Source organism: Carassius auratus, chromosome 1 (assembly GCF_003368295.1).
Source record: "Carassius auratus strain Wakin chromosome 1, ASM336829v1, whole genome shotgun sequence".
NCBI classification, from domain to species: Eukaryota; Metazoa; Chordata; class Actinopteri; order Cypriniformes; family Cyprinidae; genus Carassius; species Carassius auratus.
Window position 1 is genome coordinate 23,820,163 of NC_039243.1, and position 72,089 is coordinate 23,892,251.

Sequence of the window (72,089 nt, forward strand, 5' to 3'; positions counted from 1 at the left end):
AAAGCTCATCTGCAATGTCTCTTTCTCTAGCTCTCTCTAGCACAGAAAGGTCTGAAAAGGTCAATCACAACTTTCTGATAAACAGAGTTAATCTAAAGTAAAAACACCTTATTAAGATTACTTGCAAACTTTCCGTGCGCTGCATTATTTTAAAATTATCTATGAACTCTATGAACTCTCTTTTCCATTACGCAGCAAATCACTTTGATGAGTATATGAGACACTCTAAAACTCAGACAATTCATAAAAAAATTTAAATCACTTTGGACATATCACTTCTTTAAAAATACACAAAGATCCAGTCAGCACAGAGGGTTCACCTCAAGCGCTCTGACACACTCTGACACACCGCTGTAGACCAGGTCACACGGAGACATCAGAGAAAGAAAAAAAGTGAGAGTGAAAAAAAAAAAAAAAAAAAAAAACACATAGGTCTGCTTTTGTTTGTGCCCCGTATCTTCAGCCCAAACAGCAGGGGCCAGATATAGAATTTTGATGTGGCATCAAATGTCCAACTCAAACCAGCTGCAGAGGCATGTGAATCCTGCAACACTTTACACAGAAAACTTTCTCATAAGAGTGGAAAACAAACATTTTACCCTTCAACGCCCAGTGTTTTCAGGTACTTTATCAGTCGTGTTTATATATATATATATATATATATATGAAGGGAAAATGACAGATGCCCTGCATCTATTTTTGGCAACAACAACAACAACAAAAATTAGAAATAAAATAATAATAATTAGTTTCAAACTTGGTACAAATTTAATAGAAATAATCATAGTTGAACACTTCTGACCACTTTATTTTCTCTTTGTATGTGGTTTAAAAGATAGCATAACGCATCAGTAAAGTCAACACAGCAAATGAACAACATGTTTAAAGAAACTGAACAATTTTGGTAAAATCTTGACTGATTTTGCTGGATCAGCCTGAATTTGCATTAGACTGAAGTGCAGGCCTTGGTATTTAAATAATTAATCAAATAAATCCTTTTTTCCTCTCAACATGCATGTATACAATTCCCTTTTCATTAAGCTGGACTGCCGAGCATTCACTACAACGCCCATTCTTTCAGCCGTCCTGTTTTTTGGTTAAAGGGGCCCTGAAACGTTGCATATATTTAAAAGTGCAGGGCTTTCACCCCCTCAAACCTTTGCAAATCCGTTTAGAGAGACAGGCGTGCAGTCCAGAACTGTGTTTTTTTTTTTTTATCAACTTATTGAGTGTTTCTTTCCCCTCTGTGTCTGGGGTAAGCAGAGACAGACTCTGGGGCAATAAATCCCCCTTTCTTTCTTCAGTTTCATTTTATACAAGCTATAGATTTATTTCATTGCACTTTATAGAACATTAATAATGTTAACAAATAGTTAATCAAAATGTCATCACATTTAAATAACTGCAACACAGGCCTAAAAGTAAAAAATAAAAATAAAAACTTCTCCGAAAGTTGAATTGAAACAAATGTCCCGAGTTCTAACAGCGAGTGTAATGAATTTATGAGCTCTCATACGGTGTTCTGTGCACTTCAGTAGTTACAATGAAATCGGCCAATTAAACATGTCCAAAGCAGGCTCAAAAGAAACATCTATGCGTAACTATAAATAGAAATGCAATTTCAAATGCAAGCCGAAAAGTTTAACGTTACATTTTTCGGTTTGGACAGCACAAAAAGAAAAACACAGCTGCACATGAGCTAAACCTACATAAAATACTTTATAAAAAAGTATATTATCATTCACAAGCTACTAATTTAATTGATTCCATTATGTCATATTACTTAGATGTTTGCTTTTTATTTTCCATTAATTTCTCTTGATTCAGATAACAACTTGCTCACCGAAAATGAAGGTCAGTCACACTGTTGAAATTATCTAATCGTTATCCAACTTTTCAAATCGACAGTTAATTTTTGTCATTTATACCCGGTTTAAGGGTTTATATATAATATATATATATATATATATATATATATATATATATATATATATATATATATATATATATATATATATATATATATATATACACACACATTATCAAAAGGGCAATGCTAAATACTTTGAACTGCACTTTCCAATTTTAAAGGTTTGCAGTACTATATTTGTTTTAAATCATATTTAATAAAATATAAAAAAAAAATAAAAAATAAATATAGCTTATAAATAAATATAGTATAAATATAGTTTTTTAAAAGTGACCGCAAAAGCAAAGGTCTGTTAACCTGCAATGATCACTGTGTCCAACAGAGACCACTGCGTCATCTGCGGTCGGAGACGAGTCATCTCTCAAGATATTAAAATCACCAAAAAAAAAAAAGAAAAGAAAAAAAACTGTCAATCTTTACCGAGCTATTGGGTTTATCTGAATACTATCCGTCTGAAATTAATGTGTATTTAAAGGACCATGTTCCATTAAGCTACGAGTCTAACAGTTCCACGGTAGCAGAAACAGCGGAACCAAAGTAAATGTTTAAACTGGAAACTGAAAACATACTTCAACTATGCGTTTATAGATGGCTGACTGCAAACCGAACATCCCATTTACATAATAATAATTATATTTGATTGCCTATGATGGTTTGAGATCGAGTCAAAGGGTAGAATTACATAATGAATGACAGATACACCAAAAGGGCAAATGAATGAGGGAGGACAAGGATCGCTCTTGAAAAAAATTATAGTGTTTCTTTGGTTCATGCTACTTAATAAGCAAAACGCAGAGGCCAAACTATTAAAGCTGAGATATATCATGAATTGAAGGAATTCAAAAGCCGTGCACAGAGCCTCTTTAGTAATTCAACTCAAAGTGGTCGTAAAAGGACAACTAAATTGTTCATGGGTTAGTCAATCAGATTAACTAAATGTAGCAATTAAATTCAAGTAAAATTTTAGTTAGGATTAAATTAACAGCTCAAGTCTTGTTCTGCTCGTACGAGACTTGAGCTGAATATGCCAACACATTGTTTAAAAAAAATAAAAATAAATAAAAAATAAAAAAAAAACATGAGGGATATATAATAAGCTAATAATAATAATAATATTAATAATAATAATAATAATAATAATAATAATAATAATAAATAAAAAACAGTAATAAAATAGCTATTTTGGAAAGGGTAGGTTTATAATCAAAGTGTAGCCTATTTTTTACATCACTGGAGGACAATATAAGTGAATGGAAGTATATGTCGTATAAGTGAGTCTATTCATTATTAACGTTCTTACCTGTACCAGTCCAGTCCGTTGTCATAGTTACGGTCGAAGAAGTGCGGCTCGGCTCCGACCGCGCGGATATCTGGATGCACGCGCAGAAACTCCAGCAGCGCGCGCGTCCCGCCCTTCTTCACTCCGATGATGATTGCCTGAGGCAGCTTCTTACTGCCCGAGCCGTTGGAGAAACTTGACAGTGGGGAAACTCTCCGTCCGTCGTCCCACTCGTCTGTTCGGTCTAGGTCCACTTCATCTTTACTGAAGTCTCTGGGAGCTCTCTGTACCGTAGGCTCATCATAATCTGACTCCACGTCCGTCCACGAGCTCTGCGGTCTGGACAGGAGCTTGGACATCATCAGGTCCGGCCGGCCACTTTCTGCCTCGGCATATTTCCCGAGAAACTCCGTCTCCTTCGCTCGGTTGTTATTATTATTGTCCACAACTAAACTTGGTGGCATACTGGCACAGTAGCCCACGCAGGAGTACAGCATGTAGACCCAGAGGAGCAGCATGATGAAGAGGAGCCCGAGTTTCTTCTTCACGGGACTGACGGAGAGTGCGTAAAAATGGTGACAGAACAGGCTATATTCCATAAGCAATGTGCGTGCAGACTATAACACTCCAGCTGGACATATTGACAGGTAGGTACAGTTCTGTCCAGGTCCAGGACGAGCTTCAGGAATCCCCCCTCAGGAGTCTTTAAAAGCCATTGGAGTCCACAATATAATCCTCAAACGAGAAATAAATTAACCCAAAGTAGACGGGGCATCTAGGAATGCGATTTTAGTCAGCTGTTCTCAGTCATATCTGCGGGAGGAGGCGAGAAAACTGATGATAACGACTAGTGCACTTGATTCCCGGCCGCAGGAGCTGCTCCCGCCGCATCCTCGCGCGTCTGAGCGCTTTCGAGAGAGTTGACCTTATACAGCGCTGGTGTGTGTGATTGGCAACAGGGCCAGCCAACCGCTGAGCACGCATTTGAATGAAGGCGGAGTTGTTTCAAAACGCCTGCCAATCAGAGAGCAATATAGGAGGGGGTTTTAGACAAGACACTTGGTCGCAGTGCGGATTAAACGCTCTTATTGGATAGAGAAACATTAGACCGGAATCCTTTTATTCCAGTTTTGAGGAGTTTACAAAGTGTTACCAATTTTACGCAACTGAACTGTTTAGAAAGGAATCAGAATTTGGAAGTCCAGCAACGTTCTCATTCAAAGTACAGGCTATTTATTAAATCTAGCATTTAGGCCTATATTTCATACAAATATATATATAGGCCTACTTCTTACATTTATTAAAATGTTAAACTAAATTTTAAAAAGTTATTGTTCTTCTATCTAAAGCAAATGTATATTATTATTATTATTATTATTATTATTATTATTATTATTATTATTATTATTATTATACTTTCAAACATAGGCTATACGTTCATTTAGCTATTCAGAAGTCTAAAGAATCGGGGTATAAATATCACGACGTCTTACACAAACGTGTAATGCAATAACAAAATCTGTTCGCATTAATCTGATTCAGAAGTTTATTAGTTACGATAAATCTTCATCTGCTCACAGACATCAACTAATGCAAATAAAAAGTTCGTCACTTTTTCTTTATTATTAAGTATGTTTTTAATAATTTAAAAACAATTCAGAAAAAAAAAATATATAGGCTACATTTTTGTGACTAAATAATTTTAAATCACATATAATAAACGGAACTTCATTAAACTACCAAATTACTAAACTATTGGGTTTTTATAATGTCTTTCTATTTTTGTAAATGTTAATTTACATGTCAATTTAAGAGGTTCAATAAAATAAAGTTTAAATCTGCTGTATTAGATATTTTACAGTCACGCATTTGGTCATTTATGGCCGGTGTTGTGTCGTTTTGAAGAACAAAACAAGCGGCGCTTCAGCTCGATATAAACTTGGTTTATAAAGATGCAGCTTATTATTTCTACTGCCTAAAAAGTGAAGAGGAGTGTAAAATGCAGCACTTTCCGGGGTCACACACCCTCTGACCAATGAATTTCCGTTCCTTTTCCCCCAGTTGCTCATAATTACTGGATGAAGACATTGTATAAAATTTCTAGCTTATTAATTATTTCGAATATCGATAGAAACATTTAAATTTAGCCTATAAAAATACTATAGACTTCCTCGTGCCCCGAAATCAGTTTAAAAATGTCCTGATAATTTCAGATTTTATAGGCTGTACACTTTGGGAAGCTTGTACTTTCCTCTGCACTTTCATGACAAACTAAAAAGAGAGAGGAAAAACCACAGATGCGTAATTATATTTTAATAATTATAAATAGTATAATCATTTTAGCGTTGTTCATTAAAGTTTTTAAAAACTCTTATTAACTTTAACAGATATACACTTCTGCAATTTGAGCCTATATATATATATATATATATATATATATATATATATATATATATATATATATATATATATATATATATATATATATATATATATATATATATATATATATAAATTGAGTTTGAAACATCTTTTTGAATCAAGCAAAATATAATTAATGATTTAGGACCTGCATGGACAATAATTCATTTAAAATTAGAAAAGGAAAAACACACAATCTTCTTAGTGAAAAGAAGAGGGTTCAGAAAAATAAATAATGTCTGGATCTTTTCAGAATAGTGATTTGCCACAAATGTAAATGCCAACAAAATACTAAATGGAAAAACGGACAGAATTCTAGAATTTATGTTTGATTTAATGTCTCCAGAAATTCATGTAGCTTAAACAGTAGTGCATGTTTCCAAGGTCATGGGTAGAACTACCTACAAAATGCTTATCTTGAATGTGCTTTAAGTCGTTTTGGACAAAAGTTTCTGCCTTTAATATGCATGAATGTAGATCAGATGAAACAATCATAAAATGCCTAAGTTCCCTCGAATACATACTGAATGACGAAAAAACAGCGAAATTTTCAAAATCAGTTCAGAGACCACATTTCTGAGATTGATATCACTGTGCGGGTTCAGAAATGAATGGCTCTCTTGAGGCTATATATCTGTGTGAGTTTAAAGAAGTTTAAGGATTACATTGCCCAAGAAACATTCGTCCACCCCATGAATGATTTCAAGCAATAGGCGAGTAGGTATAAATCAGTTTCAAAAGCTTTTGACTACACGGTTTTCCTTTCACAGTTCGTTCCAGGAATACTTGATACACTGCTCCCCGACGTCTGCCAAAAATTGTTTGTCACTTTGCCTAACATGCTTAAACAGCAGCAGCATTTTAGAAAAATACTGTTTACAGCTGTCGCTCAGTGTTAAGAGTTCAGAAAGGTTTATTCTTAATTGTAATCGGTCTCCTTTATAAACTAAACCAAGAAAAAAAATTGCTTTAACAACCAAAAATGAAATCATCTTGCATTTATGTGTAAGATTTCAAAGAATTTTGTTGCTTGTAAATGAAAAGAGAGGAGAAATCCACCTGTTGCTGTTGTAACAAATGAAGGTCTGGGAGGCTGTTAAAACTGTAATGAGAATCCAAGCTGGATGAGAAAAACCACAGAGCGCCAAAGATCATTATGGGAAATGTGCTCACCTCCTCAGGGTTCACAGCTCATAATGAATGAACGCACTGTGAGAAACTCGCTTCATGACACTCGGAGTCAAACTGCATTTTTCCTGAGAAGAGGATTACTTCTTTTATGATGCATTCTTCAAGCCTGACATGATAAAAAAGCTAACAGGAAAATTAAACAGTTTACATGTGCAGTACTTATAAGCAGATGGATATGACTACAGCAATATCCTAAAAAAGTGTGCAAGATGTCCCTTCTGATGTTTGGGTACTGGAAGGTCTGTGCACTTTGTCCCACACAGAGTGTTCAACACAAAAAACCCTATAGAGTGGAAACTGTAAAATCATGGTGGGAGAGTCCGCGAACCCCAGGAGAGCTGGAACTGCTATTTAATCTATTGACATGCTAGGAACAGCTGTTTGGCTCTTTTTCTCCCCCTCCATCCCTTCACTGCCTCTCTGATGTTAAAGGCACTGGCTGCATCCAGAGCAGATCTTTACGAGGGGAGGAATGCCTCGCCCTGCCACTCTTCCTAAATCTCAGCATACAAGTATATGTGGCCATCTAATGGAGGTGCTGAGAGAAGTGGAACCATAGAGGACAACTGGGAAGGAAACAGCGGAGTGGTATCGAGTGTTGTAGCCGGACAGGTGCAGAGGTCGATACTTAGGAGATTATATGAGCTGATATCTTAGCCAATGTGTCTAGAGCAGCCAGACGTTGTTTCCAGTCCTGGCTGGAGATGCAGTGAGATACTTTTCTGACGCAACTCATGACTCAAACTACCTACCACACAAATACAATATGATATATATATATATATATATATATATATATATATATATATATATATAGCTAAAGAAAAAACAAAGGGAACACTTAAACAACACAATGTAACTGCAAAGTATTTAATAAGACTATTTCATTCATTCAGATCTAGGATGTTGTGGTTCCCTTTATTTTTTTTAGCAGTATATATATATATATATATATATATATATATATATATATATATATATATATATATATATATATATATATATACATACATACATACATACACACACACACATACACACACACACACACACACACACACACACGCATACATATGCATATACATACACATACATAAATGTATAGTATTATAAATACATGGGGTTCGGGTCATTTTAAAAATAAATTACCACTTTTATTAAGCAATGATACATGTCGATCAAAGGATAGTGTGTGTGTGTGTGTGTGTGTGTATATACATTTTGAAATACCATTTTACATTTTTATTCATCAAAAAATCCCTAAAAATAATAAATAAATAGCAGTTTAAGGAATCAACTTCCACATTAATAAGAAATGCTTCTTAAGCACCAAATTAGCATATCAGAATTTATGAAGGATCATGTGACACTGAAGATGTATAAATGACATCACAAGAATAAATTACATTTTTAAATAAAATAGATAAAAAATGTTTTAAATTATAGTATTCCACAATATTAGTTTTTCCTGTATAATAAAATAAAGCATGAGACTTTTTCAAAATAACACACACAGCAGCAAAACTTATCACATATCTAAATAATGAAATGAAGAAAATGAAGGCAAATATGATTCTACCTGCAGCACTGGAGATAAATTGTGACAGTGCATTTCAAAGATTTCAAATCAAAACTCAAACACAAGCTTGATCACAACACATTTTAATAAGAATACCTTTCATTCTTTATGTGTCTTACACAAGTCATTGGTACAGAGAGGTCAGACGGGTAAAATGTGAAGGCGCTGAATCAGTAACCGTAACAAACAAAACATGGCTGCAATGAGTGATATTCAGAACTGTTACATTCAATGAATAAACAGTAATTCAGTTCTGATGAGTTCAAATGAGTTTATTTAACTAGTAAGAATTTTTGACAGAGCTAATACCCGAGAGTTCTCCAGCCTTTCAACATCTCAACTCAGAAGAACGGAGTTTTCATGAAGAATGAAGACTTCTGGGCCAGCAGTGAGTTTCAGCAATTTCTTTACTGAATCATGTATTGACGAAATGAAATATTAACAGACTCAGAAAGTGAAAACTTGAAAATTTAGCAAGTAATTAGATGACTCCAAACTGGGCAATTACTTGCAAGGTGCATTAAAACAAACAGTACTCCATTATCTTGACTATATTGCATCTAACCAAAATATCCACAGTAATGGCGATGTTAATTGCAAATTCTAGGCAAAATGTTTTCTTGTCTTAATTTCAGTGATCCAAATAGACACAAATCAGTCTATAGAAGCAGTCTATGAGTTTACAGACAACAGTGGGGATGCGTCAAAAATAAATATATCATGTATTTACATACACCGAGAATTGATTTGTGTACAAGTTACCTGAGTGGATTCAGGGATTTTTAATTTTAATTTTTCTCTCCTGATGGAAACTTTTACAACAATGATAAGAGGTTATGGCTTCCCTCTCCAAGGTACACAACTTTTGGTGTCTTATTAGCTCCAAGACACTTAATTTTAGGGCTGACAGCAATTGTCGAGCCAGTATGAAAATGGCAGGGGATTGAGTTTGCTCTACAGAGCCAGAGAAGTCGTGCTAGGAGCTGCAGCTGCCTCGTCCTGCGGCACGGGTCTCTTCTTGCAGGTGAGGGCCAGCAGCAGCAGCATGGGCAGGTGCCAGAGACTACAGAAAAACAGCTTGCGAGCGTTCTGCCTGTCGCCATTGTGATAAAACCTGAAGGCCAGGTAGCTGATGTAAAGGTTAATCGGCAGGGAGACTAAGGGGAACGTCCAGGTGGTGACATCCAGCACGGGGCCCAAAGCTGAGAGGCCAATCAGGCCTATGCTGTGGCGCAGGGCCACGCGTTTACAAAGGCCAGGATGGGTGACGGACATCATTCGGTACCCGCCGCGTGAATAGTCCTCTCTTAGATTCCAGCTCAGTGCATTAAAGTGAGGAAACTGCCAGGAGAATAGGAAAGCTCCCAGTAGGAGTGCTCCTGGAGAGACAGAGAGAGGAAGAGAAGTAGTGAATACACAAATAAGATCTCCCAGATCATTTAAACACCATGGGAAGTGCAAGTGTGCAAGCAGGAAATGAGAGCGTGGAAAGTAACTACGACAGAACACTCTGTTCAATCTCTGAAGTTCCTTCACATCCTGCTGTGGAGGAAACAAACACCATTCTCCTGCATTCAGAAGCTGGAAGAGTGGAAAGGAAGCCCGTGCAGGGGTTAGAGAGCATGACGTGCATCACTGCCTTTGTGTGTGTGATCTTAGAAAACACACTTGTAGATGATCCTCTGGGAAACACAGCACAGGGGAGCATGACCGGGACCTCAAACACTCAGGTCAACTTTTTATGCTATGAATGTTCTTGAATTTGCTTTGAGAAAACAGTCCAGTTGACAGCAGGGTCTACTAATTTAAGATCAGTGTGTGGTTGAGTGGTAATATGTACTTAATGCAATTATGTCAGTGTTAATATATGTTTTATTCAGTTTGGTGTCACTATAGTGAATCACTATAAATAAGCAAATAATTTAATCCATTAATTGGGGGAAAAACATTAAATGAAAAATCATGCTATTCAAGCAACAACTTTCAGATTAAAAAAAAGGAAATGATTAATATGTTATATACATTAGGGCCCTATGATTAATTAAATACAGAAAATTGTGATAAAAATTGCATTTACTGTGTAACACAGAATGTTACAGAACTTAGTACATTAGTATAAATAAATAAAACATAGGGCTATACAGTTAATATTTTTTGATAATATTCATAAATATTCAATAAATATATATCACAATTTGTATTCGGCAATAATGAAACTGATTTCATAATGCCCCGTTACATTCAGGATTGCTGGAAAGATCTCCAGTTGAATAATGAAGCCAACTACACTGTAAAAAAAACCCCACTGAATTTAACGGTAAAACACTAAAAATGCCACAGTAAGAATCTATTGAACGGTTTACGGTAAACTCCCCTTCAATATACAGTGAAAACTGTATTGGCCATAACATGTAAATTCATGGAGGAATACCGTTTTTGGAAGTGAAAAAGACTAATTTACAGTGTCTAACCATACATGTACATTAATTTGTGTCTAAGTGTTTCGGTTGAAATAAATGTTACTTCGTTTTTTTTCTTATCACTTTTGTATATTAGTTTGTGTTACACCTAATGTTGTTAAATGAATGAGTATTACATTATATCAGTTTCATGTGTGTTAACATGATGTTTATGTGAATGACACTGTGCACCTTCTATATATGTTATTTTTTTAAAGCTGCTTGTGATGGCATTCGGTTCATCATGCGACTTTCTAATCACTACCTGGATTTGGTGTACAGATTTCAGTACTTCAGTAGGTTGGTATTTTAACATTATATCAGTTAATGAAATTACGGTATTTAACTGTAAATTTAAGTTGAAATCATAAAACCTAAAATGTTTCTACTTCATTTCTTTTATGGTAATTTTTTTTTTCTACAGTGTACTAGGCATCAAGATTTTTTCTAAAAATGTTTACTTGGCAATTTACCCCTCTTTAGTATTTCCACAATATATATTAAAGATGCAGTTTTTCAGACAGAAAGCTCTACTAAATAAACGGAAGTTATAAATAAATAAATAAATACTGAATGAAGTCTTGGTTGTTTCGATCCACGTCATGTTCCAACCTCACCCTAGATGGGGTCGTAATAATATTTAGGTTTGCATATCCTAATAACCACATGCTTGAAAAGGGCACTGAAACTACTATTATAAAGACAGATGGAGTTTTCAATGCTCTGGGGAAAAACATGTAAATATGCACACAAACAATTCAGGCTTTTGCTCTTGTGGAAACAGATGTAATGGTTGCCACAACAGCGCACTCTTAATAGTTAGCAAAACAGGCCAAAGACCCCCTGCTGTCTTCCACCAGCACTTGATCTTAGACGAAAGACGTCCTCAAAAAAAAAAACACAGGATGCTGGGTGTTTATGTAACTACAACACTCATAAGTGGACAGGGACATCGGGTCTGGGAGAAGAGTCTGTAAGTGCCATATGGAACTTGCACATCAAGTTTCACTTCTCTGAACTGTGGGATAAACTATGATAGCCCTGGAATAATCAAAAGAGAAGGCTTTTAAGACCAAGGACACATATCAGTGTGAGCCTGATAGGAAATTCCTGTTGAAACACTCAGATTTAGCTCTCTGGCAACAGAGAAGATATCACATGATTGTCTTATAACAACACTGGCATTGTCATCCATGCACACACAGCCATGTATGGTGCTATAAGGAGAAGGCCACAGCCCTAGAGAACTGATGAATTGATGAATGTGAACCTTAAAGGAATCATTCACCCAGAAATGACACATCTGTTATCTTGAAATATCTTTCCAAACGTTTGTCGCAACATGAACATTCTAGAAAACGTCCCGTTTAATGTTCCAAAGGAGAATGAAAACTATATAGGTTTAGAACAACATGAGGGTGAGTAAAAGATTTCATTTTTGTGAATTATTTGAACAGGAGTATATTATGCTTTATCAAAGTAATTCCAGTGGGAACTGTAGTCATTAGTGTGTGCACGTAAGATGACTTCGTACCTGGATCAAGAGAGCCGGTGGCTGCTGTCCAGCCCATTACAGGTGGGATGGCGCCCACCACGGCGCCCACCCAGGTGTTGGTGATGCTGAGGCGTTTCAGGGGAGTATAGCAGCACGTGTACAGGAAGATGTTCAGGGCGCCCAGGAAACCAGTCAGGGGATTTACACCCAGGGTCAACAGGGTCACCCCTGAGATCCCACACGCCAGGGCGAATGACACGGCATGCAGAGGGCTGAGAAAAACACAGAGATGGAGGACAAATTCAGAACAACAAAAACATGATTCCTATTTGGGGTTTAAAGGGCTCTTACCTGTTATTATTACAAGTAAGGTTTTTGTGTTGTCAATTTATTTTTCATGGCCAAATATAAAGGCAAATTATTGATAAAATAATCTATCATTCTTGTTGAATATATGTTGCACTTGAAAATATGGCAGATTACAAAGTAACATGGCTTGAGGACACCAAATTGTGTCGACTAAGTGTGGATGTCAGCAAGTTTTAATATAATTTTGGTTTTCAGAGTTCACTGAACTCTTATTTCAAAAGATCAAGAAATGGTTTGATTCTTCATGCATGACGACCTCTTTAAAACAAACCAGCAAGCACTGGCCCAGAACACATTAATAACCGTTTACAAATCTGAAACCAACAGCAAATGCGAAGTGTTTATACATCAAACCAAGAAATTCTGTGCAACACATTGTGATGCATTAAAAGAGGGCGAGAGAGAAGCAGGAATGAAGCACATACATAACATCAGTTTCTGAGATCAGCTTTAGTGCAGTTCTTAAAGTCACATCAAAATAAAGGCTTGTGGGTCTCTGCTACAGATTAAACCTCTCCTGGCCACAGACGCTATTCTCTGTGCTCCATTGGACAACCACTTCCTCTAACGTTTATTAAAAGCAGTCAGTTACAATCCTGCAGAGGCGTCTGGTTCAAATTCACAGCTAACTGCTCCATAAATTAGAGGGGTATTGAGACAGAGACCAAAGCAGAGGGCAAATTTTCCGCCCAACAGCAGGAGATTCCATCGTAATGTTATTATCATTGTTATGGCTGTTTTATGTGGTGGAGGGGTTCTGAGTTTATGTGAGTTCCATAAGTTAACCGGTGAGATGAGTTGTTTGACTAACGTTAGGAGCAAAGCCACTGGCATTTCCTACACTACATGAATAAATGGGCTATTGTAATGCATCAAAACGATATATTTCAAGTACATTCATTACTACTACTACTACTACGTGTTCCTGCCGCTTAGTGGTAAAGCATTGCATTAGCAGCACAAAAGGTTGTGGGTTCAATACCCAGGGAACATTCACACAGGTAAAAAAAAACAAAAAAACTTTTATAGCCTGGATGCACTTTAAGTCGCTTTGGATAAAAGCGTCTGCTAAATGCATAAATGTAAAATGTAAATTATTGACTATCTACTGTTACAAAGGTTTTGTTCATCTGGCGGGTCGTTTTAAACAAGCACTCCGAGTTGATAATTCAAATATATTTGACTTCACGGTCTCGTGTGGAATGCTATATGAAGCTTAAAGCATGAAGTCAACGATGACTTTCGGTGGGAAATACATTTGGTTGCAAAACGGTTCACTTAAAGTGTCATTGACTAACACTGAAGATATGTATGACAGAATCTAATGATTTCGGTAAAAATAGGCAGTAATTTGCATAAAAAGCAACGTTAAAGTACCACAAATGTATGACTGAATTATTATTTAATGAAGCAGCATATCAGCTGCACCATAAGTTTTTTGTGTGTTGCTTCACAGTAAGAATCACTGTCCATTTTCATTTTGTGGAAAAAAAAAAAATTATGCAAGCATTCTGCATAACTGCAGGTTTGGAATGTAATGAGGGTGAGTAAATGATGACAGAACTGACTTTTGAGTGAATTACTCCATGACTGTGTCCACATTTCAAATAAATGATGTACTTTTGAACTTTCTATACATAACATTTTCTGACTCTCGTGCTCCTCTCTGCCCTCAGCCTCACATCATAAGAATGTGAAAGTCACACAAACAAAGATCAAAGAGGACTGTGTCATCAAGTCAGCGTAATAACATACTGACAGACACAGGAGTGCATTTGCAGGCATAAATGGGTTGCGCTAAGACACATCTAATGTGTGTAATGACATGTTTTGGTAGGTGACTCTACTGTTAGCATCCTGTGCATTTGTGAACGGGTCTGCAATGTTGTCAGGTGAAGATATGTAGTTACAAAGCTGATGAATTACTCCTGTCATCGACAGTCAGTCTAGATTGGTGATGCATGGTAAACATTCAGGAAAGCAATTTAGCTGTTGGAGTGACAGAACAGGAGTGCATATCATAGCTGCTGAAAACATTAGTCTGCTTTCATATAAATGCTACTCTTTAATCCACCTGCACAGACCTCCTACAGCGCAGCTGAATTAGTGTCGTGCTACTGCGAGGTTAAATCGCACAGTAATTAAGCAGCTCTGGGGGATGCTTCCAGAAGTTTGAAACAGAGCACCATTTATCTGCTCACCTCTTTATCTTCTGCTCCAAAGCGGTTTTAGAAAACGAGACGGGATTTAGGCTGTGAGGAATGTTGTGTGTTTGAAAGGGAGTTAATTGCACAGCTACACATTTTTCCAAACGAAGATAATGTGTGACATAACACCGGCCAGCAGATATAGATCACACAAGAACAGCTTTAGAAAATGTGTGCATGCATTTCCATGCGACTTCTTATCTTTCCTTTCACCACTCAGACTGTCACTATCATAAATAATAATTGTGGGCTAAATAATTAATAAATAATATGATAAATAATTCAATCATTTTATACATAGTATATTTTATTACTTATCAAAATCTAATCTGACTCTGAAACCCAAGGCTGTTTATGATCCAATCCAGTCCAATTCTACATTTTTGTAGATAAATCTAAAAAGTAACATTTACTTTCAACATTTACTATGCATATACAAATCTGAAACTGAACCTTTACCCTTGACCATGATCGTTCCATAATATTATTTTTTGCAATTCAAAATAAAAGGACACTAGGGTGTGGAATGAGCCGGAATGGGAAGACATTACAAAACATACGCTCTTATGCACTTTGGATCATCGGCGCTAATGGTTTGTGACTGTGTGTTTGAGATTCACACACAACAGCGGGATAAGCCCAGTGTTTGGTTTGGGCTGTTTGGATTACTGTGACTGCTTGAGTTATTTCTTATACCCTCACATAAACAGATCTGCCCCTTTTGTTGTTGGAAAGTGACCCTTGAGGGAGTGAGAGAGGGCAGAGGTCCTGTTCTGTTAAATTCCAAGAAAACACCCAATTAGCAAGAAGTAGTGTCTGTCAAATGTGTGGTATTGCACTCAAAAAACGTATGCAAAAATGCCAGAGCTGGATGTAAAATGCTTCTTAAATCAACTTTTTTTAGTCAGTACTAGTGTAGGTGTTTCAGATGTTGCACTACGTGTGATTTGGTGCTTATGTGTTATTAGTGTTCCTGTAGCTCAATTGGTAGAGCATTGCGTTATCAAGCGCAAGGTTGGGGGTTCGATTCCCTGGGAACACATGATAGGTAAAAATTGATAGCCTGAATGCACTGTAAGTCGCTTTGGATAAAAGCGTCTGCTAAATGCATACATTTAAATTTAATTTAAAATGTATGTGGGTGATGCAAGTTTGAGTCCAGTCTGCAACATTACCCATAGAGTGCTGATGTATTTTTGTGCTTAATGGTCATAACATCGAAGTCATGTAACCGTGGTGTAGTTTGTTTATAGCCTATATATTTACAGCCTGCTTCTAACAATCATTTTCAGGCTTCAAAATTCATAAAAGTTGCACTCAGTTGTAAAGATTATCATTACAATGAACAAATAAAGTAAGAATCAGAAACGTTTGTTGGTCACAGAGTTTACAGTCTATAATAATCCAAAAGCCGGTGGAAACATCCTTTAGATTTTGTCATAGAACCAAGGTGATGCTAACTTCCGGGTTGGCCTAGTAAACTCATTGTTATATTCCTGCTCTTTTAGCCTAATATGAAGTAATTTAGCATGCTAGTCTAATAGTACTGGCATGCTGACACCATCTTATATATATCTATATTTTTAACTATAAAAGCCTTCACTTTAAAGCTCCCAAAAATAAAACACAAATTAGTCTGCTTGTCTAATCAACTAGTCTGTTGGCAGATGAGCATCCTGACCCATCCATTGTCAGCAGTGGAGTGAGATGGGAACAGAGAGGGGCACACCTACACACACGTGGATCAGGTTACGCAGGACAGGTGCGCGAGCAGCTGGTCAGCACTACAGATATTAGACAATGACATATAGTTTCTGATACCGGCAGACTCGGCTATACACAAACACCAGGCTACTACAGAACAATGTAGAGAGTAAATGACGTACATAATGAGACTGGGGAAACCATTTTTTTTTTTTTTTTTTCAATGGCTCTTTACACATATCTAGGATGTGTTTGAAAACCAAGCAAGCTGCCTACCAAGACAACATTTTTGGACAGGCATACAAGATATACAAGCATGTCTGAATCTCAATAAGACATCCAAAAATGCAGTCTATAAAGCTCACTAGGTTAAAACAGCCTAAGAGAGAGAAACAAGTTTTGAAGGCACTTACCTGATCTGTCCTCGGACCAGAGGTCTGTTTTTGGTCCGATTCATGTTTGAGTCAAAGGGCACCTCAAAGTACTGTAGGGAGAAATAAATGATGGGAATGAATATACAAGGAATATTACCAGCAAAAGAAAAAAAAAAAAATTAAACAATGAAAATGTGCATATGCCTCTTTTCTAATCCAGAGCCTTTCCTGTCTGAAAGCAAATATTATTTAATTCTAACAGACAGAAACAATAACTTTACTCACATTTTTTTTTTTTTTTTTGTGATATAGTGAAAGGTACTGTGGCATTATGGAAACACACACTTGATTATTTCTATTTGAACACAATGACCTCAAAATATAAATTATGCAAAACATCACAGTCTAATATAGAAGACAAAATAAAAAGTAAAATATAATCATACATTTATGTAAAATAACACACTAAAGAATTGCATCACAATATTGCATTCTGACTGACATATTTTATACATTTTGACTCAAGTATTACATAATATTACACTTTTAACCTTTAGCCGAGAAAACACACACACACAGTACACTAAAGTTAAAAAATTTGGGGTTAGAAAGTATGCTAATTTGGAGCTAAAGAAACTTCAGATTGTCAATGAAAACAGTTGTGCTGCTTAATATTTTTGTTGGAATAGTGATACACATTTTTAATGATTCTTTAAAACAGCATTTATTTGAAATATAAATTTTTGACAAAATTTTATTCAATTAATGCATCCATGGTGAATAATAATAAAAAAAAAAATAAAAAAAAAAAAAAAAAAAAAACTTGATACAGAATTGCATAAACTTATTAAAAATTGTGCAACTTTAAGTATCAATGTAGCTAATAATTATTTTCATAGCATGCAAAAAAAAAACAAAGTCTGGTTCCTCAGCGGTTTTCTCAGAAACATCTGCTCAAGATATCCAACAAATGCATGAAATTCAAACCCCTAAATGGATCAATATGAATGCATGCGTTAAAGACAGAATGACAGAGGTTGCTTAGGTGCAACGGGGATGATTAAGGTAAAAGAAACTGTCTTTGTGTTTTATGACCTACTGCTGGGGAGTCTGCACAAAACTCACCTCGGGGAATCTACAGTGTGAGACTAAAACACAAACACATGGGGCGTTTAAAGCCAGGAACCGTTTATTCAGTCTGCGAGAGACAGCACATGCACCTAATGAAGAAAACAGATAGCTCACTTTTCAGCTGAAGAATTTCAGGATCCATTTCTCCTAAAATATGACCTCCATAAAATAACTAATAAACAGATAATCCATTTCTCTTTTCCTCTCTTAATTTACTGTCCATTTGACATCGGAAAAGAGCCCACGCTTAAAAATGCTTGTGATAGGTAATGCATTTCACACAGACTACATTTATATTTTGTTAAATTCCTTGGAGAATGGGACCATACCACTGCAAAGGACAATGGGGGGGTACATATTATCTGTGACGGTGCATGTCTGTTTGGCGTTTCTAAGAGTCCCATCAAGTTTAAAAAAAAGTCCTGCTAGTGCTATTTGCAACAAATGATAACATCCACCAATTACATAATACTTCCCATCATTAATTTTTACATAAGCATAAGGACAGAAATCAAAAGGACCTCATGTACAACAAACGGACAGGTCAATAAAACATCAAGGAGGTAAAAAATGAACACAGTGACAAATGTGTCTATGTGATAGATTGATGCTTTTTCATTTGGTCTCAGCTATCTTGACAAGGTTTTTTTTTTTTTTTACTCTGACCAGTGTCATCCAAAGTGATGAAGTAGCCTGATAAAGTGCAGAGGAAGCTGAAGCCCAAAGTGTGTTGTATAAAGTTTAGTAGAGGGTCTGCTGAGTCTCAAATTTATTCTCTCGGCCGGCAGTGTTATTGCACTCGAGATCCCGGTCGGGGAAGGGCACAGATGTGACTCTAGCTGAGGCCCCTGAAGTTTTAGGGCCAAGGTGTTAATTCTATTTCCTGGGTCAGGAAGCGCGTCAGAGGGTGACTGCAGAGATAACCGGAGCAGATTTCTGGGGCTTGAATAGTCTCTGACGTATTAGCCGGATGCTAACACACCAGTTGCAGAGTGTATCTTGGCTACGACTGCACATTTTAGAGCCGTGAGATTTCAAAAGAACAACGTTTATATTAAAAGACTCCCAATAGTAAATATAAATGTGGTCTGGGGCTGAAAACTAGATTTGTAGCAAGAATATGAGTATGCAGACTGACAAACTGTATTGTGCACCACACTAAAATAAGTAACTGGGTTTTTGAGTGTTCTCAAAATGTTACTGGTGCTTGTCAGAACCATTTAGTTCTTGGGCATCGTCTTATTTCACAGTCTATCTTTGTACTTTTTTTTTTCTGGTACATCATCTGCTTCATATCAACACCCCAAGACCCCTGCCACTTCTTCTTTTGTATTTATTGCTGGTGAAGATCACATTTTGAAAAAAAAAGGAAACAATGTGAAAGTGTAAATGAACAAGTGAGTGCATGAGATTACAGACTGTCAAATCTCCATATCTAAGATGCAGTATGATCAGATTCTTTGTTTCTTCCATTAATCTGTGCTTATCAGAATGTGTTAACAATTAAAAAATGAAAAGGCTCCATATTGTTATCATACTGAAGATGGAAAAAAAGACTGCATGGCTAGATCTACTTTTCAGTTTCAAAAGCACACACTATATACACAAACACACTTCCTTACGTTTGGGGTTGGTAAGAATGTGTGATGCTTTTAAAACAAGTCTCAGTAAAAACAGTAATATAATAATTTTACAAAGTGGCATATATTTTGGTAAATAAAAAAAACTAATATAAATAAAACAAAATAAAATAAAAAAAATAAAAATAAATAATGAAATAAAAAAATTAATAAATGAATTATATATATATATATATCTCTCTCAAAATATCTGTGAGTGAGCATTTGCACTGTCAGCACAGAGCAGATAGTATGCCAGGGAGAGCAACCAATCAATGAATCTTTGGACAAGAGGTCCATCAGAGAGGTCAAAGAAGTGGGCAACATAGGGAGAAAGAAAGAGGGCAGAGAACTCACATCAAATGTCCAGGACATCATTTCTGACTATGTGATCAGAAGCCTAGACATGGCAGAGGCTGCCAAATTCTGCTGCTCAAAACCCTGGACCAGTCATACAGTTTAAAAAAAAAAAAAAGCCAGCCTTTAAGAGATGGGATATTCACTGTTAGAGTATCATTTAGAGTACTGACAGTATCGCAGAAACCCTTTTAGTTGTCTCATATCTTGCACAGATTCAAAATATAAGACTTTTGGCTGACTACATACAGGCATATCCAAACTTTTCACTACAGATACAGTCCAAATAGTGAGGCTTTGCTACAATGCCATGTGATTCAGCAAAGTTCCAGTGTATTAAGGGTGTGTGTCAAGGAACCACTAACTTTAATCTTCATTCCTTCTTATCGACACCACAGAGTCTAAGTATATTTATAAAATAGCTACATCAGCACAAGAGTGATACTGCACAGTTCACTGTACTTGCAGTGACAGGGCTCTGGGTTCACTCACAGGGAAAAGCACTGTGACTGCAGGAGCGTGATGGGACCAAGTGACAGGCACGGCAAACAAACGAGACCATACTAATGCTGATGAGAAACTTACTGTAACATTCACAGTTTACTGAAGACAAAACGCACTTACATAAACATGCAAACAAACAGAAAATGCAGCCCAAATATTCTCGCTGAGAGAAGCGCACGTGTACGAGCCTGTGTAAACAGACATTCACAACACAGCTGCTGTATATGAGAAAGACATCGGTGTTGATCAGTAGAAATGGGTAAAAGCAAACACCACCTGCTCAAACACCTACTCAGCAACAATTTTTCTTCCACCTCTGCAAACAAAAAGTACAATCCAAATTCTCAATCAAGCGCTGTGCACATTGTAAGTACATGCATTCAGTGATAATTCCTCATGCTGTCAAAGTCCAGGTGCAGAACCAGAGTTCAGGAGTTGAAGAGGTATAATACTCCATCGATTTAACAAAATTACCTGCCAAACTTCGAAAGAACAGCAGCAGAAACCATCACCTGCAAATCATCTCAAGCACTTTTGAAAGAGAAATTCCTCTTTAGTGACTGCGCTGAATCTCTCTGGTTCAAGTTCAACCTGAGCTACATGAGTTTGCCAGACCACTGTGCTCACCATGTAGCAATTACACGAAAAAGCCTGCACAGCGATTATGCTTTAAAAATGCACGACTGAATCACGCTCTACTGAATTACAATTATAAAGCGCATTTCCATTTTGTGAAAATCTGCGAAAGAGGACAAAACTTAGTGGGTAAATAAACTTCTTCAAATCTTCATAAGAAAGGACCTCTGAATTATTCTGTACTGTGATTTGTGATTACAATTATTTTACGAGACAGCTGCACAGTCTTAGTTGCATCTTACCTTCCTGACACATCTGTAGAAATGATGTAGACTAATGAATCCTATAGGCAGGGATGTTCATGATGCTTTGGTGTCTTAATCTCTACAGACTTTGGTGTCTATGTTTTTAATTTTCAAGCAGCTATTTGACATTTTGGAATTTATCTGAAGAAAGGAAAAGAATGCCTTTACTGCAAAACTGTGAACAATTGCTTGAGTACACAAGATGTCAGAATTATAATTTAAATTATAAAGACAGATTTTCAGTTTGATATCTGCAAAAAATAAATACATTCACCAGGGTCCGGAAATTGTTAGTGTTATTATATAGAGAGTATTAGGTGACGTTAAAATGTAATATAAATGTGAAAGTAGGGGAAACAAGCATGTAAATTCATCATCTAAAACTTAGTGATACTAACATCGCCAGATATTGTGCTTGGATACTATGCAACCCCCCTTTATTTAATAGAGTGGACGGATTAATCATCAGAATAAGAAATGTATTAACCCGTTAGCCTACACCCAGACGCGGGTGTCCTCAACTCCCCGTAAAGTAAGTATTACCTATTTTCATTGAAAAATTTCTTCCAATTTAGCATTGAACCAAAACTTTTCTGATGCATGTATCCTGATTGAATGGAGTTCCATCTAGATTTAGATACTTCAGAGTCCATTTAAGTCTAGGTCAGTTATTCTCAACTGGTTTGGCCATGGGACATATATTTTCCAATGCTCATCAAGCCAAGACCCACTTTTTAGAATTTATCGGTACTTTACTTTTATTTCATACATTGCATGCTCTAAGATTATTTTGCGCTTTAGAGAAATCATATACAGCCGCATGTGTGCTTGAAATTAAAGAGTGCATGCTACAAGCACAGTAAAACGCCTGACAGAACAGGATAGTTATTTTTCTAAGGTGAGAGACTTTTAATTTTGTAACAAGTTATGAAAATAAATGACAGAATAATGACACTGACATTAAGTCTGACAACAGAATACTGAATTGGGACAGTGCGTTTTTAACAGACAGGCTTTATTTAAACTGCATCTGACAGAAGTGTCAACAGCTTCCACGCACATGTATCAAAATTCAAGTCTCGCAACAGAAAAGCATTTAGAATTATGTTTTTTGTTGTTGATGTTTTTTCTTTGACTGTAAACTCCATTAGATAAGAAACACTGGTCAATATCCCTATTGTCTGCCATCTCCACAAGAGCCAGGATGTCGGTCCTTTTATCCCAGCCTGGTATCCGAGCTGTGATCATTTGGCCCCTCCAGCTTGGAGCAATGCAAGGATCCTGGCAGCAAGTCAGCTGGCACAGCGACAGGCTTGATTAATGGCCCATGTAAAGCAGAGTTGAGTGCTAAACTGTCCACATGCTAATCAGCCAATTACCAATGTTCTGCTCTACACTAACGCTGCCTCAGTGCAAATCAACGTATTTAGTCCTTTGGCACCAGAGAAGACAGGGAGGCTGGGAATGTTAAGGGATGCTGTCCTGAAGAAGAAAACATACGGAATTCTTTGCATCATCAGTTTAACTGAACTCTACACACACAGCCCTTCTTTTTCCAAAGCATCTTGGTTTGGTTCCATTTGCAGATGTTTTCGTAACGTTTGTTCCAGTTATTACGACAACATTAAAAGGTATTTCATGGCAATGACATAAGATGGATGAGCGCTGTCTAGGTCGGTTGGGAGTTGGAGACGGAGGCTAAGCCGGTGGTTCGCAAAGCTAAGAACCTCCTGTGGGAAAGACGAGCTAGTTCCTCATCTTTGGCCCGATGTCAGTTCACATGACCTAGATCATCACTAAGGTGAGCCTGTTGTTTGCTGTCGTGATCCCATACCACAGTGCCTCCTATTGCGACAGGGCTTCAAGTTACAAAGAAAGAGTTCAAACGGCTGACAGTACTGGTTGCGGTAAAATAAAACAACTGTGATGGATTGGAAATTAAACAGTTTCATTATTGGTCATGTATTTTGTGTTACAACAAAAACAACAAGACCCACCTGAAAGAAAATGAGGCAATTATAAGTTAATCAAGTCATTCACAAGCAAGCCAAAACAAGCCTTTCTTCAAAAGATCTGGCACGTATGGAATAATCAAAATAACTGATCTAAACATTTTAGTGATCTGGTGATTGGTGCAAGATTAAAAGGCTACACCATGCACTTCGTTCACAATGTTAAATGAAGAAACTTCCCTAAAGTAACAGCCATGCGTAGGCATGTTTATGAACAGAGATTTCTACAGAGAACCCTCATTAATCACGAACCTGATAATCAAAGCTCGGTTTAAGTCTCTGGCAAACTTAAAGACAGATTTGAGTCATACAATTATTTTTTTTCTGAGGACACAAATGTACTCAAAGCTTCAAATGGCCTTGTTTCACTTTGATAGCCATACGTCTGGTTTAACGGTGATACATTGGTTAAGATTAAACATTGACATTCCCAGACTACCATTAAGCCCATGAACTGTTTGTGCAACAGAGTTGTTTAATATCAGCATCTGCGAGGACGTCAAGTAAGCATGTGTGTATGCAAGAATGCATGAGTGCGTGTTTAGTTCATGACTGGTGCCTCCAGCTGTGACAGCACAAGCCTCATGAGAAATGTGGCCTTTCAAATGCACGACCCTAAAATGCTCACATAAAATTTGTTTACATACAGTTTATGTCTTCATTGAGGTTAAACTCCGATCCCTACCACCCCAATTTCATCATGCTGAATTTGTAACTATCAAAAACTTGAAAATGCACTTTTCCTCCAAACATTTTTCCAATAGATGTCTAAGTTTAGTTCCCTGGGCTGGCTCACCTCAGATGGACACAGTTTGCTTGAACTTTCAACATTCCGCCTCAAAATAAGACATATGGTTATACATTCATCATTAAGCCATCTCACAAATGGACATCTTAAAGAAGTGGTTTTCTTATCAATATGTTCATGTCAGCACCCTCTCCATCTAGATGACCCATGAAGAAAGCATGTCAGATTTCAAGAAAGAAAGGTTTTTGTGTGAGACAAATATTCAGGCATAACATGCAAAGCTTACACACCTAGTGCTATTTCACCTGTAGAAACACTTTTCAATTTCTTGTCTGCCTGTTTTATTATTTTTGTCCTTATCAGCAGTTTGCGGTAAGTGCATAGACATGTCTGGACACGGGTCATGAGATCTGCTTTTTCTACTGCAACTGCATCTATCTTTCTGTGAAACCGCAGGCTGCCATCAACACCAAGACCCCAAACAGTGTTTGCATTCCATAATTAGACTCCTTTTCACATCGCTACACTGCCTGCAAGCATTGGATAGGACACTAGGAAGGGTAGATGAAGCTGACAAGCAAGAACATCTATTGATTGGAGCTGAACTAGAGTTTTATACTTCTAAAAGCATCACTAGTGAAGGTGTCCAATGAGGATGCCCAGATATTAAAATTATGGTGAAAACCAATAAGTGGCTGCTATTGAAATTCCATCCTAATTAGTCAAAAAAATCTACAAAAAAATTTAAAACTAAGCAAAAAAAAAAAAAAAACAATGATTTCAAATGTTAAAGTGAATTAAGGCTCAGTCAATCAATAGGGATACCAACAAGCCAATATTTATATACATTTTTATAAAGTTTTAAAAACTTTCCAAGAACTTTCCAGCACACTGAATTTACTGGTTGCACTAGAATTTGCTGGGATAGTTTGACAACTGATTTAATGCATGTAGACATTGCAAGAAGACAAGAACACATTGAAGACCAAATAATGAGAGAAGAACATATGTATTCTGTCAAAACTGCTCTGCACCAAGTAAATATCCAAGAAACTGGAGGTCTAGACATGGAAGATTGTCTGAAGGGCTCTGGCTCAGCATTCTTGGATTTGATCACCATCCTTTCCAACATTTAAGTTGGTAATTACAAAGCAGACACTAATTGTGGTTTTTCAAACCCATATGACAGGGTGCTGAGCAGCAGCATCCATGGAAACCAACCGTATTATTAGCCCGAAGGCTTCTGACAGATGGGGTATGTATTGAGTTAAAGATCCAAGGCTTGTTTTAATGGGGGCCTCAGATTTACCCTTGTATTAAAAAAAAGAAAGAAAAGGAAAGAAGAGAGAAAAGGCGCTCATCTCTTCTGACCAATCCTGGAACCATCAATGAACCACTGGAGAAGTGTTTGAATTATTCATGTATGAAGAACAGTGCCATCCAAGCTAATAGATGGTTTTGAAGAGCTTGACTACTACATGCAAAGAGTCCCTGTCAACCTCTGTCCGCTCTGCCTTCATGCCTTCGGCCCTCGAGACCCTTTCGGCTCTTCTTTTCGTCCTTAAGTCAGGCTTGTCGAAAGCAATGTCAGGCTGATAGCTCTGCTGTCAGGTCCTCTGAGTAAGTCGTCAACCATCTGTCACCATTAAAAGAAGCAAAATGGCTCTTGTCAGAGCGAAAGCAGATTAGCAGGAATGACAGAAAGACACTTCGCTATGGAACGATGAAAGGAAACAAATCCAGCTATATGACAGTGGACAGTAAGAATAAAAAAGCCAAGAAAAAATATCAGTGGACAATCGATAGAATATATGATAGAAAAACAGCAGCCAGATCCTTTATGACATCATATAAAGTGACAATGGATTCAAATAGGAAATGCTAAACTCTTCCACACGTCCTGTGGTTAACCACCTTTGATGCTTATTTTAGGGCTCAATGAACAGGTCTGGTGGTTAAGGGACAGGAATTCATGCTCCATAAACCTCTAAAGCTCAACCACACACAGGATATGACCACCAAATCATAAGCAGATCAGGCATCATAATCTCAAAGAATCAGTTTGGTGTGTTGCAGAAACAGGCCTCAAAAGAGACTTTATATACAGTTGCTTCCTCTTCCGATGGTTAGCCAGTCAATGCAAACTAGAGACCTGGACTTTGATTCCAGCCTTGTAGCCCTTGCATCTCCTGTAATCTGATGTAATGATCTAATATTCATCAAACAGGCTTTTATTTTCTGAGGGTACCAGTGTCATGAAATCAAAGAGGAACATATTGAAGAAATGCCAGGGGGAAGATTCAGGATATGTGAAGAGAAAGCACAGCACTGCCAATCCCCTAGATGGATGGAAAAACAGAAATCGCTTTCATCACCTGCCTGTAATGAGAGCAGTGTCCTGAAACAAACGACAGCTGGCTGTTTAGTGCTTCTGTGTTTCCTGGATTAAGCGAAACAACAGATAAAAGACAGAAAACCCTTCAAAACAAGAAAATAAAAGAAATGGTTCGACACTCTAAAGCCTCTCCTCTTTGGAAAGAAGAAACCAGTGGAAGGATTTCAAAGAATTAAACTAAAAAAAGTTGCCAAATTAATTTTTATAATATGAAAATGCTAATATTTTAAAAGATTAAGTTCCTAGGTGCCATCTGTGAAAAGAGGCAAAAAAGATGATAAATACAAGAACACTGTCTTAACTTCAAATGAAAAATACAGGAAACTGAAAATGCAACAGCCAATTGATCACACAAAGAGGGCAAATACATCTGCATTTTAAATGTAGCTGGAAAAAAACCCTACCAAACACAGTGAGATGAAGTCGATCCTGCTCACTGTCATGCTTTAATCCTAAAGAAGCTTCATGAAGTCACATCTGCAAAGATCACAGGAAGGAATTAGCACATGCAGAAGTTAACTAAGAGCTGAAAAAAGAAGAAAGCAGGAGATGAAAGAATCTTCTAGAGGGGATTTCCTTTCAAATTTCTAGATAAGAAAACAATCGAGTTACATACACAGTCCACATAGAACAGGGGTGTCAAAATCAATCCTGGAGGGCCGGAGCCCTGCAGACTTTAGTCTACGTCCACACAAAGCCAGAGCTTTCCCTATGTGATCTTTTTACTCATCTCAAGAAATATCTGCGTCCACACGAAACCACAAAACCAACACAAAATGATACAGTATAAATTGCAGACAAATATGTGGCATTGTAATTCTGCCACAGAGATACACTAAAAATGGAGACTTGGACTATGCTCATAAACCTTGCGTGCGGTATGCAAACGAACATTGAAAAATAGGTTTATAAAGCTGTGTTAAATTTAGTTAACATTGGTTGCTGTTATGTGACGTAGTGATGTCTGACAAGGGGCGAGATGTGGGCTGATGACATAATTGTCAAAAAAAATATTAGTTTTACTCTCACAAAACGCCAGGAAAGTATGCTTTTAGTTGACTTTTTATGTAATTCTCAGAAATGGGCTTTGTGTACTTGACATTTAAGTTAAATGACATTTAAGTATACCTGACTTATACTTACAAAAAGTCTATAAATATATTTGAACTATACTTGTGCTCCAAGAATCCGTGTTTTCATTGTTTTACGGTAGAGGATGCTAGTAAACATCTTCTGTAAGGAATTTCCAAAAAAATACAAGTGAAGAAGAAAAAGAAACAACAGATACTAACACATGTAATACGAACATCTGACATGAAAAAGCATCAAAACCGTAACGTTATGGAATAAAAAGTCGACCGATGAAGAGGTAATAAATACAGTCAAGCATTTTGGGTGTTGATCGACTCCATCTACGCTCTGATTATCATTCTGAATCCAATTCATAGTCTATTATCAGCTTTTTGTTCAAAATGTTATTTCTTTATTTTTTATGAAACATATCCACATTAAAGTGTTTTAAAAAAAGAAGGCATGAAGCTAGAATAAAATGTTTTTGTTTACAAGCAGATCCCTTGTTCTTTCTTTGGATGTTTTGGATGTTCAGATATTCATGTAACAAATTATTTCCGAATTAAAACCTAAATAGGGACATAGTATTAAACTTAATGTATGATGTAAAGTTCACTTAAAGAAAAACTTATGATAATACTTGCAGTATAAAACTACTAAACTAGTAGTTTACTGAGGGTATACTTCAAAGTGTACAGATTATTTAATTAGTAAACTTTCACTATACCTATAAGTTCACTTTTAGTGTAATTGCAGTACAAACTACAAACATAGACGTAAACTAGTTGTGTACTCAAAGTTTGCTACCATTATACTTAAAGTATACTTTTATATACTAGAAAGTGGGTCAATTTAGTCCCAAGGATTATTGAAACAGTAAATTTACAAGTATACTACTAGAACACTGATAATTGTATACTTGCCACATAAAATATACTTGAAAATATACTTGAACTTTACTTAAGTATACTTAATAAAATAAACTTGAAGTATACTACTTTTTAGTAAGGGAAGGGGTCAGCTCAAATATAAATATTAATATAAATACAAATATAAATATAGTTTCACTATCACTTTGAGATTCCCGATCACACTTACTCAGTTTATATTATGGAGCAGCAGTACTTACCACACATTTTACAAGATTACCATATTTTTCTGAGTTTTCTCTTGGTTCATTTTTAGTTCATTTCTCTTGGTTCATGTCAAATTAATTTTGATAAATAAGTTGCACCTGACTATAAGTCGCAGGACCAGCCAAACTATTATAAAAAGTTCGACTTATAGTCCGGAAAATACGGTATATGTTTATCAGTGGTAACGAGGATCTGCAAATCATTCCCCATCGTTCTCAGTCATCTCTCATTAAACAGTATCTACTCCGGATGCGAAAGTTGTCGTGTGGCGCTGAGCCGCATCAGCTAAAGTCGGTCTAATTTTGTGTCAGCATGTCATAAACAGAAAGCAGACCTGTTGGTTATTTTAGGATCTTATATTTCTGGTCTGTTAAATGCATTCGACATTTTGCAACGAGCCTTCAGCGCGTGCTGAGTGAGCGAGCGCCTTAGGGGCCGTTCACATATCGTGCCTAAAAACGCATGGAAAACGCTAAGCGCGTCTTTCTCCTCCTTTCCAAAGCGCTTGGGCAGAAGCGCTCATGAGGCGTCTGTCTTTGCTAAGCAACAATGACGTGCTCTCTCCATGAGACGCGGAAATTTCAGCGAAGGATAAATGGATTTGCAGCTCTAAAAATCGCTTGCAGTGACATCAGTGTATCATATCGAACCGAACCGTGAATTTTGTGAACCGTTACACCCCTAATAGCTATCTATGCGTATATTGTATAGGACATATTTCCTCATTTCTATTAAAAAGGTCTTTTCCCTTAGCTAATAATAGCATAGAGTGGTATGTGAAAAACAGACATTGACTCAGAGCTCGTCTGGAGTCAAAAAGTATAACCACAAAGACAGGCCCGCAGGTGAGTCATGCTGTAAAATTAGTCTACCAATGGCCTCTACCGCTGAAAAATCACTACAACACCATTTAAGCCACTTACACAGACAGTAATTAACAATTATACCACCCAAGCCAGTCAAAAGTGACATGGTTTCATGATAAAATGACTTTTGATCAATTCAAACCCTAGGACCCTATGATTTCCACGATGCAGAAAATGTGGACGGAATCGCGGAATTCCATCATAAAAACTGAAATTACTGTTTAATGCGGAATGTCACGGAATTTGTCAAATATTGAAGGAATCAAAAGTAGGTCATTGAGCGATATGGACCAATATCTGTAAATATTAAGCCGGATAAGTCTATTTAAATATGAATCCTGTATTTTATGCATGTCTGTGTTAATGAATGGTGCAGAAGTGTATTTCTATTGTTCATAAGATTGTACATGGACTACTACTACTACTACTATTAAAAAGAAACAAACATTATTTTTTAAAAGGTTTAATCACACAACATTTCTTCCATGTTTTATTTTTAATAGTAAATCCCCTTTGTTTACCAAAAAATTAAGTTTGCTTAATTTACAATAATTAAAAGATAAATTAAATGAATGTTTTATGCCTTCATGTGTTAACCAGAAAAAAATTAAATACACAACAGAATTTCTGATGGGAAAAAATATTTCATAAGGCTATTTTAAGAAAAAAATGAATAAATTAAGTTGTTTTTTATGCATTTAAATAATTCGACATGCTAAAACACAGTTAGGTAACAAAACTTACGGTGAAGAAAAAAATAAAACATTTCATAGGGCCCTAAACATGTAATTTTGTTAAACTTAATAAATGTATGTGAAGATTTATACGTCTTAGGATTTTAATTAGACATGATTTTTGATTAATAAAATTTTATTTAACGATGAAAAAGGAGTGGAGAAAAATTAAAACAGAAACAAAGGGCCCTAAAAGCCTAAGAATGTGCATTTGCAAACTCTTAAAATGGGTTAAATGGACACACAACCTTTAAAATGATTCAAGTGCTGTTTGAAGCAGGATAATTCAGTGGTTTGGCCACTCCTTTATGTTTAAAGCTAATGTTAGTTAAAAAGCTTGCTTTTGTAAAAAGAGTGTGCCAAACAACAATCCAGCAACTGTGACAAAGTGTGCAATTATGACTAACTGTACGTTGTCTGTCATCTTGGAATTCAAGAACAGACTAATCTTAAATAGCTCATCACGAAACAGCTCTTTAAAATGCTGACAGAGAAGACTTGGCTACACATTAAGTGCAATAAAAAGTCATTAACAAAGAACAAATGCAATACTCTTAAAGGTATTTTTTTTTCCAATAAGGTTTCTAGACCAAATAAATCCAATTCTGCAATGCAAACTAATGCCACGGTGACATGTGGACAAGTTATTATAAATCAAGACAAATATTGCACAAGTTCAGTTTAATTATGGCAGGTCAATTGTAGCATATAGCTGTTTAATAACTTCTATAACGAAATGTGTTCCTATCAAAGTAGAAGAAAAAAAATCCAAGTTGTTCTGATCACATAAATCCCAGGTTTTGCCAACAAAGCGAGGTGCAGTCTTCACTCTGGCATTGGCAGTGCTCTGCACGCAACCAAATATTGCAAGTGAAAATTAGCATTCAACACAAGCTTGTGAGTATGGTGCTGACAGGGCTGCTTTTGTTAAATAGTTATGCATCTCAATACTCAAAGTGTTCCTATTGCTGTTAGCTGCTACCTTCAATTTGAAGCAAAGAAAGGTAGACTTAGTAAACAACTCTTTTAAAAACAGGCAAAGATTTCTTAATTGATAAACCTCTCACACCAAAAACTCTAGTGTACACAAATCATATAAATGCTCCTGTGAGGTAAACAAGAAAAATTGCTGCTAAGATAACACATTATTCCTAAAATGACAGAAGTCACTACCCTTAATTTCAAATATCCTCCTATTTTTCCGCTACCCACTATTACATTAAATTAGGGTGTTGTTTAGGTGCTCGGACCAGCATATGGGCTACAAATGAAACACCTATTTTTTATATCATTTTGTTCTAAGCAAAAACATTGGCACCAAATGGAAATCCCAAAAATAGCAGCAGATAATTTGGACATGTCTAATACCTGCTCTTCTTCCATGTTTTCAATGGTTTTCAACATCCAAAACCTGTAAACCAGCAAACAAAGACTTTGGCTTCAGAGGGGTTTGACGGCAGTATGATTTTCTTACTTGATGCAATCTTTAAACTAAAAAAACCCAAAGTCAACAACTTGCCAATAGTCAGAGCCTGTCTGCAGATTTTGGGGCAGACTGAGTCAACATATCTTGAGTCTGACATTTATTTAAGTATCAGAATGTAATTCCATCAAGAGCATATACATTTTCTTTAGTTTGCTGTATTCAGAACAACTTCAAAATATAATAGTGTGTGATCCTCAGTCGTTTAATGTATGATACAGAGCTTTTCCTCTATAGCCATTTACAAAGTCAGCAAATGTATGATGCCTTCAGTTTTAAAAATCTGTTCAAAAGTTGTGTAGTTTATTCAAGCCTTAAAATGTAATTACGACATACAGCATTCATGAACATTGACCTCAAAAGTGCATCACGCAACATTCTGGTTGATCAAGGATGATCAAACCTCTCTCCTTATTATGAAGTACAAGTTCCTAATGGACAGAATTGCCCAAGGAACCAGATCTGCCTCCGCATTGGTGGTATTCCTAGTCAACAGAGACTTGCCTTACGTGGGAGTTTCCCCTGATTTACTGAAATCCACTGAATGCTGATTAATTGGTCAACAAAGACTGTGCAATAGCAGCGCCATGTCTAGACCTGTAACCTCTGCTATGAACATAAACATAATATGAACATAAACCGCCTGCCAAGCTCTTCTGTTGTGTTGATGTGTACTCTTCAGAGATCACTGTAATAAATAAAAAGATGATGAAGTGATGAGAGCTGGGTGAGACATCTCGCGTGCGAGGGTGCCAACGCTGTGTGAATCCCCTTTGATCAAACGTGCCGACGATGTATGGCTCCACCTCAAGAAGTGAATCCCCTGGGGAAGGTTTGTTGTCTTTCCTTTGTCAAGATCCGTCTGGTTTTGACTCTACCTGTGTGGCTGGTGACATGCAAAGTCAATGAAGCCTCACAGACATGCAAACAAGTCTCACATGGGCAAAATACCTAAACCACAAACACAAGGACCTGAAAAAAGACAAACCACAAGAGGACCAATGAACCCACAAATGCTTGAAAGTCTGAATAAATATAAGGTAGCCCAAGGCTGACCAAAAGGATCACAAATTGTCCATTGCTCAAGACAACAAAATCCACTATGACTAGCACTTTATCAGAATGCAGGACTAACGCTGTATAAATGTAGCATTGCCTGAAGGTGAAAGGCAACAGTTATTGCACAATACAAGCCACAGAAAAAAAAAAAAAAAAAAGGATTAATTTTTTTTGGCCTGACCACCACTTTTGACTTTAAAAAAGGTCAAGGGATATCAAAACTGACACTGGTAGAGCAGATTACCCCCTCCGAAAGAAAAACTGTGATTCTGAAGACCTCAGAGAAATCGTATCGCCGTGACATGGCATTCATTTGGCATCTGCAACCCCTAACCCATGAAACACTTTCCTCAAGCCACAATAAACAGGATGCAGTACACATTATTCTTGGCTTCTTGGTGAGAAAAAAGTCATTTCTGAAAAGCAAAAGGGGTTTGGATGATTATCATAAGTTATTTAGGGCCTCACAAATAATGTCTAGTTATGCACGACACATAAGCACCATTATATCTGTGAAAATAAAAATGTTGTGATGCCCAAATTAAATTAGCATTTAAAACAAACAACGATTCAACTTTAATTAAATCTACTATATATTTCAAGCTATTCATTCATATAATTGATATAAATAAAAAATAATACAAATTTGAAAACAATAAATATTATACATTTTAAATTACACGAATATTAATAACAGGGCTCCAAACAAAAAATTTGAGTAAGGAGCCATTGGCTCCTATAAGAAAAAAACGTAGGTGCCAAATGATTTTTTTAGGTGCCACAGAATAAACATGTTTTATGTGTTTTATTTAAATTATTTATTTTACATTTTAACTTTTTAATCATACTGATGTGTTTATGTCTCATCTTTTGTTGACTTTATCAGCATTTTAATCCATCTTGTAGATAACCTTGGAATGAAGGTTCACTTCTAAATGCTAAATGCTAAATGTCTTTTCCAACTTGAAATATATAGTCATGCGTTGTTTATTACACAAAATCTGTCCCAATATCATGGACCATAAGCATCACTTGGCCTCTGAGTATAGTTTGGGGTCATCCTCAATGCATCCTGTAAATGTTGCCATACTCTCTTAAAAATAAAGATGCTTCATGATACCATAGAAGAACCTTTTTTACCCTGTCTAAATGGTTTCATAAAGAACCTTTAACATTTGAAGACAATAACAGATTATGAAAAGGTAGAAAGAGATTGTTCTTCAAAGAGCCTTTGACTGAATGGTTCTTTGTGGAACCAAAATTGTTCTGTGAAGAACCTTTTAAGCTCCTTTATTTTTAGGAGTGCATGTCTTTCACACTTTCAGTCTGTTTTTCTTAATTAGTAAAATTTAATTTTATAGGAGGAGTTGAATCATGTAGACATCAGGTTAAGTAAAAATATAAAAATTCAATAGCTCATAAATATAGCAAAATGCTCCTCTTTATAGTTATTTTTCTAGCTGACGGATGATGGACACCGAAAGGTTACTGAGGTTAATATTACGTAGCAATGTTAACAAGCTTTACACGTTTTCCGCAGTTTGAAAGTGTTGTACTGTAGAATCTCTAATAAAATAGCCTACCTTTTGGTGTTAATTCATGTTCATTATGTACTCTAGTAGTAAAGAGCAAGGTATGATAGGTTCACGTGCTGCTTGAACTGAGGCACTAGTCGCGATCGCATCGAGTTAAAAACATCTCAACTTTTCAGAATCCCGCAAGCGCGCACCGCAGGTCATGTGACAAGAACCAACCAATCAGCTTCATCCTTTCCAGTACCAACGTTGAAAGCTCAGCCAAGATGAAGGAACAGCTGATCATAGCTGTATATGGATAGCCATTTTTAAATAAATTTAGTAACAGGGCTACTGCAAGCGATTTTTAGTGCTGCAAATCCATTTATCCTTTACTGAAATTTACGCGTCTTCATGGAGAGAGCAGGTCATGGTTGCTTAGCAACGGCAGACGCCTCAGGAGCGCTTCTGCCCGAGCGCTTTGAAAAGGAGAAAGCGGCACGCCTAGCGTTTTCCACGCGTTTTTAGTCGCGATATGTGAACGCCCCCTTAAAGAGCACCAAAACTGTATTTATTGTTTGAATTTTATGAATTTGGAATAATTTTAAAGCTGATACTTTGTAAATTAAAAAAGTAACAAAGCACAAAGCGATTACTGGACAGCAAGTGCACTTCATATTAATGAAGTTCATGCATTAACAGAACACAGCATGGACTAAGATCTTATTAAGAAGAAGCCTTATGATTATAAATGAGAACTGTTAACGATATTGCCAATATCCACACAGATGACAGCTTTACTTGTTGTAGTTTGTTCATGAATGAAATAGACGCTGTTTTTTTGCACTTTCTCTTCAAGTCTCCATCATTTCTCTCTCTCGCGCGTTTATCAGGTGTGTGTCATCGCTGCTGCGCGGCAGATGAGGACTGTTTAAAACTCTTTTTCCCTCTAAAACTTCGATGCACATTCTCTCAATGCGCGAACATAACAAAAGATTCGAATGCAAAACAATCAGGAAAAAAGGCATTACATGCAATTTTTTAAGAGATAACATGTAAATACATAGGCCTAGTCGCCAGTGGCGACCTCAGTAAAAACTTCACTCGCATTTTAATATTTATGGTCGCAAATGCGACTGTTTTAGTCGCAGTTTGGAGCCCTGAATAAGCTATATATTAACATCTAAATTTAATATTACTTGAATTCCAATAATGTCAATATCATGAAAATAAGTGGCAACTTTTTGGGAATAAGCTTAGTAATGAGCGTTTCTTCCCTGAAGGAAACAAGTGCAAGGTCAAAAATTATGTGCAACCTTCAGACTTCATCAAATTGCAGTAGACTAATGCCGTAAACAGCCTGGTTGCTGCTAATGCCAAAAAAAAAAAATAATAATAATATTCCTAATACGCTTCTCTATTTTTAATATGCAAAAGAAAATGAAACCCAACCCAACTGGTGAACAAATTACAAAATCTAATTTTGTTGTGACAATTAGGGGTGCTCCGATCATGATCGGCCAATCGTTATGCGCATCTCATCAGTAAAGCCGGTTCTCTAATCAGCGCTTAATTCCATCAGGTGCGTGATTTCACATAGAGCAGCTGTTACTACACAGAGCCATGTTAATAGAGAAGATGCGCAAATCCACTTCATTTTCAGCGCTTATTGGCACATCTTCTCTATTAACAACGGCTCTGTGTAGTAACAGCTGCTCTATGTGAAATCACGCACCTGATGGAATTAAGCGCTGATTAGAGAACCGGCTTTACTGACGAGATGCGCATTAACGATCGGCCGATCGTGATCAGAGCACCCCTACTGACAATACCATGTTTTGTGGCTGACATTTATTAAAACAATGCCACGGCTTCAGCACTTGAGTCTATATGGAGCCTGAAGCGTAATATCCCATATTGTACAGTTTGACATGGACTAACACCATGCAGATTGCAGAGACCAGGGAAAATTAACTATTAAACGCCTGCCTCTATTTAAATATTCATTCTTATCCTGAACCACGTGAAATAGGCCATTGAACAGCCGGTGTGTCACTGTGCCATCTGATCAGAGATCGCCCACTGATTAAGAGTCTGTCTTTTCATGCCACACTCCCCAATGGATTCAAAGCTTACGGCAGAAATGAAAGCGGAGGTGACTCATCCCTATTGTTAAGGAAGAAGTGTTAAACAGGCTCTCAATTTAAGCATCTATTAAATAGAGGGATCACCTTGGTGTTAATCCAATCCTTAGACACGTTTTCACCTCCGAAAAAGGTGGTCTCGCTTCGAGGACTCATTCGCCGTGATGGCAAGAATGCACTTTCAAGGAGCCGGTCACATTGTACAGTGGAACCAATGTGATTACCGACAGGAATAAAAGATTCATAAATAACTGATCCAGTACAGTATGAACCCCTAAACGAACACCATGGGCACTTTCTGGGCAATCTTACCAGAGCGGTCATTAACATTTGGCAGTCTTAGCATACACTAAAATGTCAAAGACAAATGAAAAAAGGAAGAAGGGGATGTCTTTAAAGTGCTGCTCTTATGCCAGCCGGTCTTGCTTTGAGGATGCAACGGCAGTAAAACTACAGACCACAATGCCGTCATGCTGGTGGAATTTGCAACCCGTTTGAAAATGTATCATCTCTCACTGTATCTCATGGGACAACAGATAAAACTTCAGTACGGGGTGCTTCAAAACGAGACAGGCTGGTGTGATGTCTTAGGGGGCATCTGGTTTCAACTTATAGCTCCTCCAGAGGTTCTACACGGCAGCGCGGGACCCCTAATGTGAAGAACGATGGTAACACAGGTCCTGAGAGACAGAAAGAGCTGTTGAGAATGCCAGAGCTTAAACAGATGTGTCCAGAGAGGGAGAGCTTACGACTCAAAACTTTTTGGCCCAAATTAAGATTTGAAAGATGCTGCCAGTTAACATGAGATAGATATAAAAAATAGTGAATTGTAGTGGATAAAGATAATATAATTACAAACATTTATATATTACAAATATATAAACCAAGCATTCAGGGTCACACACTTCATCTATTAAAAGGAGTTACTAAGCAAGTGTTCACTGGCAACCAAAATTCATTCAGATATATAAGATCTGTTTCTGTAAGGGTAAATACAATACACAAAACAATTTGTAGACTACATCAATGTTAGATTTTAATGACCGTCATCAAAACACAAAGATATTCATTCCTTCCAGATATCAAGTTTTATGTTCCAATATTTCCCTCCAATTTTCTCTCTTGTTCTCAATCGGTTACACTACACTGCTTCTGAAGCAGCCAGCCTACGCATTCAAATATGGATTTAAAAAATGCATAGAAACTACAATAACTCTTCTGTCTATGTCACACATGATTAAAGGTGAGATGCCTGCAGTCAGAACAAGAAGCCATGTGGGATAGTGAAGGCCTTCAGTTCTCGTATCTACAGGAAAACATATAAAAAAAAAAAAATAAATAAAAAAACATTCTGTGCTGTCAGATATGGAGATGTGATTACTTGGCTGCCTTGTGATGGGTGCTGTTCTTGTTAAGGTCGTCCCTGAACCAGGACGTTTTCTTTATAGATTAAGCATTAAAATTTCATAGCAGGCCTCATTAGAGAACAGCAAATCAGTCAGAATTGGTACAAAAACACAATGACAAGCCAACGTAAATCCTCTTTTTAATCAAATCGGCGATCGTGTGAGAACTATTACTATTAACATTATTACATGAAGCAGAGACAGAGATGTTGGAGCACTTGTACAACCCTGATCAAACGCAGAACACGGGATGAATTAATGTTTTACAGAGCCATAAATTACTTCAAAGGGGTGATTTGATACGCCGCTTCACAAAGTCATGCTTTTAAATCTGCATCTGAATATCTCTCAAGAGCTCCTCATATGAAGTAGAAGGTGCAGAACCTCCTGAAGGTTTAGGCCATTATTTATCAGCAGGGAATTTCCAAGATCATTTCAACATGGAAAGCTCAGATTTAACTATGAATACGTTTAAATGTTTGAGACGATTAACGTCATTACAAAAAAAAAAATTCTAAAACTATATTTAAGCTACTGTGCTGGGATAGGGCTATTAAAAAGATTAAATAATGCAGTATAATTACACTCAGGTTCCATTCTGCTCAGACCTTAAACTTGTTCAAGAGACGAGATTTTTAATACTCTTTCTGCTATTGTCCAAACTAAATCTATGCAATTATGCAAGGTTTCTTAAGCCTGTCTAGTTGACTAGTCGTTCAGACAACCCACCCACTATTTGACTAAAACACATCCCTAAAAAAGGCAGGCACAGAAAGTGAGGTGAGGCATAGAGAAGGGGTCAAGGAACTAGGTGTGTTTTGCTTCAGCTTGTCAGACGCATGCCATCTTCTGACAAACCACCGCACACTCCCACAAGTCTATCCCAACAGGAGATATGAACCAAAACCACCACTGAAATACCAGGACAGGATTTACAAAAACAACACTGACTTGACACTTCTCAAAAAAAAAAAAAAAAGCAGTGGGAAAAATGTCCTTGATGGCAAGATGCTGCACAAGTAGTGTTTTCTTTGCTGTGGTCCCTTCACCCGACAGCTGATTTCTAACCTTCAGTTTGGGGGAAAAGCCTCTTTGGACCCAATTATCCAATTAAGGTGAATTCAGTGTAAAGTTTTTATTGCAATCAACAGAACAACCATGAAACTCTACTTAAGCTGACCTCAAAGCTACATAATTACAACAGCAGATTAAGACATTATAGAGCAGTTGTTCTCAACTGGTTTGGCCATGGGACCCACATTTTCCCATGGTCATCAAGCCACGGCCCACTTTTTAAGGAGATACATATATATATATGCTGCTTAAGCTGTTGTGTTCTTTCACATTGTTTCTAGATTGTGTAGAGTGATCAGATGCATTTTAAATATTTTCTTAAAGCTTAACTGGCCAAAAAAAAAAAAAAAACACACACACACACACACAAAAAAAGGAAATTTCACCATTTTTTGATCCTGACACAAAATGACCAGCTAATATTAATTGACTATTCATATCAGCAGCACATGTGAAAGTGAGTACTAGTCAGGTAAAATCACTATAATACTAATTAGATTGTAAGAGCAGACTGATTGTTATAAAATGAAGGAAGAAGCACTTCCAATCATTGCATTCTTTTTAGCAATGGTTAGATCCAAATTAACACGTGCAGCCATCATCCCTTTGCATCAAAATGGCCACATGAACAATGAAATTGCTACAAAGAATATTGCACATGAAAGAACCATTTACTGGATTATCAATAACTTTAGGGAGAGAGGACATCCCAGAGTGTCCAGCAAGCGCCAGGAACATCTCCTCCTGAGAAGTCAGCTATGGAATTGTGTCATCAGCAGTGCAGAGCACATTGAGGCCAAGACTTTTGGACAACAGCCTGGTGTTAATAAGGGCAGCAAAGAAGCCACTTCTCTCCAGGGACAGACTAAAATTCTGCAGGAAGTACAAGGACTGGACAGCAGAAGACTGTTGCAAAGTTTTGTTTGGGACATCTGAAAAATCAATTGTTTGCAGAAGAAAAGGTGAACGCTACCATGAGTCCTATGTTGTGCCAACAGTGAAGCATGCCGAGACCATTCATGTATGGGGCTGCTTTTCAACCAAAGGAGTCTGCTCTCTCATTATTATGGTATCAAAACGTCCTGAAAGAGTGATTTCTTCCAGCGATCCATGAGTAAGTTGGTGATGATCCATGCATTTACCAGCATGATGGATTGGTAGAATACTCGATTACTAAAATATTCGATAGCTACAGCCCTACAACAGAACATTGTGTCCCTTGGCAGAATGCAGTATCATCTTTGGCTGGCCATTGCTAGTGGATTCTGGGTTTTTACAGCATTCCTGACAGTTTCCAAACAAGGTTACACTGAAATAAGAAACCACAAAATCGCAATGTGACTTCAGGAAATACTCAAAGGAACCAAAGGCTAAAAGCTACATCCGCTGATTCCCTGGCCTGTCATTCTGGTCTCAAAGTAAATCTCACCCCAGTCACAAGTAAACACAAACAGAGAAGTACTCAACTGGCTCCTGAGATACCTGCTTGGTGTTTGATGTTCAATCCGCAGACAGCCAAGCATAAAGGGATCCACCTTAACTTTGATTTGTTTGTCATATGTTTAGTGGACTCTACAAGTTTGAAAAGGATCATCTTTGATCATGGAAAACCGCAAGGGGGTGGCAGGGATGCTTTATAATAGGGAGAAAAACTGGCACCACATCTAAGGACGTCATTCTTCTTTTATTTTCCTCTCTGGAGTTATAAAACCCCAAAGGAATGAGTTAACAGCAGGGATCAGTTACCGTCAGGTATGGGTGTGCCCAAGACCTGTCACATTACACAAGATGAGTCAGGAAGAATGAGATCAGAGAGTTACTACTACAATGACCACATGGCTTGTGATTTGTGGCAGCGTTCTATCAGCTGCTGGGTTTTACTGTGAAAACAACAAAAACAAAGCTGGTCTTCACATCACACAGATGGAACCCCAAATTAAATGCAATGCAATCAGAATGGCTTTCATTAGCCGTGTGTAATACAAAACTGTGTCAGTAGGGTATATAAGCACCAGAAATTTGTCTTCGTACAAGCCGCAAGCAGATTCGATGGCAATCACGTCATAGTTTCTGCATGCATACACAGCTCTAAGACTTCAAAAAGTGCTTGATGCTACAAGAACAAAGAGACACAATGTATACAATATGTCAGTTATTCTGTTGGACTGTATTTGCACAGCGCAAACAAATCTACCATCAGGAGCCCAGAGTAATTTAACCAACACTTGCAAGTTAACCAACACTTACAAATACAATAATAAACTCTGCATTACAATTTCTAGAGGAAGAAGCTTTATTGCAAAGCAACTCCAAAGTGACATTTTAGCTTTTTTTATTTATTATTAAAACCCATGAATGTATTTTGCATATGATGTTTGGGCAGTATGGTTGTATAAATGCATCAGTTGGTGAAACTGTTGCTAAACCATCGACCTATTGGACCCATAATAAGTAGGCAGGATGACTTTAAATGTCTCTAAATGCAAGAGACACGATAAAAACTTAAAACCTAATTTAATGTCCAATTTCCAATAAATTTAATGAAATGAAGTACTTAAATCACCTGTTAACCCAAAACTATGACATTACCATGAATGACTACTAGGGGTGGCATGGTTCGCTGAAAAAAATCCCAGAACCGTTCGGTTCACCACACAAGGTTCGACGCGCACTGGGACCGCGGTTCAACTTAAATTAATCTGTAATATGATTTACGTAAAACAAACAGGGTTCATCCCAGACATTACAACAGCGATGAGAAAAAAAAAAACCCAGGACAAACCATTCACTCTTGATCAATATGAATGACTTATGCTAGAATATGAGCAGTCATATATTCCATCATCACCCCGGGTGGTATGACCTGAACAGCACACGTTAATATGTATTTAAACTAAACTCATTTAAGCTCAGTTCAAACATTTAAAAGCCAGAGGACGCAAGCTCGCGCGCGCAGTGAAAAGAATTGTGCATTCGCTCATCCGAAGCGCGCAAACCCGCGCCTCAGAACGTGCGCAAATATTAAGCTCTCTCTGAGTATTGTTTAAATGGACAAATTCAGACAAAAATTATGTACAAATACCAATTTGGGAGGTATACAGCTGGTGGAATGACCTCCCAATCTCAATTCATACAGCTGAATCTTTGCTCATTTTCAAGAAACATCTAAAGACTCATCATTTTCGACAGCACTTAACCAATACTAGCACTTTTCATTTATAAAAAACAAAAAAACCTGGCTATGCGTTCTATACTAGACTAACTGAGACTTGTCATGGCACTTGTATACGGTTGTTGTTCTCTTGTTCTCTCATTTGTAAGTCACTTTGGATAAAAGCGTCTGCTAAATGATTAAATGTAAATTAAATGTATCCTACAGCAGACATAGCCGGCTGACCGTAGGACTACTGTATCAGTGCATCCTCTTAAAGTGACAGTCTTTATGTTAATCGAACAGCAACAACAAAGAAATCACTCACTGCTCTTGATTAAAAAGCTTTTATAACTTCTATATCTTTACTGTATTTATCTGTGCTGTTGCTTGTAGTTGGATAGTATATACTTTTTTATTAGAAAATATAGTTTTTCTATAAACATAGCACATACCGAATTGTACCGAAAACCGTGACTCTAAAACCGTGAAACAAACCGAACCGTGAAAAAGTTGAACATATACACATATATATATATATATATATATATATATATATATATATATATATATATATATTAGGGCCGGGACTCGATTAGAAAAAATCTTCTAATTAATTAGAGGTTTTGTAATTAATTAATCGAAATTAATCGCATAAAAAAAATTTGATCTGAGAACAGTGCGAAGTAATTTTTTTTCACATGGATTTATAGTATACCATTGAATAATGACTGAATACATAAGCTTAAGCAACAAAATATTGTTTATTTTTGTTCAACCAAGTCTAGCAGACCAGTGCAATTTTTGCCATTAAGTGTAGCAATAGCATATTTAGAAACAATTTAAAAAATAGTACATTTCAGAAATTCAGGTAGCTTATAGGTGCTGGAACCTTCTGTAAAGTGTTTTTTAAGTAATACACAATACTGTCAATTACATTCAGAACATTGGAAACCCTGACTATTAGAAAACATCTCACTGTTGCTTCAGAGGCCATAACATACTAAGTCCAACTCTCAATAACCTTAACAATACAATAAAGAGTTCAACATAAACTGCCAGTTGCACCAACAAAATAATACATAGTTCAACATAAAGTGTAAAATCCACGCTAGCTGCAATATGTTTTGCGTTGAGGTGATACTTGAGGTTCGATCATGTGCTGCGGTGATATGCGAACGCTAGTTGGTGCTTCAGTATAATTGGTCCGCCGAAACTCATCCAGTGGGAAACGTTCCGCGGTGCAAAAATAAGTTATTAAAAATGCGGCAAATTTTTTTCTGTAACTAATTAATCTTAATTAACGCGTTATTTTTTGTTTAATTAATTAATCTCAATTAACGTGTTAAAGTCCCGGCCCTAATATATATATATATATATATATGCACAGTTAAAGTCATAACACTCATAGCGTGATATATGATTTTGGTCATACCACACACCCCTGCTGTTAACTATGACACACTACTAAGGCTGCAGTTAAATGTGTAAACATCCACCACGCAAAAACCAAGGCTAGACACAGACTCTTTCAATACTGTACGTTTCTATACATACATGTGAAGTGAAGAGTCCATGCAAATGCAGACCATTTCCCACAAGAAAGCCGGCACCACGGTCAATGGATTAAAAGTCCTATGAAGCCACAGAAAGTCTCGGACTGAACTTTCAGAAACACTTGCGGAAGTCACAAGGCCATCTAGACAGTACATATCGGAGTAATGCATTAGAAATATCCAAGTTCCACTTAAAACTAACATCTGATACCTGTGCTTCAACAAGCTTTTTGTCATATAAAAGCACACGTGATTGATAAACTTGTTCTAAGTAATCTTTCTTTCCCCACTGATCCTGTTCAGTTAGAACTTCAAAGACGGCACATCAAACACAACAAATTTACAGAGCGCCCATCTGTCCGCCTTCACACGCGCCCTGTTCAGCCGTTGCCTCTGCCTCTTATACCTTGTCTCCATTTCATTGTTAAACACACTTAAAAACCAGGTGAACCTTGATTTTAAATTGTGCAAAGATGTCAATTATAGCTAATCAACCTTTTCTTCATCTCAAGGACTTCCAAAATGACTTGGCTTCTTTGGATGTAAGATTTCTTTAAACATTTCATGCCTATCCAAGTTATTCCCCCATGTTTAACTCATCTATGAATTACTCATTTAGTATCAATTGAAATATGCAGTCTGTTGTAGATTTCAAATAAATGCTACTCATTTGAACTTTTTATTCAACATACAAAAAATAAAAATAAAAATGTTTCCACAAAAATATTAAGCAGCACAAATGTTTTCACCATTGTGACACTTAAAACTGGAATGACTGCTAAAAAATTAGCTTTATCACAGGTAAAAATGACATCTGAATATACATTACAAATTAACAGTTATTTTAAATAGTAATAATATTCCAGTACATTACCATACTTATGAACAAATAGGCCTAAATCAGGTAGAAGTGGATAAAATGTGGTCAGAACACACCTATGCGATTTAGGCCCATCACAAAAAAGGTTAGCGATGAGTTATGTAACGTCTTATGAAGTAATTTGAATGGTTGATGCATTTACGCCCAACCTGAAAAGTAAATATTTGCTTATTGGTTTCTGCCTCATCTTGGCCTAAGGTGAGAAATGCCACTACAGAGTAAAATGCTCCAAGTCTAGGATCATTCTGTAAAAAATTGCTTGGCAGGTAAACCTAGCCAGTGGGGCTCGACCCAGTGCTGTGAACATGACTTTTACAGGCCACACCTGTGTTTTGGTCAAGGAGCTACAGGCATTACAATGGGTTGATGCAACAGTCTTCAGTTTGTTCTAATACTCTTTAGTCACGAAGAGCCTTACTGCACAGAAAATGCTTCGCTTGGAGCAGAAAGCTGATTACGGATTGAGCAAATCAGAGCATATGCGCACCTCTCGCTCTCTGCTTTTTCTCATTCCAGCTCAGCGAATGCTTTCATCTGAAAAACATCAGAGTGGCACAGCTAATTTAGCCTAATGTATTTTTTTAGATGCACAGCAGGAGTGGAATGGACTCTACAATTGGCTCACTTAAGCTCAGATTTCTTTTCTTTCTCTCTAATCTAACGACAAAGTGCACTGTGAGAGCGCATATCTAGTGCTTGTGTCTCCTAAAACACAATGAAACTCTGCTGGCCATTGCAGGACTCACTGAAGTCAAGCCAATGCAGCAATGAGACTTCATCCATCTAGCTGTACACAAGCAAAACAATAGACAAATCTACAGACCACCAAGTAGGCAATTACTCTGGCTGGAATGCTTGTGCAGAGTTGAGGTTAAGTACCAAAACTATCGGGTAATACATTTCTAAGCATCTACAACTGGATTTGTGTGGTCTGCTGTGGGCCTGCATCAACACATGTAGCCAAACCCAGGTCATCACATTTTTTAAGATGTCAGATGCCTACTTTTGCAATCATGGATAATAAGACATGGTAAAAGCTACAATGTAAGTACAGTTAGTGTGAAAGCAAGTGAAATATCTAAAAAAAAAAAAAAACTCAGTCTAGTTCCATAAAATTCAGTAGGCTGATTTCAGAAATTAATCTAATCTCACATTAGGCTTTTAATTAGGTTAATCTCATGAAAACTGAATCTCAAAAAGAGTACATATGCATGGAGTACCAGTTCTGCCCATGCAGAAGGTAAAGAGTGAGATTTCTGATTTGTGTTACTATATAAATATAAACTATAAAAATGGAAAAAACTATTCAGAAGCATTCATTGCTGGTGTGACCAACTGAGAAAGTTAACTCAATATTTTTAATGATGATCCATTATGGCATAATGTTTCATGTATATGCACACTGTATAAAGACATTGGTGGTTGTAAACATGTTACAATGGTAGACAAAAAATGTAAACAGACTGTGGCCACTATTATGAAAATTGGAAATACTGAACTTCTTGTATTTTATATGTACAATAAGCAGAATAATTGCAACATAAAAGGGAAAAAAATGGAGATAAGGCTGGAAAGCATGAAGCTTGCAGTATCAGAATGCCTGTCTATCAGTCAAATCCAAAGCAAGACGCAACACGTTATGACAGCGACATCTCAGAGAGTCTGACAACAGTTAAATTTAAATGATAAATTAATGAGCGATTGTTACAAAAATGTGCCTTAACTACACTAAACACAGAAGCTCTAACGTGAGTGAGGAGGCACTAGAACAGACCTCACTGGTTCTCCCACAACACATGAGCACATTTGAGCTTCTTATTTTCCTTTTAATTTCAGTTAAAGACTAAGGCGCACACACCCACACACACACACACACATACATATATATATATATATATATATATATATATATATATGTATTGTATTATAAAAATAGAAGTAATCTCAAAATGTCCATGTTCATGGTAATTAATCAGTCGTCTTTGATTACTCAGTCACAATATCCAAATGTACAATGAATTTCAGATCTTAAAGTAAACAACATCAGACATGCACAGCTTTTAATATACACACACACACCCACGTGTGCACGATGAAGTGGTCTAACACTTGCTAGCTTGCTCCAGCTGGATGTCAGATCACTCAGCTTCGTGATGTGTTTGGTCCAGTCACGTTCTGCTGGGTGTGAAGTTATTTTATGAATGTGCATGGGGTGACTGACCTGATTGATGGAATTGGCTGTACAGGAAGAGAGAAACGTTCCAACTGAAGCCATCAAAAAAGTGACAGGGTCAAAGGGCACTGGAGCCATGGCATAGCCAGCAGCTGCTGTAGTAACCACAAGAGCTACAGAGAGAAAGAAAGAGCGAGGTTACAAAGTAGCTTATTGGTTTAGTTTCTCGAAAAATGTAAATGACAAAAGAAAAATTTAAATAATGAACAAATAACTAAAAATAATAATAAAAAAAACGTGGAATGCTCACCACATAAAATATCATCCTTTTCGAAAAAGCCAAAAAAAAATTCAAAAGATGAAAACTGCCAAAGGACTTAATGGGCTAAGACTATTTATTTTAAACTGATTACATGATTAACCGTAAGCAATTAAATTTAATAATCTATCACTATACAATTCAGTCCTTTCTTTTTTTTTTGTATCACATTTGACTTTCCATGAGCTTCACGATCAGCAGTTTAGCTCAGATTACTGCATAAATAACTACAAGTTTAACTAATAGTATCTTACATCACAATGTGACTTTCATTCATACAGAATACATATCATACCTGTTAATTTAATTTTGGAGAGACGTGCGTAAATCCCTGGTAAATCACTGTAGTCGACTTTCAACTCCTTCCACTGCCGGGCCTCCAAGCGGGCTGCCCTGGCCGCTTCTGGTTCAGCCTGGTCACATGACGGCAGCACAGTACCTGGTTCAGGCTTTAAGGCTGGGATCTGCTGAATGTGACTGACCACCGAATCATCTCGGTCATCCAGCACAGAGGCAACGGGCTCCTGCTTGGGTCCTGCTCTCTGGCAGAGACCACTGCTGCTCTTCACATACTGAGGAAAGATGGGGAAAAAAATGGTTAAAACATTGAATATCTATTGGACTGATTTATATATAGATACCCACTAATTTAATTTGCAACAATTTAAAAGAATATCCTCCTGCAAAAGTACTGTAAGAGAGTTGGATCAAAAAAGACTAGATAATAATTACAGATATCAAACATCAATGTCTGTAAACAGATCATTTTAGAGCTGAATTGCCTTCGCCAGTGTATTACTGGTTCTGCATGCATAAAGGCAGCACTTCACAGCCTATACCTGTCTCTTGAGGAAGCAGAAATGCTGGAACGTGATCCATTCTGCTTGATTTTTCCTGCAGAGTTGAATCAGACTCCTGACGCTCATGTGACTTCTAGATGCATTTGCTATGAGCTTCTGCTGCACACTGACACCAAGCAAACCTTCAAAAAGAAAAGACAACATTCAATGTTTTGCTTTTGCCACACACAAGAACAACACCAGCAAAAAACACAATGAAAAATATTAATTGAAAAATACATTTTTTTTTTATAAAATATTATTTAAAATAAAATAATAATCAGTGCTGGAGTACAATACAATAACATTAAAAACACAATATATTGAATATACACGAAAATGTATTGCCACTTCATGCGAAAATATCATATTTGCTAACAATGTTTTAAGCTCTAATTGGCTTTTTACCTTTACCTGTGTACAACAATACCTTTTGGAGTAATTTTTAAAGTGAGAAAAATATGAAGTTAGACCATTTAACTTCATAAACGTGAAACGTTCCTATTGAAATTATCAAATACATAGGATGTTGCATTATCTGTATCAATTCCATGGTCACTGAAGTGTATCACTTTGTCAAATCAACTAAATTTACTTAACCTAGAAAGAGAACTGACAACCTCCCTGTGACGTCATGCCAAACAACACATGGCTTCAAATCAAATCTGACACCTGCAGTACTCATGATGACGGACACAATACAGCAGTTTTTCAATTATAATATATATATATATATATATATATATATATATATATATATATATATATATATATATATATATACAGACACACACACTCACACACACACGCGCGCGCGCACACTATATAAATATATTTCAATTATACGTAATATTCTATATCTCTGTACACAATCACAAAGCTTTTATATATGTCAAATAATGTGCATTGCAAGTAAAATGATGATTTGCCGAAAGCAAAATGTGTACAAGTAGTTACTGGGACCACTCTGAAGAACAGGTCCATGTCATGTAACTGTTGATATTTTAAGGTCATACTGCTGCAGTAGCAATTCAGTGGCTAGGCTAACCGACTAGCATTATCTTAAAATACCACCCCGGAAAAAGCGAAAGCTCACATACGCTTCATTAACATAGTATAATTAGTAATACCATAGCGCGGAAGGCATTTCCAGACTCCCGACAGTCTGCTACATGGTGTTTTGTACATGTTCTTCAAGCGAATGACCGGCTGCCGGTGAGTCCCCTTCACATGTTGCAGCGCGCCATCTTGACCTCGCTCGGAAGCGAAGTGTTTCCTGTGACGTGTTTCCTGCTGGCTGTTGTAACAAAGTACAGCACGAATCTTAAGTTATAGACATTTGAAAATCCTATGAAACTATCTGAACTGTTATTAACAATAAACAACAAACCCAATGAAGGAAAGATATAAATGAACGCATTGAAAAACGTGTTAGACATGTGAACAACAGTAGTGTGAGAATTATTATAAGTTATTTGCCAGCACCTGTGGCCTTGTCTGATTTGATAGATTCTTATTCTATTATCTTTTTAATTCTTAACTTATTCTGCAATAACGATGGAAATGTTCAAAAGCTTTATTTTAGTCAAGACTCTTCTGAGTTCCAGAAACAACTTTTTTTTTTTTTTTTTTTTTAAATCAAATTTTCTTTAAATCAAAATATTAAATAAAATAGATATACTTACCTAGACCTGCAATTGTCTTCCATCTTATTGCATGTTTTGTATGTGATTCATAAGTTCCTAATACCGTTACAGTGTTTGTAACTTACAAATTGATGATTCAGCCTACTTTGTGAGATACTGTTCATGCTATCTATTAAAGATCTCCTAAGATGAATAGACATTCCTTATGATGCTGCATATCTTCCCCCAGTATTAAAGGTCTGATGGTTGAAACCTGCCATCCAAACCCATTTCCCTGATTCATCCTATTCATTATGGCCAGCACTCCCATCCTCTCCTAGCAGATTAAATGATCTAATCTCACCCCCTATCCAAATGCAACCCTGATAAATGTCAGCAATGCCCAGCGGTATGTTCTAACAGCCACAGATCATGAGCTCTATTCAGCTCCCACAGACAGGAATTGTGCAACAAGACAAGATTGCAGCTTTGACCTTGTGAACTTTTGTTGAGAGCTGTTTGATTTGAGGTGCATGCTATTGTGTTAGTAGGATTTGTCTGACTTGAAATCACACAACAAGAAAAGACTAAATGAGCCTGCAGCACTTTACAATAGTATAGACTCTTTGTGTGTGTGTGTGTGTGTTTTGAGATCTTGTGCATGTATATAAATAAAATACATGCATTTACCTATTTAAAGCAGTGTCCTAAAAAAATTATTTGATGTTTAATTTGTAGTTGTTAGCATTTATAACAAGTGACAGACAAATGAATTTTATGGCTGGATATGGACAAAAAAAAAATGTTTTTGTTGTTGTTGTTTTATTTTTGTTGCATTTTTACAGTTGTTGTGCAGTAATGATTGAATTGTTCAAAAGTCATGCCTTGCATGTCTTTACTGAAATAACTTTAAAATTACCTAAAATAAGTCTAAATTATTCACTGATAGCTCATAATAATATATAAAAATAATAAAAGAAAAGCTTTTTATTATAAATAAGTAATACAGCATTCAAAAATATCAGTGAAATATTGCTGTGCTAAACGTATTTTACCTTATGACGAAGTACAGAAAAGCCTCAGTTCAGCCGGGTTCATTGTTGTTTTGCTCCCCAATTTGCAGCAATTCATATAATCTGATTCCCCAAGAATAACATCATTTGTGTGCTTGTTGACAATGCACTGAACAGAAAAATGAGAATGAGAAAATAAGATCAGGAAATTGTTTGTTTATTATAATAATGTGCATAGTGTAAAATCTGATGGGACACTTGCACATTATCGGCAATATATATTTGTTTATAAGAAGAGACTGTAGAATGCGTTTAACTTGAGTTGACTGAATTGCCTTCGCAAAGACAATATGGTAAACATGGTTCTCACTAAGTCCTCAAGTGTCATTTGTAAACAAGGATGCTAATCAAGAATGCATACACCATTTGTTGTTCTAGACTTCTCTGCTGCCCTCAGCCTTCAGAACAGATACAATAACTATTGTTATATAGAGGTGTGTGATAACTGAATTAGATGCTCCATATGGTAAAGACTATAGATCTAGAGAGGTCATAAAGCTAGACATGCCTCCACATCCTGTTCAGCACAAGGTTTCCAGCTTTGACCAACCTGCAGAGGCAGCTGGCCTGAAGGGCTTCATAACAATGCATCCTGATCGGATGGATCTACTTAAAACACACGACACTTTTCAGAACACACAGACAGAGGTCTCATCCACTGTGGTGGTCTTTCATCATGTCAGAATGTAACATCTTGAGATAGACTGTAAGCATTCTTTCAGGACAAGGAGAAAGAAAAGAAGACGGATGAACAAAGGGACTGTGACTGAAATGTACTGAAGGGCTTTTGTCGGGGTCATGCATTGATGGAACAGATAAACAATATGATGCAAAATAGTGCTCAAGATTTTATTTGTAAAAGCGACTTGTGTATGTATATGTATATTGACACATTACTTATTTTCCCTTTATTTGATTTGTAAAGTTCAATACATTATTATTTTTTACATTAATAACTTTTACATTATGGTCTTCCAAACTCTTCCAAACATTTATGGTTTTGTGTAATGCAAAACAACATAAAAAAAGTCATTTTTTCCATACTCACAAAATGTATCTTATTTTATTATATATATACATAAGGCAATATATATATATATATATATATATATATATATATATATATATATATATATATATATATATATATATATATATATATTATTTCAGTTACTTACGTTTTACTATAGAGTTTTTTTTTTATCTTGTATTCAGATTTTATTTTATTTTAGCCGTATTTATTAAATGATTAAACAAAATAGATTTTAAATGTTTCAGTTTTAGCTAACATACAGCCCTGCATAAACCGTGATAAAATAGGCTATACATTACATACATAGAAAAGTAGTCACGTTGACACAAATACTGTATTGTCAAGAAATGTTGCAGCAATGATGAGGCACAAGAAAAAAAAATGATATCATTGATGTCAGACTTGATATGCATCATATTTGTTCATATGAGTTTGAAATATTTGGGAACAATTACTGTAGATAAAAATTACGTAGGCCTTCCCTGGGTTACTTAAAAATTTGAGTTATGTAGTTTTGAACTAAACTCACTCTTTTTTGTTAGTCAGCACAGGACTTGGTATTTAATGGTGGAACGAATGGTGGCATGCTAAAACAATTGCAAGTAACCATGGGCCCCAAGTTGTGTAACCCGAGCCCTAAAGGGCCATTAGAGGACTTTAACCCATAACCCCTCTGTGCAAACTTGTCTGCACCCCTTTTTAACCAGTCAAAGTCATTTTTATGATTGTTTTCTTGTTGGGAACAGGAGGCCGGGCAAAGCAGAAGTAATGAAAAACACCCCAACTGCTCCCCTGAACTGCTCATCCCAATAAGAAGCGGGTGCCATGACCTGTCATCACTCTTTCTCACCTATTCATGATTTACACACTCTGTCACTTTGGGTTTAAAAACTCTCACCAATCCTTCAGGGATGACCGTTTGAACCGCCGTGGAAGCTGCCCAAAAAGAGGGAGGATAAAACCGGGATCCAAGACAGACGGCCCCACAAAACTGAGAACAGAAACAGATGCCGAAGCTGTGTTTGTAATTGATTTTCTTGGGCAGTGTCTTGTTGTCAGAGTTTGTCTAACAAGATTTCGCCTGGCGTCCTGGTGCTCGTCAACCACGGGGCGTCAAATGTGCCAGCCCCTCCTTTCTTCACTCGGGATGGCAACATCCAGAAATAACAGGGTCAGGCTGTGGAATGAGATTATTTTAAGAGAAACATCCATAGATAAAAAGAGGGAGTGTTAAAGGAATAGTTAATCCAAAAATAAAGTTTGCCATTTGCTCACCTTCACGACAATTTACATTTATACGGATTTATTTTTGTGTGTGCAAAACACAAAAAATTGTAAATAATTTTTGGTCCATTTTATTAATGTCAGTTATTAACGCATTTTTTGTATATGCGCTTTGAAGAATATTTTTATTTAATTTGAGAGTTATGCATTCCAGGCAAATTTCTAGAGAAAACACTTATTCTGGAGTAAATAATATTGTGGAGCCACAGGTACAGTATTCCCAGCCCCTACGTCTTTGTCCTATGTGTTTACGTGCTTTCTTTGTGAGACTCAAGGGCTAAGCCAGTAATTGGCCATGGATCATCAATCTTACAAAGCTTCCCAAAACCTTTTCACCCAAACTTGTGAGAAGACGAATGAGAGTGAGTCGCCTCCCAGTTGCCAGCAAGTAGGCCCTGGGTGGAGCGATCAAGCAAATCTGAAGTCTTTGAGAAACCACAATGTCGGGTCGTACGGAAAGGCCCATCTGGTTTGTCACATAACCCATTCTTTGTGTCAAATGTATATGAGACACTTCATGTCCTTTTGAGGATGCATAGCAGGCAGACAGACAGGCATTGTTTGCGTAGGGCTGTCACAATCATCAAAGAGTTCCTCACAGCTTATATTACACAAATGTCTTTAGTATGATTTCTGTGTCGTGTATGAAATTTAATATGTTTCAGGTGAAGGAGAATTACTTCAATCTAGTCCACATTTATGTTTTTTTTTTACCTGATTTAATGGATTTTGCCTAAGCTTAATGGATTTGGGGACTCTTGTTGGTAAATGAAAAAGGAGAGAATTCATCTGTCGGAAGACATATATACAAAGCTATTTAGCCATTAAGTCCAATGTGAGGTCAGTCGAACCCTAGCATTTGTTTTCAGACTGTATTGGGTTTGGCTAAACTCTGCATGTCCATGATTTGGTCTCCCCAGAAAACACAGGAAGACTCACAAATTTGTCAAAACAAGTCAAATGCCTCCAAGAGCAAGTGTGGTTTCTGGGGTCATTACAATGTCTCTGCATTTCTCGTTGATGAAGCTACAGTATGTTTTTCCCATCAGTCTGCGTATATTATTTATCATCTTGAGCTTTATCCTGTTAGCCAAGTTAGCACGTGTGTGTCCATAAGTGAACCCCGGTGCCAGTACTCGGGGACAGAGACCCAAATGTAAGCCCAGGTACTTACCATGCTCAGTACTCAGTACAAGTCTTAAAGATGGAAACGGGAGAAAAACAAACCGTGTCCGTTTCTCCTCGGCATCCGAAAGTAATCAGTGGTGTCATTGTACCTGTAAATCTCCTGTCCGGCAGTGGCTGGAGTCCCAGATGGGAATACATCCCTCCATGTCATAAATCACAAAGCATCCTTGCAGAATCGGACTTCAGCTGCATATTTCTCAAATTGAGGGACGGGTGGGTGTATACATATATATATATATATATATATACAAATGCATACAGAAGTCAGGAAAAAAATATGCTGCAAGTCATGAATGCAGTTGCAGAGATGGTAAGTACACACATTGAAAAGCATTCAAGCACAACTCCAAACCACACTGACATTTATTGCTGTTTTAAAAAGCATAAGGCAATTTTCAAATTTCCTATCAATGAAAACAGACAAAAAAAAACAAATTCTTATCTCAGTCTGGCTGACAGAGACATCTGTTTTCATCTCCGTAACTGTATATCTTTCACGGTCAGGAATCTGAGGTCATTTATATTGATTTGGAACGTGAAAATCAACTTGATTGTGTAGAGGTTGTGCAGCCTTTTACGCTCAAGAAGTTCAGTATCAAAAACAAACAGATGTTTCAGGTCTGTGTGCCATATTGAAACCAGCACAAGTCATGTGGTGAAAAATATCATCTTTCCAAAGTCATTAACATGACATCTTTGGTCTGAATATACAATGAAAGTGCAGAGGTGCCCAAGCCTTTCACTATGAAGGGCCAAAAATATACACCACATATATATTTTTTATTGTATATTTTTTAATACACAGACACTATTTAAACTGAACAGAGATGATATCACTGAATTCAATGATGAACTGCCTTTAACTGTCATTTTGCATTATTGACACACTGAACAGATTGAAATGCACTATATACAAAATCTGTCCTTTTGTTTTCCAAAGAAGGAATAAAGTCATACAGGTTTGGAATGGAATAAATGTTTAGTGAATAATGGCAAAATTTGCAGGTGCGTTAGTGTTACATTGAGACGGTTCATCTCGCTGTCCCTGGTGTTTTTAGGCTCCTTCAGGCAGTTTGGCTCCTGAACACAATAGACAGGAGGGCCCCAGCAGGACTGTTTATCATCGCACACACTAAACGAACCTACTAATGAGACACCAAGGTCACTGTCTGTTGTGTGTGAGGACTGATTCCCAACAGCTGTGATACATTAAAACTGTGGTGTCTCACACTGATGGTTTACAGGCATATTAAATAGACCTTTCTGGCTAACACATCTATTGTTATGGCCTACATGTTTAACTGTAACCTTTTATAATGACAGTAGTTTGAAATAACATGATTTAAGCAGGCAGTGCGTGTTCAAACTAGAATAACTGACCAATCAATCTGATTTTAGTTTGAAAAACACTATTACTGATCACTTTTTCAGATGCTTTTTTCTTAAGGACTATAGTGTTGTTCTAGGACCCACAAAGGTTATTCATCTAGGAACAAGTTTTATGTGGATAATTACATTAGGCATGATGTGACAAGACTCAAGCTAGTTTTTTTTTTTTTCAATTTGGCTGTTAACAGTGGAAGTTCAAATCACAATCAATCAGGACATATTTTAATGGAGGGAGATTTTGGCCCAGTGAGACTTTAGATGGCGGTACACATAATGAAGATGCAGAAATGGAAATCAAGCAGCCTACAGTAGTTACTGCAGTCAAGGCCAGTTTGGACGAAAAAATAAAAATAAATACATGGAAAAGATTTTAACGCTGGTTAATCTCGTCTAGAATGGTTAGGCCACTACATAAAGCTTATACAAATATCAAACCTCAAAGCAAACATCCTCTTAACCTGTAATATGTATTTTTCAAATTTTTGGAAAAAAATAAAATAAAAAAAGCCTAAAATGCCATAAATCATCATAACAGACAAGATTCTACACGAACCAAGATTAGAAAAATTCCCATTTATCAAGAAACCCACCAGCATTGATGGTCTACGTTACTTACCACCCTCGATTTCGTTAGACCTATGCTCGTTTTTCTAGTCTCCTTCCACAACCCCCTTCCTGTCTCAAATGTGCCAAAATGACAGAGTGCAATAAAGGAGCACGGTGGCACAGAACGCACCAAGCCCATCAGTGCATGACTTTAATTACCAGGCAACTGATTTGGCATAATGAGGAAAAGGTGGATGTTCAAAAGACTTTAATAATTCATCCAACTTTTTCTCATTCAAACTTCTCTACATTCTTCTGTCCTTGGTTTTGTTCTTCAGCTCATTTCTCTGAGGCATTCCCAATAATTTTAATTTGCATAAGTGAAATTATCTGTGCACAGCATGTCACACGGAAAGAATGAGCTGCGTACAGGAGCACAGGTGGCTGAAATCAGACTTTATGGCTTACTGTTGCCTTCTCCCTTTCCGTTTCTCCCATGTGCTAACTATATCTTTCCTAAACTATAATGGATATCAGTGTGGGAGCATGGTTACTCCCTGGTGTTCATTACTAGAGGACTAAAGCTGGTATTGCTAAAGTCTCTTTGAAGAATAAAAAATGCTGTGGACCAGATTTCATCTATCTTTCCAAAACGCTGTTCATTTTCACATTTAAATGAGACTTTGAAAGTCAGACTTTCAGACTTCTGGACCCTATTTTGTCATATACATACAGTATAGGGATAATTTTCTAATGTTTAAAGCACTATTCATGCTGATATTTTTCCAAACAATGAGTCATACAAACATATGAGCAACAGTTGATGAATCAAATAAATTGTCAAAAATCCATTCACAATCACACTCTGTGATAAGCTACAAGTAAACTGTGAGAGAATATAGTCATCTTACCGTCACTTTGAGACATTAAAAAAACAGAAGTGCCAGCAGCTCTTGTCAATCATCCCCTGGTTGTCCTCTCTTAAATGCTTCACTCATTGAGCTTTGGCTCCAGTTGCCCTTATTTACAGATAATGAAAACCTTCATTAGACTGAATTCCAGCACTTGTTATAATAAACACAAGCTGTCAGAAAACTAGCCTTCCACAGGCGTCAAACAACCCATGTGTGGCTACAGGTTTACATGGCTCGGTCTACTTGTACTTTAGAGAGAGCGAGAGGTCAAAGGTCAGCATTTGAAAATCAACCTGGGAGAAAATGTATATCTGTTTGTTTGGAATTAGACGCTACTTTCTCAAGTGAAGTGAAAAGCTTCCTTATGCTGAGTATTTATCTACAACTTAAGAATAATAAACAAGTCTGAAAAAAATGGGTGAACATAGAAGGTGTAAGAGCTTAGCTATCTGAATGAATAAGTGCCCTTACTTATAAAGCCCCTGGCTGTAACCTACCTTGCTTTTTATGGTAATAATTATTATCTCCTGTTAAAGAGGACCATTTTAAGGTACTTAAATCCTCAAACTAAGTACTATAAAATAATAAAACAGTATGATGTGAAGTGACAAAATATTATTGCATATCCTCAAAAGCCGTTTGCTATTGAGGCAGCTTTGCTATGCTGGCCCGGATGCTTCTGGCAGACTTTGATCAGTAGTAAAATCATTCATCCACAAAAACCATTGCATTCCAAGACTGCGCTTGAATAACAATGATGACACCAAAAGATAGACGTTGAGTGAGAGGGATCATTTTTGGAGAAAGCACTTCTGGACAAGTCTTTGAAGTGATATAGCACATTCTCGCATTGGCAGTAATATTTAGGATTGAGGTCATCATTAGCATTTCTTTTCTTTGTCTTAATCTGCATGCCATCTACAATCATATTGAAATATTCAAGAACTACAGGAACTTTGTAAATCTGAGCATAGAAACATTCTTTAGCAAAGGTTGCTGTCTGTTTTCAATTAAATGTAGAAATTGAGATATTAAGGAGATTTCATATTCTTCTGAGTTTTTTTCTCTACCAGGTTCTTGGATCCACCAGCGTATTCATAGAGCAAGGCAGCTATAAATAGATGTCGGGTTAATTTGATTTAAACAGAAATGGAAAACATGCTGTGACCCTTAAATTACAAACGGCTGGAAGCTGGGCCTGGTAGACACCTGTGGAGATCTGTGCGCTGAAATTTCCTATTCGTGTTGTATTTTAATTGTCTTAATAATATAATGCAATCATTGTCAGTGAGGGTGAAATGTGACATGCTATGCAGTGGTGGTGGTAACATGAAAAAAAAAAACGTACATGAAATTTATTGCTATCAAACGCAAGCTTGGGGGTTCGATTCCCCGGGAACACATGATAGGTAAAAATGAATAGCTTGAATGCACTCTAAGTCGCTTTGGATAAAAGTGTCTGCTAAATGCATACATTTCATACATACATATAAAGATTTAAAATTAATGCTGTTCTTCTGAATTTTCCATTTATCACAAAAATGCTGAGAAAAATTTGTTTTCACCAAAATATCAAAATTGTTTTAAAAATGCACTTTATAATAATAAATGTTTGTTGAGCACCAATCAGAATATTAAATGATTTCTGAAGGATAATGTGACAAGAATGGGCTACTGGCAGCTGAAAATTTAGCTTTGCAATTAAAAAAATAAATGACATTATAAAATATATTAAAACAGCAAACTGTAAACTGTAATAATATTTAACCATTACTGTTTTACTGTATTATGTGTTGTATTTCGATTAAACAAATGCAGCCTTGGAGAGCATTAAAGCCTTCATTCAATGACTTTTCAATGGCCAAATTTATAAACTGTATTTTGTGGATAGATGTTTGGATTTTGTGCTTAATGCAAAATGTTAAGAACATATTAGCCCCCACCCCCAAAATACACCCATGCTACATAGTCACTGATCTACACTGAATGAAAAATATAACCATATTAGCAGTGCTCCAGAATCAACCAAGCTTTTTAGCTGTCTGTGTGGTCCACATGGACACACACCACTGGTGTCTATACGAAATCACTCTCCAAGGGCCGCTTCTCCCTGTCTCAGGGGACAGAGCTCCACACAAGACAGAGTCAGAGCAGTTTGTGCATTTTAATGCCTCTGATTCAGCTCCTGCCTGCTGGACAAGGTCTATCTGTCATCCGCATGTCTCCAGTTGATTTATTCAGCTCCAGGAATGCTGTTCTCACACTACCAAAGTTTGTATGTTTTCCTTTTGCCCTGAGTGATGGTATCAATCAATCCCGGAAACTAACTCAACGGCTCAAAGTGACTGAAAAAGCCGCAGACATCTTCACCCGAGGCTGCTTTTTCCAGTCACTCCAACTGCTGATCGAAATTTAAACATGCTGTATGCATTTTTGATAATGCATTCAGTTAAAAAATTTGAATTATTTTCTTCTTGTTCAAGTATTGACCAAATACTTTTATATTCTACTACTCTAATTCTAATTACCTGAGCCTTTTTAATAGGTCATGTAACCAGAATTAGGCCCCTTAAGAAATCCTGCTGACTTCACTGAATTGATCCAAGCGGGTCTACAATGGTCCAATCTGAGAGCTAATTAAAAGGTTAAAGTAACTTGGTGCTGGTGAAAAGTACATGGAGAACCTGTGGTTGAAAAGCAGAAGCCCTCCACGCCGGCCCCTGAACCTTTCCTCCAAGACGAGCTGGAATCCTCCAAGTATTGTGCGGGCAGGCTGTATTCCAACTCCTTAAAAGCTTTTCAAGAGGATGGGAGAATGAATGAATAACATTGATAGTGTGCACTGCTTTTTAAGATGCAGACTGAGAACGTGGCATGGTGCCTAAGCAAACCCTAAAGCAGTATGCCCCATTTCATCGCATCCTGACACAATGCATCATGCAATAGAGCGCCTTGTCTGAAGCCTAGAAAACAATAGCTTTCTTTGAGTATTATAAAGTTCATTGTTGAAGAACTGTCATTCTCAATGGCATTGCCATGGATAAAGGTGTACAGAGAGGTGATTCTCTCCTTGTGTTGATACTCTTTACAATGAAACCAGAGACTGCAAGCATCTGGCAGAGCGCTTTAGGTGTCCAAAATAAGAGTGTGTGAGTGGTCTGTGCCTTTCCTTGCCTGTGTGACAAGTGTGAATTTTATTTTCAAGGCATTCAGCTGATATCAGAAGAAGACCTTGTTTGTTAGGACTATGGAAGAGATACTGTAGGGAGTGAGGGTAGATTTCTTTTAACAGCAGCATGTGAGAAACTCATCTGTGGCACTGAGGCACTTCAAATGAAGGTTTCTGACAGCTAGAGTTCTCTCGGAAATCCAAGAGAGGCCTCAGGGAAGACCTGTGTCAGATTCTCCACAGGAGATTTACTGCTTCTTACATCAGTCTCCTGTTCAAAGAGAGAGCCTCAACCACTGTCAGAATTAATGCCATCTCTGCTACACGTTATGTCATGTTTTTTATACTAATATACATTATGAACTATTTTCTATCGAAGCCCGCTTCCGCCACTGCATTAAAAAAATAAATAAAAATTAAAAAGGTAATTCTGATCTTTTCCTCACAATTCCAAGTTTAAATCTCTTCATTTGGATTTTTTTTATTTTTATTTTTTAGAATTGTGAGATATAAACTCACAATTCTGAGAAATAAAGTCAGAATTGCGAGATATAAACTCTCTGATAATAAATCTCTGAATTATGATACAGTTGTGAGTTATTAAGTCATGATTGTGAGATGTACATTTTCTCCATTCAAAATTGGACTTTATGACTCGCAATTTCTTGTTTATATCTCACAATTCTGAGAAAAAGTCTTTATAAAAATTATAAAGTTTAAATCTCGTAATTCTGACTTTATAACTCACAATTCTGAGTTTATATCTGACAATAAAAAAAAAAAAGTCAGAATTGTGAGATTTTCTTTTTAATCCGGAGGCGGAAACAGGATTCCATAATTTTCACATCAAAAAGCTAAACATTAATATTTTTATTAAATTGGAAATTATTTAATATAAATTATTACATATATTCAGCATAGACACAATTAATATATCAAAGGTGACAGTAAAGACATTTAAAATGTTATACAATGTTTCAAATAAATGCTGTTTTGGGGAACTTTATATTCAAAGAATACATTCAAAATGATAATATTAAGAAATGTTTCCTGAAGAAAAAACAAACAAACATATATATATATATATATATATATATATATATATATATATATATATATATATATATATATATATATATATATATATATATATATATATATATATGTGTGTGTGTGTATGGATTTGGATGCCATAAAGTGGATACAATGACTATGGTACCATACGGTTCTTTGGACACATCAGAAGGTCAGCAGACATATCTGACCTTTGACCAGAGAAAAATGTCAGCACATGGATAAAGGAATAAAGACAGAATTTACACACACACACCTTCTCTCTCTGTGTAATTATTCAATCGTTTTTGCTCTAGTGTGCAGGTGAGAGAGAATCTATAAACCCTATTTTTTTTTTTTTTGAGCAAATTGCTTCTTCTTCTTCAGTAAACAGAGACGTCCTCTTGGAGGACATCGGAAGACCACAATGTCTAATTAATCTCAACTCTTCGTAAGCCTGTTCTCCTTGGGCTTGCATGCAAACAATCACAATACACACACATATACACAGAACTCAGACTAACTAAATGATTCACAAAACAATGAAGAGATAACAATTGAAAAATATTTCTGAAACAACTGATGATTGAACAGTTCAGGAAATGGGTGCAGTTCATTAAAAGGTGATTGATGATTAGCGTGCTGTGTGACATATGCTAAATGGGTGGATGATTATCAGCTGAAAAATTAAACACCTCTTGTCCTTGAAACCGTTAAGCTCTCCTCCCGTGCTTGTCGGTTTAAATCCTCCCTGGCGATAAAGCCGTGTTTATTCTCTCTCATTATAGACCTCAGAGGATGGGGAATGGACAAAGGAATTTAAGTGCCTCTGGAGTTTCTCATTCAAAAACACACACACACACACACACACACAGAATAGTACAGATTTCAGATTATGGCTCTCAAAATCTAGGAAGCTGCCTACTTAGACATTTTTTTTTTTTTTTTTTTTTTTTTGCATGAACACTCAGAACAACTGGAACAACATTCCAATCAACCAATCAGAATTGAGATATACCTTCATCTTTTCAGGAAATATCCGTTTTAGGCTTCTAGACCTTGTTAATCAGCTATCATTTCCCACAGATATTAGGAATAAATTATGGGTAAGGTTAGGTTTAGGGGTAGAGATTAGAATAAGTCTATATTTTTTATTACTACAGGAAAAACATTATGAAAGCTAAACTAAACTAAAATAATACCAATTGTTGCACTCTAAAGTTTAGGATACAGTCATGTTTTTGATCATGAAAAAATGGTTCTTTTTTATCTCATGACAAATTTGTATTGTTGTGTAATTGTAATATACATTTGATAAATTTCCAAATCTCCATTTTAAGGGTGAGACAAAAAGACATCAGCTACTCTTCATGCTTTTCATTTTTATGTTCCGTAAAAGTTCCATAAAAGTATTTCAAAAAGTATTTCAAAGAGCAGATGACTGATTCCTTTATTCAATCAATCCCAGCATGTTATGCAAGAGTATATATTCCTGTGCATCAATTAATTAACATTCAACAATGACTTTAACTTAATAATATAGATTGCTTGCCTACATTCTACAACATACCGTCATTTACAGTATATTGCTGAATCTTCTTGTAATCCCTCTTTGTAATTTGTAGAAAGCTGGCTTTGTCTGTTCTTTTGGTTCTGCCTGTGAAGAGGATGAAATGATTAATCAGAGCGCCACTTGTCTGTTTAATGTTAATGATTTATTATCGACTTGCCCTTCAGCTGACTGTAACTGACAGACAGATTTTGACAGGAAATTGCTTTTAGCTGACTGTCTCTACTGTGTCCTCTCTGCATCTGACCATCATTTTTCATTCTGTCCCCTCTACAAATGAAAGTGGAAGACAAAGAGGGAAGGAAAGAAAGGGGATACTTCCAAAAATGATGGAATGAAGGAAGAGAAACAGAAGAGAAGTCATTAAGAAAGACATGAACAACCCTCATTTTGAGGTTTAATTGTATTGGGAATATTAATTATCATCTGGCGGGACACTGACTGATGTTCGTTCTTTAAAAAAAAATAATAATAACATAGTGCAGTCTTATTTTTAGAAGGCCACTGGCCTCTCATTTATTTTCAAGTTTGATTCACTACAAAGGAATTATGCTGTGCTTTCGAATAAATCAAATAAAGCAAATGAGGGAGCTAAAAATCATCTCCTGAAGTTTGAGTTACCGCATTGATTGCATTCAAACTCTTTTGCTGGAACAAGAAAGAGAGAATGATGGGATCATTTGACTTTTTTTTTTTTTTCAGTCACTGATAATGATCCCAGAGTTGCATTTGCAGCCATAAATGATCCAGAAAACTGCTATGAATATGACCCCTGCTTTCCGTTGGGCTCTTCATATCTTCTCTATTCTCTCTAACCGTAACGTAACTCAATGAGATGACACAATGACCAATATAAAGCAGCATTACCACCCAAGACTTATTTTATCACATACTCACTCATGTCTTAATGTGACACTTTAAGCTTCAGTTGTTTGGAATCAAAATGGGACTGAGAGGAAGTAATATAACATTGGTAATATCAAACAAAAGACTAAAATACAACTAGAATTACAATGAAAAATATAGAAAGAATAAAAAAGCTAATTCAAAATATTAATATGAACTACAATATATGTAAATGATATTAAAATAACACTGCTTTAGCGATTATCATTTGGTGGTCCACAGGTATGTATCTCTCCTCACAAACACACACTCAATCCCCAGTTTCCTCAGTGTTACAGTGAGTCTGGGTGAGAAAGGAAAATAATCCAGAAGAGAAATATTTTTAAGATGAATTTCATATGATGATCTGATAAGATTCACATTAAGCATAACATACGCTGGCTCTGATATTCTCTTTGGACACACGCTGTTACCAATCACAGGACTAAGTTCAAAGTACAGTGGTTCAAATTCTTAACATAACTCTCCCCAGAAATCCTATCAAAACAATTAGTCAGTCATGTGGCGTTTATCCCTTAAAAACGTGTGAAATGTTCTCCGCAGAGACCTGTCAGATTGGTGGACATGGTCACAGATACTCCCAACGCCACATTTAACGCCTATCTCAGAAAAAATGGCATTTTTATGCGTCTCCTCGCCCTGACAAGCCCAACTGCAGACTGTTCCTTCTCGATTTTAAAAGTATTAAAACACTAATGTTCCTCCAGCAGAAAAGAAGTGTTTCACAAAGCTGATGGAAATCTGAGAGTAAAACATTTTCCACCAACACTGAAATTGGCAAGCGTCCCTCATGTACATTTCTCTACTCATCTATATTTTGCCTAATGGCTTAACTCACCCGTTTCTGTTTTCACTGCTCTATGCATCCTTTTTTTTTCAGTGCACTGTTCAGTTATATGTTTATAGGTCTGATATGAGTGGACTAGTGTCCATCTACAGGAAACCTGATGTAATCTTGTGGAATATAAGCATGAACATTCCTGTGAATGAGAAATGTCAAACAATGTGAGTGCTGTTTTGACAAAGTGATAGTCACTGAGACTTTCCTGTATCTGTATGAGATGAACCGAGATATGCTGAGTGTTGCAAGTACACTCTTAAAACTAAATGTTCTTTATGAGCATTGATGACTCCATGAAGAACTTTTAACATCCATTGAACCTTTCCATTGGACAAAAGGTTCTTTATATTGGAAAAATGCTGTTCTAATTATTAAAATGCTCATCGTACTAATATATATATATATATTTTTTTTTAACTGCTGACTGAAAGGTTCTTAAGGAAACCAGAAATTACTCGTCTATGGAATCACTGTGAGAGAGAGAGAGAGAGAGAGAGAGAGAGAGAGAGAGAGAGAGAGAGAGAGACAAACAACACTGATACATTTCAAAACATTTCAAATTATTAAAAATATTGCTTTTTGTTCCACAGAAGAAAGTAAGTCAAACAAGTTTGCAAAAATATTCATTTTGGGGTGAACTGTTCCTTTAAGAGTTGGTTTTGTCTTTACCAAGTTTTTTGTAGAACACAGATGTCATTGAACATCCTTTTAGGGTTTAATCTCCATCCCAGAACAACTGACTGGCATTTTTAAACAACACTTCTCTGTGTCATTCATGGATGGACTCCTGATGTGTTCAGAACATCATTACAGCTAATAACCTTCATTTCCTGCAGGAAGATTCATTATTTGTTTGGACATTTATTTATAGTTTATTCTATTTTTATAAGTTGATAATTGGACCAAATAGGACAGAACACTCAGATGCAACCTTTGAATGGATTCACATAAGCCGTCAAAATGTCAGTGTTGATGACTGAGAAACTGCTTGTGAAGCTGGAGGAATTTGTGTAAAATATAAGAATAATTTGCTGGAGTTTGGTGTGGTTTGGAGAATTTCTACTTGGCCTGAAAGCATTGTTGTGAAATGCATTTGACCAAAACTGACATGCATGCTATTTAATTACTGTTTGATGAACTAAAACGAAGAAATTCATGGTGAAACTGGTATTTTTTTTTTTTCCATGTTTAGAATAAACCAAAGTAAAATGGCATATTTGAGGTCTGGCAGAGACTTCCCAATCCAACTACAAAAAAAAAAAAAAAAAAAAAAAAAGATTTCTAAACTGAGAATATTCAAATTTTCATAATATCCATCAAATTTAGTATACAGTGGAAATGATTCCAAGAAGACACTTCTCTGATCTGCATAAAGCATGAATTAAATGTTGTTTTTTAAGAGAGATTATAATCAAAATCAGCATAGACTTATTTCAAAGGATCATGGGCCATCTGAGGAATTAATTAAATTGTAAAATATAGGCTACACATAAAAAATAAGTTTGAATTGTAATATTTCACAATACTACTGTTTTTAAAGTAAAGACTATATATATATATATATATATATATATATATATATATATATATATATATATATATATATATATATATATATATATATATATATATATATATATATATATATATAATATGCACCTAGATATTTTTAGTTCTACAGCCCTCCTTTCATGAAATATTATACAATTCTCTTCCTCATGGCTCCACCCATCACTGGATGCCATCAGATGGAACTTAAAACGACTCCAGGGCCGTTTTTAACATTGGCACAACATGGGTGTGGTTTTCCTGGCAGGCACTGACACGTTGCTCAGATCCTAATAGAGATATCTCAGAGGTTATTAGCACAGATGGTTGTCTGCAAGTGTATGCAAATAAGCTGCACTCTGAATCTGGCATCGCCACCAGCACCACCTGCCTGCCTCTAACACACACGTACGTCCCTCGTCTTCCCTCAAAACCCAGTACAAAAACAATACTGTACCTCCCTGTTCCTAATCAGCTAGAGCATATTAATTAAAGCAAACACATTAATCTTCATTCGCTGCCTAGGCGATAAAGAGAGAATGGGAGTGGCACAAAGAGAAATTCAGAGCGGAAGGAAGAATCATTGTTTTTGAAGATGCATCCTTGGGAAGATGCGTTAAAGAGGTTGGTGTGGTCAAGGAGGACAGCTCTGGCTTTTGTGTGTGGGGGGGCTTAAAATTTCCCCAGTGGGTGTTTGCATTTACGTCAGGGAAAAACAGTTGACTATAGTGCAGGATAGTGTTAATACTTGTCACTAACACATACTTACTACTTCTCTTAAAAACATGATTTGAATACCCCAAAGCAAAATTGTATTGCTCAGTTATAGCTAATAGCATTTCTAAATTATAATGTACTCAAAGTATCTGTTTGAAAACGCTGTCTCAGATGTTATAATTCAGTTTCTTTGGAGAAATAAAATAGAACTGAGGACTGTTGGCATACAGTATCACCGTAAAAAAACAACAACACTGCAGCAAAGATAATACACTTTAAAAAATGTTGGGTTGTTTCAACCCAACTTTGGGTCAAATATGGACTAACCCAAACATTGGGTTAAATTTTTACATTACATTTTTAACCCAAAAATTCGGTTAGTTCATATTTGATCCAAAGTTGAGTTGAAACATTTTTAGAGAGTACTCAATTTTAGAGTTCACAATGTAAGATAATACAAAGATCGGATTTGTGACTGTTCTTTCCTATGGTTAAACAAATTCATTCTCCCTCTCTCATATGCATAAAGCAAAGGGTTTAGTTTATACCACAAAGGATTATTGCTTTCATACCATTATTTAACTGTTAAAAAAAAAATCTGCTGGTTATTATAAACAGACACTTGAGTATAGTATTTAAAGTGTGGTCTCCATACCTTTTACTTTGCAGTAAAAATAATCTGTGTTTACACCAAAACACAGAAAAAAAAGCACATTGTTACCACACAGCTTTGTCATTTTTGTATCTGACCTCTCTGTTGTGCTTCAGACTGGCATCTGTGGTAAAGTTCAGACAGAAGGAATTGTGTTTTGACCAAGCAAAAATGGCACTGCCTAAAAATAAAGCATATAGAATTTTGCTGGTGTTTTGTTTAATTTCCTCATGTTGCCATGGGTATACTGTACCAATAGGAGTTCATTAAGTTTGAGGTGGCTGGAATTTGCTGTTTCATCAAAAAAAAAAAAAAAAACAGCAATTAAACCAAATGAGCAAAGAATGCACAATATGCAATTCTTACTCCAGGGCAGATATTTCATGCACAATTTATATTTTTGCTTTTTCTGAATGTTGGAAAGGCTTCTCAAACTAATGTAACTTAACCAGAAGCATCCCTAGTTAGATGTGCCACAGCTGTGCTATAAAGTCTGCAGTTTAAACTGAAATGCTTGTTTAATCCTCAGAGGGGAATGAGTGATAGTCATCTGGCTTATTGTGGCCAATTACTCCTTGACCCCAGATTTGCATTATTGACAAGTGCATAGACACTTTTGTTCTGTATTGCTGTAAACACAAAGCCCTGTCATATAGAGGAGACCTGCTAACAGATGGCCTCTCTATTCTACACAATAAAGGTTGACACTTTCTCTCTCCTATTAGCCTATTAGAATGTGGTTATATACCATAAAAATAAAAATAAATGCCCTAGTATGTCTTTTGTTTTGTTTTATATTTATATCATATACAATATCATACTATAACAAATATGATACTGATTTTATCAGTATCTGCATTTTATTACTGAATGAATACACGCTTTTGAAGCAATCAAGTAAGTCAATGATTCAGTGAATCATTCATGAAGACAGTCATTTGCATTGCTTCTGAATGAATCAGCTGTTTGAATGAATCATTTGAATGAATGACTGAATGACTCGCTCATTAAGACAATGACTTGATGCCGCCTACTAGCAGTTTCATTTTCACATTTATTGCATCATTTTATTTTATTTATTATGTCTAATAAATGGTTTTCTCATTTAACACAATAATGATTTTTAATTGACGGCTTTAATGCATACCTGCCAGCCAGTTATTGTAAAATAACCTTCTCAGATTTCTCAATATCTGGAAAACCCTTTATATCTTAGCATTCCTGCCCACATCAAACTACCAGCATTACTACCTTGACTGCCTCTAAGCTTTGCCTCATATCACCACACCATAAAACTCAATAGCAATGCAAGGTCATTACAGCCCATAACGACAGGGGAATGTAATGTGTTGAGCCCAGTGTCTCCGCCCATCGAGGGCAGTAGCTATGTTTAATATCCCATAATGCCAACAACAGAGGAAAAGCACCCACTAATGACTCATCGCCCCAACACAATTTACTAAAGAGCCTTGCTGTCCAGCAGGTAAGGGGCCACAGCTGAGGAACGAATCATGATGTCCCAGGAGGCCTCACTGACTAGAGGCATATGTGTTGAATGAGAGAGCCTGCAGAAAGCTCTAGTGATTTATGTTCCTGGATTATCAGCGTTGTTCCTTTTGGGTTCAGGGTTGACCTTTCCTCCTCTACCGCTTATTATTTACCGCTCTGAGATCAGAAAAATTGTACTTAATGCATTTGCAGGGGAAATGTGGCTCTGAATCACTGAGCACTTGTTGATGCCCATTTTTAGCTGTGAACAATCACTTTTATTCTCTCTTTTTTTTTCAGTGTATTTTGTTCAGTATTTCTGGAATATTCCTTGAAGTTATATGTGTTACTCAATCACTAAATCACTTTAATAGTGCACTTAGTAGTTTTAGCCTACTAAACCTAAGTATTAAAATTAATTTTTGTCATCTTTTGTCAAAAGTGCTATTCGATACTTTAGATGTTAAAGTTTTTTTTTTTTATGAGGAAACAAAATACTCTGTACACCTTCTAAACAAGACTACAAACATTGGCATTTGCAACAACAGCTTTTTACGTTGCAACCAGGAATCTAATATAGTAGAGAATTGACCAGCTGTCAAAGGCTCTGAACTCAGACTGAATATCTACCCACAATCCCACAGGTGCGAGTTCACTGCGGTGTGCCTGCCATCTAAAACTCTCGCTGAAACCACAGCTGAGTCAACATGTCACAAGTATGCAGCACTCAGGTGTGGAGATCTTTCTGCTGCAGAGCTACGGACAGAGAGGAGCGCTTCAGAGCTCCAGCAGGAGGAATGTGGAGTCATATTCATACCAGGAGGTCATGGAGACGGACTGCTTTAAATTCAACTACAGCCTTAATTACACTCGGCATTATTTGTCTGTGAAATCAGCTCACCTGGTGTGCCAAGTGCAAATTGTGGCTTGATTGAGGCCTAAACCACAGTGTTCAAAATTCAATGTTATTCTTCCCATTCCCAAGAGACCTCAATCAATCGGTGTCCACTTAAGTCAGAAATAACAGTCATCAAATTTGCCGATCTAAGAGCTTTACGTGTAAGACCTGATGGTCATACTTAGCTCAAGTCTGTGAAAGACATTAAATCAAGAGCTAAATTAAGACAAGCAAATGCCAGAAATGTGGCCTAGCCAGAACGCAACTCATGTAAAAAATATTTCACGATGAAGGTATTACACACACACACACACAAAACATACTTATAGTGAGTGGCATCATAAGTGATGTTTAGCAGCCTCCCAGTGTATAATTAGCATGTTAATCGCAACTAGTCACATTATTTACTGCAAAACTAAGCAACAACATAGACCGGACTTGATATTTTAGGCCTGTACACATCATTCACCAAGACTCAAAGCATTTTTTTGGCATTGTGAATTGGACTGAAGGGCTGACTTTCCTCATCACTCCATCTGTAAGTCTTCTAATGACACGACAAAGACCCTGAACCAAAAAATGCTGTGAGGTTTCATTCATTGGGGTATGAAGACAAACACTGAGAGCAGAATGACTGCATTGGCCTAATTTCTCTCAAATGTCTCTTAGAGGCAAATTGACTTTGTCGTACTGTCTATCCGAGGTGTTGCTCACATTTGTCATGAACAGCATACTGCCAGATGTGTACTCATAATGAGTGTCTGTGCATATGAGTGCATGTATGACAAATAAAAGATTAATGGTCACAAGTGTGACGTGCCTCTGGGCCCGTTCCGCTTTAGCCTGCCGGTAATCATCATGTGAAACACCTGCAGAGAAGGTTTAAAAGGTTGTTGGCTCTCTGACTCCTCTGTTACCCTCTTTGGTTTTCCGTTATTTTGGGTTACTTTGTTGTGATTATTTGTTTGTGCTATGCTTTATGTTAGTTTAGGGTTTCATGTTCTGCAGGCCTGTTTGTCATGTTGGAATGTGTTTATTATTTTGCTTTAACTTAGTCTTTATCTACTTTCCAGTAGTGTTGCTTTTTACATTTAATTATAAGTTTATATTTGAACTTTATTTTTGCTAATAAATACTTGATTCATTTGCATTCTCGTTGTCTCCCTCATTTGTCGCGGATCTGAGCTGGCCGTGAAACATGAAAATAAGCATACTTCAGATGAATTTTCTGTCTTTTTGTTTAAAAGACAGTGTGTCCAAACATACTTCAGGCTATTCCCAGACAGCAAGCAGTTTCGGCCCAGATCCGGCCCACATCTGGCCTGTGTGAAATCCTTGCGGGCCAGATGTGGGCTGGATCTGGGCCAAAACTGCTTGCTGTCTGGGAATTTTAATTCAACCCTGTTTCTTTTATATAAACTAAGCAATTAAGTGAGTGTCAGGATGAGATTTTCACATATCACACCTCTTCTTAAAATGAAATGAGGCTTATTCTGGCTTGTATAAAAACAAAAAAGAGAATTTGGATCATGTAATCAGTGCGCTAGGTGTCACAGAGTTATTGATATGCCATTGGAGGAAATTTATGACTAATAGCTGTGAGCCCGCATTGACCTGTTGTTGCGCTAATGAAAAATGACAATTGCTTGTATTCGGTTTGATTTATTACAGCAGGCAATTACTGTCTTAGCAACGGACATTGTGTAAAAAAACAACTGCCACACCGTGAGATGGTTTAATCTACCAGAGAATGTGTGCTGGGGAAAACTGTACATCAGTACGCCACATGAGTATTTCTGACGGCTGAATCCCACACTAACAGAGATTCCTGTCCAGATCTTGCCCTGAATAGGATTTGATTCTGTAGCCAAAAGCTTGATAAAATATTGCTCTACCAGTCTCAAGTTTAACTGTAGTTGAATTACTGCTCCAATAGAAAGCTGGATAAATATTGATAAATGTATACTACTATTGGAATGAAAAACGTAATACTGATGAAAACAACGCGGTATACTCATTGTAGTTCACCTGCATTCTTTTTATAGTATTCATCCAGAACGTAACTATCATACAGCAATATTTAAAATAACCTTTTACTACTGATTTTTCTTATATAAAGTTTCCAAATGTAACCA

The 72,089-nt window shown here is 36.6% G+C and overlaps 2 protein-coding genes across 2 annotated transcripts in view; both read right to left on the reverse strand.

Annotated features, from left to right (window-relative positions):
- Positions 1 to 4,041, reverse strand: part of LOC113104868 (heparan sulfate glucosamine 3-O-sulfotransferase 3B1-like) — a 19,094-nt gene extending 15,053 nt beyond the window's left edge. The window contains exon 1 of the mRNA XM_026266156.1: positions 3,231 to 4,041. Within this exon, the coding sequence (XP_026121941.1) occupies positions 3,231 to 3,808 (578 nt within the window). The 5' untranslated portion in view covers positions 3,809 to 4,041. The remainder of the gene's footprint in view (positions 1 to 3,230) is intronic.
- Positions 4,042 to 8,499: 4,458 nt separating this feature from the next.
- LOC113104720 (protoheme IX farnesyltransferase, mitochondrial-like) lies at positions 8,500 to 49,322 on the reverse strand. The gene is made up of 7 exons (XM_026266130.1): positions 49,191 to 49,322; positions 48,061 to 48,203; positions 47,517 to 47,793; positions 46,951 to 47,075; positions 17,048 to 17,118; positions 12,394 to 12,626; positions 8,500 to 9,779 (listed from the first exon to the last, which is right to left on the reverse strand). The coding sequence occupies exons 1-7, from the start codon at positions 49,246 to 49,248 to the stop codon at positions 9,355 to 9,357; spliced, it is 1,332 nt and encodes a 443-aa protein (XP_026121915.1). The 5' UTR covers positions 49,249 to 49,322; the 3' UTR covers positions 8,500 to 9,354.
- Positions 49,323 to 72,089: the final 22,767 nt, after the last annotated feature.

Coding starts and splice junctions, on each gene's coding strand:
- LOC113104720 (XM_026266130.1), bottom strand. CDS start 49,248: ATGTACAAAACACCATGTAGCAGACTGTCGGGAGTCTGGAAATGCCTT. Junction 47,794..48,060: donor TCTGCTTCCTCAAGAGACAG/GTATAGGCTGTG, acceptor ATCTTTCCTCAG/TATGTGAAGAGCAGCAGTGG. Junction 12,627..17,047: donor CTGGTCCGAGGACAGATCAG/GTAAGTGCCTTC, acceptor TGTTTTTCTCAG/CCCTCTGCATGCCGTGTCAT.